Genomic DNA, 66,207 nt, shown 5'->3' with positions numbered 1-66,207 from the left:
ATAGATTATTAATAACACATCTACTAACATATAATACTATACGACAAATTACTAATAATACAATATATTGTCTGTATTCATTAACTTATATCTATCAATATTAGCAATACTATGAAGACGACTAACTTTATACTTTGATTCTATAAACCATAATATTCTAATTTATAACAAAAATGATATTACTGTTACAAATTAGTTTTTATAAAAATTATTTATAGCAACAATTTGTTATATAAGATAAATTTAATCAAAAATCAAATTTTTATTTTTTATTTTTTCCTGTTCAGAAAAAAGAAACCTACAAATATATACCATTAAATTAGCTAAAATCTTCCGAATAAATAGTAAATTTCACCATCCCAACAAAATGAATTAAAAATATAACAAAAGATATTATCTTTGGAATTTAGCTTATGGGGTCAGGTATAAATCTGTTCATTTCATTTTCAGGTATGAGTTCTTCGAGTCCTCAACATTTGGATCTAAGTAGGTATTTGAAAAATTTTGGTCCGGTTTGATTTTTTTTGGATCCGGGTTATTTAAATTTTTTTATATTATAAATCTTAAATAATATACAACGTGTATATAAAATATGTGAATCAAAAATAAATCTGTGCAGACGCGCGGGTCATGATCTAGTACGTTTTATGATTAATACAACTGTCTGTCAAACACCCAAAATATGGTAGTACATTTTAAAGCCGCGTTATTGTATATAATATAAACGATAGAAATCTTTGTCAAAAAAATAAATACAAATGATATAAATAGCAACGGGACAAAGATACACACAACAGTGAATCCAACATATATAAATCCAAGCTTGTAGTAGATGACAAGTTAATATTATTTGTATAATTGCATCTAAAGATATGTGGAGCTTGACTCTCTCTTTGATGTGTAAGAAATGTAGTAAATATTATCACACATAATAATAACAATAATAGCAAGGATAGTCAGGAAAGTGGTCCATTGTTTCTGACGAACCGTGTTGAAAGTAAAATCTTACATGAAATGCACTAGAATTCGCTCCCACCTGTCATCCCACGTTAAAACAAGGGATGAAAAATATATATCGCGGTGGAAGCGAGTCGGTTGAAGGATGTAATTTTGGTCTATTTATTCGTCGGTTTCAAACCGGTTCAACTAGTCTGATTTACTTTAGATGTGACAATCTGGCTTGAAAAAGGACTATTCAATTCTTCTCTGCGCATAAGTATTTATTAATTTAATATGTGGTTTTATATTTATGCTTTTTTTTTTGTTTTTTTGGCAACATTTTTATACTATATTATGCTTATTAAAAGAATAGTATAAAACAGCGATTCATATCAATAACACATTATGCGGTTAAAAAAGAAAATGAAGAAATTTTGAAGGAGAAGGCGGGAGAGGGATTGTTAAATTATATTATTGTTTTATATTTTTTAAAGAGAATAAAATACAAAAAATAATATATGTTATTGTTCATTTTCCGGAGATAACAAAAATAAAAAATTGTGTTTAATTGTGTTTGTTGTTTTATATAACTCTTTGTATTGTGTACTTATTTTTTAGTTAATAAAATGGTAAAAAAACAAAAATAAAAAAATAAAGGAGAAAAATTGATCTGCGAAATAGGCAGTGGAATTATTGTCAGAGTTACTAGAAGAGAATATAGCACATGACAGCAATTTATGTACTATAGAATAAATTTAGTATTATATAGTACATAAATATATAATATTCAACTTAGTCTCAATTTATATAACATTTTTAAAAAATATACGTATGTGTTTAAAATTTTCAAAATATTTTATGTGTAGAAACAAAAATACATTTTTATACAAGTAAATTATAAAATTGAGTAGATTTTTCTAGTAAAACTAAAGGTATTTAAAATTAGAGGCAAGAAGACATATATATTTATAATAAACAAAAGAAGAAAAGGAAGAAAGATTATGTAAATGTGAATGAAGGGCAAACTAGCAGTTAATACATATTTTGAAGTGTGTATTATAGCCATATAGTTGCTTTTGTCATTTAGTTAATTATAGTTTTTGTTGGTTATAGGTTCATAATCATAGTGGATTTCGTATTATTGGTTAGACTTCCCTAATATGTTCCTACCTAGGCTAAAATCCACTATAGTTATATATCATTCAATTAAAAATACCAAAGATAAGCTGCATGATTAGACTATTTTGAACCCAACAACACCATTCTAGTGTATTTTTACACTAATTTTTACTCAACTCAAAAAATTACAGTATTTAATGTAAAACTATAATAGTACACCAAATTTAGTGTGATACACTATGCTTAATACTATTTATTTACTTTTAATTAATAAAATATTAAATAATATTAATAAGAAAATAAATTCATATAGTAATATATATAATCAATATATTACATATATTGAAATAGTTTATTTTAATATTATATTATATGTTCAAATAGTAAATTATAAAAGAAAAAACTCAAGTGTTATATGTTTTATTTATATAATATAATTACATGATAAATTTTATGTAATATAATTACATAACAAATTTATGTATTGTATATATTAGGTGATAACAAAATTTGTAACTTAGTAATGTAGTGGTTAGAGAAAAAGAAGTGTTGAAACTACATCAAAATAGTGTGTTTTCACTAGGCATGGGCATTCGGATCGTCAGGTCGGATTCGGGTCGGGTTCTTTCGGGTCCGGGTCCGGGTCTTTCGGGTCTAGGAGTTTAGGATTCGATAGGGTAATTTTAAATTTTCGGTTCCGGGTCGGTTCGGGTCGTACCGGGTCCGGGTCGGGTCGGGTCTTAGATAGTTGGACCCATTCGGGTAACTAGAATTTATCGGTTTGATTCTGGGTCGGGTTCGGGTCGGGTTCGGTTTGGGTACGACCTAAAAATACCTAAAAATACAAAAAAACATGTGAAAATATTAATATATCCGAAAATATTTGAAATTTTATTTAAAATTTTTGTTTTTATTATATTAAAATATGTATATATACTTAACTATGCAAGATAGAACAATAATTGGTTGCCTCCTAGTAGTTGACCCCTTTGATATGTAGACAAATAACCCGTCTTCGACTCCCCCTCGATACATTTTATTTAATTTACATTATTAATTCGGGTACTCGTCGGGTTCCGGATTCGGGTCGGGTCGGGTCCACGACCCGCGGGCCCTCTACAACAAGACCCGATAGGGTAATTTGATCGGGTCGGTTCCTACCCGGACCGGATTTTTTCGGGTCGGTTTCGGGTCGGATCTTCGGATCCGGGTAAAATGTCCAGGCCTAGTTTTCACACTAAGAATAGTTTTATGGATTGAAAATATTCTTGATCTCTTGTTCGTTGACAAAGTAAGAACAATTATTTTCTGTCAACATCTTCAGGTGAGAGAGAGGGAAATTAACAACCACAAAAGGAGGTGTCTCTCGCTTCACTCAGATTTCGCCGCCGTGATTAATCTTTTTTGACTTCAAAACTTTGACAAGTTCGCTGAAAATCAATATACAATACTAAAAGGTGAATAATCTCAACTCTTACCATGTCCACGTCGACAAATTAAATCGACCAATAGGAGAAGAGTGATTCGCCACGTCAGATTCGTCATTTAAATCAGTTGGGCTTCAAAACCAATGTTATTTGGCCCATCTACTCTGATCTATCCTCCTGCGTTTCTCCTGCGCCGTTTACGTTCCTTGAAATCTTCAGACCACGGTTTCTTCAGATGTGTAACGATGAGAGCATGTCTTTACTTCTCACCATTAAATATTTCCTTGATTTTCTCCCACTACGATTTATTCAATCATCTCCTACTGACGCGATCGAGTCCTTCTCCTCTCTTTTATGCCTTTTCTTAAGAACCCTAACTCTATCTTTGGAGAAAATTGAAAGTTTGGATTTTGTTTTGCAGGACTACGGAAGATGATATAATTGTATATCAAGTAACATCTGAGGACATTGTTGATGACTTTGAGACGAAGTGGTTGATGTTAAAGACAAAGAGCTTAATAAGCAGAAGCTGAGGAGAAGAATTGATCAGCACAAGGTCTGTTCTTTGTCTTGATATTAGCTATATTTCAAGCGTCACTGATACAAACCAGAGTCTGATTAGTACAATACGATGAGATCTATACACAATGGTCTCATCTATAAAGACCAAGTTGAACTTTACATATTGACATGGCTACTTATTGTAATCACGTTAGTCTCCTACTAATTATGACTGATCTATTGAACGGTCTATTAATCTTTTCCATGATAACAAATAGCTTCCACCGTGGAGGTGCGGCTGGTTCGTTTTCCCCAGCGCTCATACTCGGTGATGATCGTGATAAAAACAGTCGATCCGGAGGAGGACAATAATTACTGGTACTCTTAACAGTTCCTACCATTTTTTTCTCATTAATTGTTGTCGTGATGGCTCTGTTTACCTAAAATATGATGTGCTAATGATTGTACTTTCTTAATTAACTCTAGGAAGAGCCACCCTGTATGTCTTCTTGCGGTGATTATCTTAAAAGGAACTTCTCCTGGTGGCTTGATTGAGGCATGTTTCCCTTCATGCAGGTCTCTAAATGGCTTGATTGAGTAAATTATATAAGTACATTGCGTTTACCAATTCCTAATATTATTATATCTTACAGTGTCCTAGAATAATCATTAGCGATGTAGAGGTAAGCAAGACTCTTGCTTGAACCAAGTACATGGAGTATGGTTTGAAATGAGACTGAGGCAAGAACCTTCTCCAGGGTTCACAGCTGGAGGTTTAGTTGCTCTATTTTCACCCTGTTTTTATTTTAAAGTTTTAACGAAGACAATTTAGAATTGATCTGTTTGTTATATTTTGTATAGACAATACAATACGACTACTGTGATCACACAAGTTCCATATCATGTGGTTTATGCCAAAGATGGAAAGGTGATGAAGTACCCAGTTATTTGAAGTGGTAACAGATGGTGAGAAGTCGAAGGCGGGGAAGAAGCGAGCTAAGGCTCCATGGGCAAAGCTACTTTCTCAGTATTCTCAGGTGGGTCAAGTTTCATCAGTGATTGTTTATTTATTGGTTTGATATCTAATAGTCTGCGAATTCTAGGACATTGAGTATGGATTCATGAGCGGCGACAAGGACAACTTCAACCTCGCCGATCTAACCGCCTGTAAGACTTCCTCCCCCTCTGACTACACTCTCCTTCTCTTCCTTGCGCTTCCTCTTATGCGAGAGACCTGTTTAAACCCTGATTTTTTATTTAGTCGTGGTTACTTACTGTTTCTTCTTTCATCTGCGATTGTTTTTGTAGCTCTTAAAGACAGGATCGAGCTGGCCTTATGAACTCTCTCAAGGTGAGTTTTGTTTTCTTCCCACAAAAAAAAATAAAGTTCTGCAGTCGAAGAATATGAATGGTTTTTTCGAGTTTAATGTTGCTATTAGACATTGCCTTGGTTTGATTTTATAAGGTTTCAGTGTAGAATGAGTTCTGTTGGAGATTGTTTGTGATTGTTTTCTTTTTATTTTTGTATATGTTAAATCCACAGAACAAGCTAATGGCTGGTCAGCGTTCTGATGTTCTCGAGAGTCTGACTCCTCAAGTGAGAAACCGTGTTGAAGCCTTGAGGGACATACAGGTTAGACAAGTTTGTTTCGTATTAATTTATTAACTTGCGTAAAATGATGTGGTTCCTTCAAATCTTATCTTGGTTAAGGATGTGAGATTGTGTGTATTCTCTCCTTCCTTTATTCGAATGTCAAGCGGCCTTAAATATATTAAGGTGTTTGTTCCGTATTGATAAACCTGTGACGTCTCTCAACGCAGGGAAAGCATGATGAGCTTGATGCAGAGTTCCGTGAGGAGAGAGCTGTTCTTGAAACCAAGTATGATAAGTTGTATCAGCCTTTGTATACCAACGTAATTGTTTGTTACTGAGAAAAAAGTCTACAGTTTCCTGTGAGATTTTGTGTTAAACATCATCTGCTTATATCAAGAAGCTATGGGCATACTCATGAATTGTATTGATCTTGATATGTGTTGTGTTTCTCATCTACATCACCAGAAGAAACAGGTCAAGGATCCGGAGCTTGGTGAAGAGGAGTTGAAGAAGTTCCAAGAGGTAACTTGATCAAATAAGAAAGTTTCTCCCGAAGATGAAGATAACCCAAACCCGAGTCAGTCCAACGCCACTACCTTGAGTCGAAGGTCACATCTATGGTGGTGATTTGTTACCTGGTTAAGGAGATGCCCTAGAACAGTATGTCCGGTAAGGTAAATGTATCCAATGTAGAGAAATATTAGGTCTTAACTCTGACGAGATTCAGAAGGTTGAGGGTCTTGGTTATGTGATGTGGAAGTAGGCATGAAAGGATGAATGATAATTGCATCATAAAGAAAAACCAGGTTTAAAGTGCTGAAGAGGTTCAGAAATTTGAGGATCTTGGTTATGTGATATAGAAGGTCAACGATTGTTTGAATCCGGCATTGGCCCTGTTTAACTATGAGGAGAGGGTATGGTTATGTATGATCTGTAGCGGTTTGTGCAACTCTATATGGGAGAAGACCCCAACTATGATCCTTCTGGTGATGTACAGACTGATGGAGCAGATGACTGATTTGATTTCTTATGTTGATTGTGTGGGACTGTAGGTACTTATTGTTATTGTTTGTTTGCTACTTACCCGTTAACTAGATGCATAATTTATGTGTAGATATATTGCATGTGTTAAAGATGAAACATTTTGGTTTAGCAAATCTTTTTATTTATTTTTCGATAGTTAGCTATGGGAAACACTCCACACTTTCCATTTAAAAAGAAACGCCGATGGCCTAGACAAAAGCATCATGTAAATTTAAGTGATATAAAGTTATGCACACCAAGGTTATATTATTGAGAGCCTGACTGGTGTAAAGTGGCTTATAAATTACTTGAAATCTGACAGACTAATGCATAATCTCTGTAAAAGTAGAAGACTAATCAAGGTAGGCCGTTAAACTCTTCCTGTTAAAGAAATGAGCTATCAATATTGTTTGTGCTCGAGTTCACAGTTTGAAATAAATATTCTACATCTTCATAGTTTCATATATTTTAGCTGAGTGATGTTTTTTTATTGTTTGTTTGCTATTTATCAGTTGCAATTTCGAAGAGGAAAAGTTATAAAGTCTCTGTTGCTTAGTTTTATTCTCCAGTGGAATTTTATGCCAGCAATGATTGAGTTTCCCACTCATTGAATCATCTACATTTTACATCAATGGTTTGAAATAATGTTTTAAATATAATTTTATAACAAAATTATAATATATATAAAATATAATTTTTAAAAAAATAAAAGTATATTTATAAATATAATATATATTAGTATTCCTATTATTTCAGTTTAAAATAATTGAATGTTTTTATATTTATATTTATAATTTTTTAAATAGATTTTTTATTCTTCCAGAAGCGCAAATATCAATTGAAACCAATTTTTGAATTTGAGAGGTTACGAGTGATTTGAAAAGATTTATGTGAATAATGCAATTGTAATAAATTTTTTTAAAGGAATAAAACATCATTCTAAGTAAAAAAAAATCTATGATAGCCTTAAAAATGTTATTTTGTCAAATATAGCTTCCAAAGTTCCAAATATAAAATGACCAAAATGTTTCTAACTTTCAAATAAAATTTTTAAAAATAGTTTCAAAAGTATTTTAAAATTTTTAATAAAATTTGATAAATAAAAAAATTGAACTTTTATGCAAATTTTTTATATAAAAAGTTCAAATTTAGAAAAATATAATTCAAAACTAGAAAAAGAATTATGTTTTTATTTATTTTTATTTATATATTTAGATTATAAGAGTTTTTGTCCTTTTTAATGAAATCTATTTTGATCACTTTTTTGAAAGCTTTTTCTTGAAACAAAACTTAAAAATTATCTATGAAAGAATTACCGTAAAATTATATATTATTATATCCAAACCAATTATCCGCGCGTAGCGCGGAGAAAGACTCTAGTTTTATTAATTATTATTTATTAGTCAGCTAGAGTATTGGAATTGAACAAAAAAAAATGTCAGATAGAGTTAAGAGTTCTAAACAACACTTTTTGCAACTTCTTTTTATCTTATTTTTTCTAACATAGTGTTGGTACAAACCGTTTAAACATTTCGTTTGAGCCAAGAACAACATGACAACATTCATTTACAAAAGCTGAAGCAATCTCATCCGTGTCTATTTATTTTCTTCTTTTTATTAGTCTTTGAATCAAGAAAACATTACAATCGCTAATGATACAGTGACATCTTTAGTTTAATTCTACAAAATTCATTTAAAATAAAATAAAATCCTTTTAAAAAAATGCTACCAATACATGTCGGAGAAGGTTACACTCGGTCTTCTTCTTCTGCAGAAGACTCCTTTGACTTCTCAGCTTCGGACCTCTCATTTTCTGAGGTTGCCGTGTCCTCCATCTTCTCATCATCGGGCTCTCTCTGGTCCGACACTTGAGAATCTGATGATGTATGGGTGTGGCTCGTTGGTGCTGGAGGAGGATCCGAGTCCGACACATGGGTGGTCTGACTCATTTCAGACTGCCCCGCACCAACGGGACTGCTCTGAGACTGACTCGTATCTGACCGGCCCGTACCAATAGGACTGCTTTGAGAATGACTGGCAACCACCTGACTGATTTCCTGATTAATATCTGTTTCAGAGTGACTCAATGGTACAGAGACTTGCTGAGACTGGCTCGTTTGCTCTTGCGACTCGCTTGCTTGCTGCTCTCCCGGACTCTCTTGTGTCTCACTCGCTTGCATCTGACTCTCTTGTGTTTCACTCGCTTGCATCTGACTCTCTTGTGTTTCACTCGCTTGCATCTGACTCTCTTGTGTTTCACTCGCTTGCACCTGACTCTCTTGTGTCTCACTCGCTTGCACTTGACTCTCTTGTACTTGACTCTCTTGTGTTTCACTCGCTTGTACTTGACTCGTCTGTGTTCCCTGAGAATCAGGGACAAGTCCAAGAACAGCCAATGTAGATCTACCCAAAAAAAGATAAGAAGAAGATTCATATCTCCTATGATCAGCAAATGGATTTCCACATATCTGAAGAGCTTTTGTTTTAATTAAAAAGAAGAAAAGGGAAAGGCCACCTTGGAAGTGAAGACTGAATATCTGGCTGGCTGGCATGCGCGGCCAGAGGAGCTCTTAAGGCAGAAACTTTAGTCAATGCATTTCCCAGCTGAGTTGGAGGAAGCTGCACAAAAAAATACATTTCAATGATCAAAAACCCTTTCTCTTCTTTCTTGCAACTGACAATTTAAAAAAAAGAGGCATAACGAGAGTATTTTTACATTACAGCTGAGATTCTGATAATCGCATACAAAGCAGATCGTACCTGTAGTAAGACCTTGTATGATTGAGGCTGTGTTGACTGTGCACATTTCAAGAATCCTACCCACAGTTTCGGATATTTCCATATCTGAAGCAGCAATGTACCATATCAAATCATAAGAATGAATCAAGAATGGAGAAACAGAGAGAGAGAGAGAGCATAACGTTCCAAGAACATTACCGACCTGTTTGCTAACGAGACGAGAAAGGATCTCCAGGATGAAGTCGGACTGGTAGAACATTAAGTTGAAGAGATTATTATTTAAGTGAAAATCAAAATTGTGCTTTCAAAAAGAGAGATATGTAATGAGTTTGTTACCAGAGCTGGAAAAGCACCGATAGCTTGTAGAACTGTCCGCATGAATAACATCGGCAGTGGAATTTGCTGGACCTGCAGCCAAAAACTCGCCATTGAGCAAAAAGTATAAATATCTCTGAAAAACAAACTGGGTCAGTTAGATGGAGACTGTTACTGTACCAGTTGATTCAGAACGCCTGCTAAAACCTGTTGAGTGAATGTCTGCCTCTGTGCGAAACAGGTATTGCATGCATCTGTTACCTGATAAGAACACGTTGAGATAGTGTACTTGATTGAAAAAGCAACCTCCGGATTGATGAATTATAGGTAAACAATTGGCGGAGATCTCCTAATTGTTCATCTATTTGCTGCAATTTTATAAAGAAAATTGTCGAGAGATACCTGTTTAAGCGGTATTCCATCTCTCGCTGGGTCAATGCTATGGATAGCAATTAAAACTTCCGATGGAGTAAGCACTGGACCAGACTGAGATGATCCCTGAGAACCAAATTCCAGAGTGAGTGAGAAGATCAACCTTACCTCAGAAGCAAGAAGTACGCAATGAAAATCTACATTTGATACCTGCAGGACACGAGAGAGTGCGACTTGGAATTTCTCCATAGGAAGATTGACCATATGGGGGAAAACACGTAGAACCTGAGAGATAGAGAGAGAGAGAGAGAGAGAGAAAGAGAAAGAGAAAGACAAGTTACAACTTTAGGAGAATAAGAAAACTATAAGCGTCAAATAGAAAGGGGGTAAAAGGTAGGAAAGCAGATTTACATCGTCTCTCGGCAGGAACGGCAATATTGGGAAAATAATTTCTACATCCTGCAGTTCCCATCAAAAATTCAAAACACAAGGATTACAAAAATTTAAGGAACACTTAGTAAGGAGTTTTCAATGGAACATTCCATCGTCTTCACCTTTATTCTTGTATCAAACAACTTTCTTATAGTGTGTATCAACTCTGAAGAAGGCTTAGCCCCCTCAGTAAGGGTTTGAAGGACCTGTCATCAAGAAGAAACAATTAAGGGAATATTATAACTACTAACAATTATTGAAAGCCTTTTTCACCTATTTAAATCATAAACGACAGAGTTAAGAAGAAAAAGATGAAAACCTGCATTAGAAGGTTCTCACTTCCACTCGGCGGGTCTGCTATAATTTTAAGAAGCTCAGATGATGAGCCCATAGTACGAACTAGTATTGGGATTTGACGATGGATAGCCTACGTATATAATCAGTGTGGATAAGTAACAGACAATACTAATTTGAGAAAAGCATGCTCCAGTCTTACCTGCTTAACAGGATCTGATGCATCTTTGTAAATGCTGAACACATGGACAAAAAGGGCGTGCTTCTGAAAATAAAATAGTATGCATAGGAATCAAAACTTTTAGCAAAATCTAGCTGCAGGCTTAAAGGCTAGAATTGTCATTCAGTAGAAGAAAGGTACAAAAATCACAAGACCTTGGTACATAGTGCAAAATAGAGTGACAAGCAGCGTTGGGCTTCGGTTACTGAAGTTGCTGATGTTGCTTCTGAGGACGGTTCCATTCCCGCACCGATCACCGGCTGTTCCGAGTCAGATATTTCTTATGAGCGCAGCATACATAACTCCCAAAAAAAATAATTAGCTTTCATGTATGAACAAGTACCTTTACACAATCATTGCTCAATGTTTCAGCACCTCCTTTCTCTGAAGAAATGCAACTCACTACGGAAAATAGCTTGTCCTTTGCAAAGTCCTCAATCTGTTGTGTAATGAATGATAAAGAATAGAGCTTGTTTGCCACCTGTATAGTATGAAACCCACAATTATTAAAGTGGTAACACATCAACAGAGGAATACACTACATCTCAGGGTTTTGGTTACACATACCAGGCGGATTGCTTTCATGCGAATCTCTTCCAAGTGATGAACAGCACTCTTTCATTCAACAAAATAGAGGAAACGGGAATAAAATTTAACGAGAGCCATAAAGAAGAAGAATAACACACTTGGCGAACACAAGATCGCAAATACATATAGGAAAACCCACAAACACAATGCATGTATAACAAAATCCACTGAAACCTGAATGATGAAAATGTTGGCTGCGCCAAAGAGAAAAGGAATCAGCAAAGAGGTGAGATAGAAGAGACCTGCAAAGCGATCTTCAGGCACTCATTCCGGATTCCAGGTCTCGTTAAAATCAGACTCCAAACAGCACTGAGACCTTGAGTAACACGGTCTCCGCTAGGTAAGTCCTTTTCAACCTTGTCACCACTTTCAGGACAGCAAAACGATTCCAACAACTTCAGAACTGATTTCGGCAGAAATGGAGAATCTCCGAGCAATTTACTTAATGATTTATCAGACGGTGGAAAAGAATCTCTAAGTGCTTCAGCCTAGAAGGTAAAGAAATGTTTCTGAGAAATTCCTAAGTAAAAAAGTCAATTAAGATTGTAAAAAAAAAAGAATACTTACCACAGCCACCAAGAAACTTTCATATGCAGACGCAGCAGTAGTTGACGAGAAGAAATCTTGTTCTGCTTCTGCCTCCCCGTATAGCCTGTAGAGTACCCGCACAGTCAACTCATGTCCCTGAAAACATAAGTGACAATGATCAGATAAAAAGGCTTTTGAATCAAGTGGGGATGTCATTCAACATTTTAAAGACTAAGATATAGCAGAGTCGAGCCAGGATGAGAGCCCATAATATTAGAAACTCTCCCAGGATACAATCCGAGAGTCAAATCGAAAACCACCAAAATTGGGGCTTTCGATGCCACCAAAATAACAAAAGCATGTACAAAAATATAAAGGATTCACCGATAAAATTGTTCATCTTTACAGACAGGAAAACAAACTCTCACCTCATGACTCAAATAATCAGAGAGAATGTGTTCCTGTAACATTTTCCAAGGGTCCAACTCTGAAGGAAACTGCAAAAATAGCAAATGTGACAATCAATTACTATGAGACAGAATGCCATCAAACTTTAAATGATTATCTCATATTGGTAGCAACTACGACGTATTTAACACGTCTAAAACAGGAAAGCATCATAGAAATCAAACAACAAAAGAATCACTTTCTGTAAGAACATTAGAGTTGAGGCAAGAATCATGCAGAGGCCGATAAGTCTATATAAAATCACACAAAAGAAAATTTTCTGCAGAGTAATAAATCATAAGATGAACTAAGAGAGAGCTAGAAGAGACATCTTCTCAGAACGCTTACAGGAGTCAAAAAGACATGTGAAAAGATAGTTTAAATAATGACCTCAACTCCCAAGTGAGCAAGAAGAGAAAAGCGAAGTTGTGAGCCACCAGACATTGATACTTGTTTATATGCTTCAACAATGCGCAAAAACACCAGCTTCTGCAAACTGTCTTTCTCTTCATCAGAAAGGTTGACAACAGGTGCTGATATCTTAGGCAAGACAAACTGAGGCGCAGAAGCAAGTGAAGTTGCCGTTGAGGAAACCAAGATGTTAGAACCTATGCCAGTCGCCTTTGGACTAAACTCCTCCGACTTATCCACTGACGCTGATGGAATCACAGCGACTAGAAGTTCTCCACTGACAGTCACATCTTGGTTCTTGCTGGCGGCCTCCACATTTGTAGAACCCAATACAGAAGTAACAGGGGCTTCTGATAACACATAACGTTGAGCAGAAGAATCTAGTCCAGGTATACCACTTTCTATATTCCCTCTGTAATCCACATTTGGCGGAAGCTCAATACTGCCCTCTTCATTTACTGAAGAGGCTGATAGGCCACTTGCAAGAACTGCATCTACAGCCGGAAATATCTGCTGGTCCACATGATTCACACAGAGTTCTTCACCTTCCTGCCATTGGTGAGATTTAAATGTACAATACAATCTTAAAAACTAGGAAGTAAAATAAGGAAGAAATGACGCAATAAAATAATAACACATAAATAATTTCAATCGAGTAAAGAACACCCATACATTTTCCGTTTTCGCTGTGTGAGGATTTATCAGGGCAGCAACTGGTGGGAATGCAGTTGACAGTGAAAGAACACCAGCCACAAATGATGGTGGATATTTATTTTGTGCATCACTGCCAACTATAGACATGTTCATCACCAGCTCATCGGTGCCATCAGCATAAGAGGAACCATTTAGTAGAATATTATGCATATTAGCCATCACAACATCTGCCAGCAAATCCGCAGAAATACTTGAAATAAGGATCTCTAGAGATCCAATTGCTTTTTCACCCTGGGCAACCAATGCTCCAAACATAGCAACCAGTTGCTGAACAGGTCCAGTATCACTCACTCTGCTATTACTTGGTCCAGTTGAAGTAGAAGTAACCAGAGGTAGAGAGCCAACACTGTTACCATTTAATCCTTCAGTAGATTCTCCTGACACAGAAGGTGTTATTCTTGATCGTTTTCCAGTCAAAGCATCTCCATTCAGATCAATACTGTATTCTGATCCAGATCTTTTCCTACCAAAGTTACTTTCCGCAGCAACAGAACTTGCATAGAGAGAATTATCTTCCACTGATACCTGAAACAAATAATTTTTGGATTTTAGTGTCCGTATCTAAAATACATAACCGAAAATGAAGACGCATGCACACAACCATAAACATCTAGATTCAGTTATAGATGGAAAGAGGAACAAACTACCTTCGTATCCTCTACACTGTCTTTGTCTTGAATGCTTCCGTTAGTTGTGTAAAACAGATCTTCAGCTTTCTCAGCCCGACTGCCACCTTCTATCTCTTTCAGAGCCCCGATCAACCGGTCCTTCCACTGGAACAAAATCGAGCATAGGGATCAAAAATAATTGAAAACAACTCCATGGAGAACATACTCTCAACATATACAAGAATGGTTAAACCACAATTAACTAATTAGTAATCATAGGATAGTAAGTAAGCCAGGTCAGCAAAACACACATGATCCAAACATCCGAGCACATTAGCTAAAAATCTACAGAAAACCTTTGGCAAGATCAAATACAAAGCATTGGACAATGTTCGTTTAGTTGCAGTGACAATGTATATAAATCCTTAAAGGTGACTTAAGGAAAACAATACCGGTGCAGCAGCCGGATGTGTACATTCCAAGCAGGAGAGAAATACAGTCTTGAGGGCAAGATTTGCTGCTGCTGCATGCACTCCTTTGAGAAAGCTTGGGGCATCCAAGCTCAGTAGAACAGGCAGGATTCGTCCACAAAATGCAGGACGTTTCTTTGCAACTGATGAAAGACTGTATAAGAAACAGAATCAAATAAAGAGGAACTCTTGAGCCATAAGAGAAGCTTACATGACATCCTGGACCTCCATATATACAATACCAGCAAATTACAAAACACAGCTTTTCCTTAAACACTAGTAACTATGAATGAGCATACTTAAACATTTTACCCCGTTCAAAGTTTTTGATCCATGTTCAGAGATGACAAGATTTTCTAGAAAAAAATGATCCAAAAGAGTCATGGAAAGAAGCATATACATGCCTTCATGAATTTAATAGAACATTTGACATGCACCCTCGGCCGAGCTCCAAAGTGACAGAATAATACCAAATGAACTTGCACAAATAGATGCACTCAACAAAGAAAACTCACCTATTGATAAGAAAAATAATCGTGGAGCTATTGAGAGATTTTGCCGCAGGGTGCCTAAGCTGATCAAGAAGTAAAGCCAATTTCTGGCTGGCCTCAATCGACAAGTCTCCAATATTCAAAACAGGATGCCCCCCACGAAGAATAGATATATTAAAATCTGCTTGAATTCCTGCAGGACAGGTAACTAAATTGGTTTAAGCTACTAGTTTAGTAATAAAAACAAGAAACTTCTTGTTACACGTATTGAGCGAATAGATCGATAAAGAAATTAACCTTGATGAGAAGGAGACTCCAAAGAGACGCTAGGGTCAGGTGTATACAAAAGAATAAGCGCTTCCACAAATTTCATAGCGCATAACTTTACACCACTGTTTACTTGCTAATATACATACAAGTCGCAAGAAAAAAACTGGAATCAGACAAGATTAAAAAGAAATCATGGGGGAGATAGAGAGAGAGAGAAAGCATTTAATTCCCCACCCTGAAAGCCAAAGAGCATACTTCATCCTTGAACTTAAGCATCCATGTCCAGGAAGATTGAAGAAACTCATCCAACTCACTAGAATGCAAACCCTAGAACCAAAAAAGAAGGGATTTACAGACCAAACAGAGGAGTCACATGTGCAGAACAGAGGAAAAAAGAAAAAAAAAGAAGAAGCAACCTGAAGTGCGAATTTTTGGAGGGTGGAACGGAATAAAGCAGATCCAGAAGCGATGACCTGCCTGACCACAGCTGGTGTGTCATCATCTTGGAGAGACTTGATCAAAAGGGGAACTATCTCAGGTAACAATTCCACATAGTTCAAACCAATTTCACCAAGAATCCTGCAATTTTATAAAATAGGTTCAGCGAGGTATCTACATTCCATAAGAGCACGTGTTTGATTATACTATATAGTCCCAGTAGAATCCTAATGAGAATAAGTCAAGAGGAACTTATAGTAGATAATAGTGCGTCATCATACATCTGAAGAATCCAATTGTGATAGTGGAGAAACCTAATTGGAAAAAAGAGGATTACAAAAATCAAAAACGGAGCTTACTCGGCGACAAACTTGCGGACAGCACCGAATTGATCAGAGAGGAGATCGAAGAGGAGAGGAAGAAGCTCTGTGGGGAAAGAAGCGGAGGGATCTCCTTTCAAATTCAGACGCAGATTGCGTAAGCGGTGGAGCTTCGGAGGCAAATCGGTGGCTGATTTGGCGGATCTCGCGAGACCTTGAAGCTTATACGAAGAAGCCATGATGGTTCCCACCATTATGGATCGGTTCGACCAATTGTAGTACTTTGCCTTAGACCTTCGATGCCAAACGTGAAGGATCGATGCACATATCTCTTTCTATTCCGTAGGGTTTTAGAGAGACAGAGAACGATGGAGAAGAAGAAGATTCGCTTTTATTTCTGCTACGAGGAACAATTGTGAACTGCTTTCCTGTTTTCGCGTCTTTCCAAAAAGAGAGAGAGAGAGACGGATATTATAATAATCACACGACGTCGTTCAAGTAATGAAAGAAATTGCGGATAGCATGGGCCGATTAACAGAATGAGCCCATTTCGAATAATTACACATTTAAAGGGCCAGATAAATTAACGGACTTATCACTTTTATCCCCCCGTGTTTTTTGTGGTCCTAGGTGGAGTGGTTCCGGATCATGCAGCAGAGGACATTGAAAAAAAACACAAAAACTTATACAAACACATTGTCATCCCAGATTAACCCCAACCGCGTTACATATTATCTTAGGCTTATAGAGATGCTTGAGACCACAAATTGATATAAGAACTAGAGGCACCAGGAAACCATATTCAATACCAAACTATGAGGACACTTTTGTTAATCAAACCTCATACTAAGAACAGGACAAGCTCAATATCAATGGACCCAAGAATGTCTCATTTTCAAAACAAACAAGAGAGTACATTATTATTCTTATTATTATAACTGACAACTTGTTCTTGCAAATAGAAGAAGTCGATTACAATCACTAACCAAAGATTATAAGAGAAAAAAAAACACAAAGCGGATACAAACTACTCATCAAATATCATCTTTTTTCTTTTGTTTTCTGGACATCACTGCAAAATGGTCTGAAAAACCATTCTCGTCCGAAATTTCACCTTCTTGTTTGTTCGGTTTCTTTTCACTCGGAGCGATTAGCGAACCTCTCAACCTTCTCATCATTGAGATTAATCCCAACCATAGCCTCTCCAAGCCCACAGCTCACCTCCACCAGCATCTCCGGGTCACTATAATGAGTCACCGCCTGAACAATCGCACGCGCCCTACGCGCCGGATCCCCGCTCTTAAAAATCCCCGACCCCACAAACACCCCGTCGCATCCAAGCTGCATCATCAGCGCCGCGTCCGCCGGAGTAGCCACCCCACCGGCCGCGAACTGAACAACAGGAAGCCTCCCGAGCTGCTTCGTCTGCATCACCAAATCATAAGGAGCCGCGATCTTCTTAGCGAAGCTAAACACCTCGTCATCATCCATGTTCCTCAAAACCCTAACGTCACCCATCACGGACCTCACGTGCCTAACCGCCTCGACAATATTCCCCGTCCCCGCCTCCCCTTTCGTCCTAATCATCGCCGCCCCTTCCCGTATCCTCCTCAGCGCCTCCCCGAGGTTCCGGCACCCGCAGACGAAAGGGACGCGGAAGTTGTGCTTGTTGATGTGGTGGTCCTCGTCGGCGAGGGTCAGCACCTCGCTCTCGTCCACGTAGTCGATCCCGATCGCCTCGAGGATCTGCGCCTCCACGAAGTGCCCGATCCTGGCTTTGGCCATGACCGGGATGGTGACGGCGCGCTTGATGTCCTTGATCATCTGGGGGTCGCTCATCCGAGCGACGCCGCCCTGTGCGCGGATGTCGGCGGGGACGCGCTCCAGGGCCATGACGGCGCAGGCGCCGGCCTCCTCCGCGATGCGAGCCTGGTCGGCGTTGACGACGTCCATGATGACTCCGCCGCGGAGCATCTGGGCTAGGCCGACCTTGACGGAGAAGGGAGATTTCTTCGCCTCCGTTATCGCTGCACCGTTACCGTACACAGCCACGACGCCTGTTCCTTCCATTATCGGAATCAATGAGAGATAGAGAGAGAGAGAGAGAGAGGAAATGGAAGAAGATTTGATGATTGGTGAAATCGATTTCTGGCCCATCCTCGCCTATCTTGGACTCTGCTTTATACTGAAAAAGCTTGTGATAAAACCCAAAAATAAATAAATATTATATATAGTCCCATTTTCATTGGCTATGATCGGGCGGTCCAGATTAACAACACGCGACTTCGATTTTCGGGTTAACACACATGTTTAGTGGACTGCAACTAAATTAGAAATTAAATAATTCAAAGATAGTTGTCCGAATTTGGATTTGTCTATCACTGGTAAATGCGTTGCTAACGGGCGAATATGTAATGTAATCAAACACATCTTTTACATCTATCTTATTAAAACAGAAACATTATGTTGGACCTAACATTTATTTTGTAAGTTTTTAAATTAAATACAACTTTATACTTTATATTTAAACATACATTAAGTCACTAATGTTCCTTTCTTTATACTACTATCCATGTTTCCAAACAATATACTTATTTCTTTATACTACTATCAATGTTTCCAAACAATATATTTTTTATACTACTATCAACGTTTCCAAATAATACAATAATTAATCTTAGTTATTTTGTATCTATCATTTTCTCTTTAAAATTTTGTAGAAACGTCATAATTTCGTAAATTACAAAATAGTGAACTTTAAAATTTTGATTATAAGATTACAAATTATGAAACTATTATAATTTAAATCCAATTAGATTACATATCGGTCATCCATCAGTTCAATCGGTTAGTCTCGGGTTTTAGTGATTTTTTAATATGAATATTTTAAAAACATAAATTGAATTGTCAGATCTCCGGATTAACAGGTATAATCACAATCGGGTTGAATTTAAAAATACTGATTTAAATGCAAAAATATTTTAAATACACACTCTTTAAAAATTACCAAATTATTTGTTAAATTATTAGTAAAAATTTTTATCGTAAAATATTCTGCGCTTCAAAAATGCGGATCAAAATCTAGTCATGTTTAAATTGCACTTCTTACCCACCAACCTTCTTGTAACATTATATTTTAGTTATAGTGACAGTAGAGTTTGATAATTAGTCACGTCGTTTTAGCTAAATATTAACATTCGACTATGTTATACACAGACAAACAAATTGTTTGAATAACATACAAACTATGGCTTCGATTGGGGATTAGGCTGTTGAATCTTTCTGTAATATTAAAGCATTCACGATTACTATTTATCTAATCAGGCTTTTAAGACTTTTTGTACTTTCTCTATAGTCCCTTTAAGTATTTTTCTTCTCTTGTGTTACTCCTTTAGTGTTTTACTTTTTTCAGAAAACAGTAATTTATGGCACTTTAGACATTTTTGTAAAGCCATGTTTAATTTTTAAAGTCTAAGGTTCTAATTGTTTAGGACTTCTACTATTGAAACTGTAGGGTGTTAAAACTTACAAACTGTGACTTAAAATAAAGTTAAACCCATGGTTTTCTTGCTTTAGAAAAAAATTGTCCCATTGAAAGTAAAAACAAAAACAGGATGGAAGTATTTCTAGAAAGATTTTGGGGAGTTTAAACACTTTGAAAGCAAAAAGAAAAACTTGATCGGTAAAAAAGTGATTTTGAAGACTTTTAATCTAACTTAAAGTCTTAAAAGTTCTAAAAACCTATTTGTCAATCGGAACCTAAATCTCTACAGCAATTATTTTTTTAAAGTTTATAGCCTCTATATTTACTCCCGGTTGGGGCCTATGATGATTTACGATGAATTATTGCAATAACTCAGTAATGTATGAACTTTGAATTAGTCTAAGACATTTTTACTCATTTGGTAACAAATCCAAATTGTTTCTCTATCTTTTTGTTAAACAAGAGATGTTCAAGTCGAATACCGGATAATCATATATAGATCAGTCACCGGCGACATATAAGTCTAGTTGTTCTATGTGGAAATTAGAAACTCATACTATCTAACCATACATGAAGTTAACAATTTCGCAATAAAGAAAACTCGATTTCTGATTTGGATCAACATAGCGACTTATCATCCAATAAAAGATAACTAAACTGGTACAATGTAGTTAGTTATAATTTAGTTTTACAAATGCATTTATATTACAGGAGAAAATCATCTGTCACCAAGAAATGTAACTGGACCTCGTAGAAACCACGACTGCAGCTCTAGTCCCCATTAACTGTTGCATAAAAAGACAACGAGAGGAGGAGGAAAATTGACAGAAAATGACTTGCACGCTTTTAAAAATATTGATGGAGAGCATCTTTTCTTCACAACATCTTTAAACTTCTTTGCTTGAACAATCGGTAGCCAAGTAAACCATTTATATTTCTGTAACCTTGTAATTGAAAAAAAATTATAAATATCAGAGAAATAGCTGCTTGCGATAATAGAAAAATAAACAAACAGGCGGCTGGGGATGAAAAGGAAGGGCCGCCTCTCGTTTGCAATCAGTAGATATTTCCACTCACTCGACCCTGTGGCCCAACACTGCCAACTTGGTCCTGTGACTACTTGACTGAAAGCAATAATGACCAATTACATAAAGTCCAAAACAATACTTGACTCCTTTTTTATTTTTATAACAGGCTTTCAAAAATTTCATTAATTCCTTTCTTGAACTCGGTCTCGATAATAATACAATGGCAAATGGTAGCTGAAGATTAGTACTAGAACAAATCATAGTATAATAACTAAAGAATCCACTTTAAAAAGAATCAAATCAATAAAAGATGAAACCAAATATACACACAACAAAGAAACAGTATCTAGGAGCAACAATCAAGGCACACAACCAACCCATTCTCGTTACACAACAAACACTGAACCCTAGACCCATCGCTAGAGACAATCCGTCGGCTACCTCTGCATCCATCACACACCAAAAACCTAAACCCATCGCACCTCCCGCAAGGTGTATTATCTCCAGCGACGACTGGAACCCCATCAAACAAACCCCTGAACTTACCTTGCTCGTGCAGACCCAACACCCTCTGAGCTCCCCCGATGCACCTTCCCTTCACGAACAGCACCGGAGGCAAAACAACCTCCCCTGAAACCCTCCGAAGCTCCTCCCTGTAGCGCACGTGCATCGACACGTCCCTCTCGTAGTACTTGACTTTAAAGCTGTCGAGCAGGAAGCGGATCATGTTGCAGTCGTCGAACGTCTTCCTGATTCCCCTGAGAGTTGTTGTGTAGAATACAACTGACTCTTCTCCTCCAGGTGGACACCGTTCCTCGAATCCCAATAACGGCTCTTCTTCACCTCTATCATCGTCCTGTTCATCGGAGGGAAAGAGGATAATGTTGTCGTCTTCTTCATCATCATCGTGGAGATTGGGTTCTGTGGATAAATCGTTGATTCTCCTGAAGCACCCCACAGCTAATTCGAACGCTTCGAGCAGCTTCGGATCGAAAAGCGTGGTCGAATTCAACTCAGGTCTTCTAAATCCACACCCCATACCTCTTTTATCAGATCCGCAAGTAACCGCCGGTTTACTATCTCTCGGAATCTTGTTAACCGGTGGAAGGATATTCTCCTCGTTTCCAGACGCTGCTGCTTCTTCTTCTTTACTCTCCTCGTTTTCCACGTGTTCAAGTCTCTGAGGGGCTTTCCAGATAGAAGCTGATGTGATCTGGGGAATAGGATTAGATATCTTCGGAATAAACTCATCGGCAGCTGAAAGGACCTGCAGAATCCGATCCTGATTCAGATACTCCCCCGCAGCTCTGATCGATTTCAGCTTCTTTGCGAACTTCATCCTCGACGACTTCATCTCCTGGGATGAGATCTGTTAACTATCGCTGGTGATAAGATCGACAAAATAGGTTAAAAAGAAAAAAAAGTGAAGAAGAAGAAGCAGAGTGATGATGATAATAATGATTCAATTTTAATCCTTAACGGCTAGAAAAGACGGTCGCTACTTTTTTTTCGGGGGAAAACAAAACGAAAGAGACGGATACAGTACGGTTAGGTGCACTGAGACTTTGTGTTACAAACCACATGGAAAGGGCCACGTTGGTATCTGATTTAACCGCAACTTTCAAAGAGGGCCTCTTCCCCTAATATATCAATCTCATCAGTGTGGTGGACATTTTTGTTGTTATGTATGCAAAAACGAATTGAGAAAGAATAAAAAAAAACCCCTAAAAGCTCTTCAAAACCAAAATGATTACAAACCCACCAAAGAGGTTGTTCAAGTCACTGAGTTAGTACACAGACAGAAGAAACACACAGCTTTCAAGTCATATCTTTTGCTGCTCCACGCTCTAGTATTTTTCTTTCTCCTACGGGGTTTTACTACTTCTCTACAAGCATAACATCCAAACCTCTTCTTTCTTCCAAACACTTTTAATCGTTTGTCCCTCGAGTTGACTAGACGGGCACACGCTTGCCCCTGTACTTGTCAAAGAACTGTTGCATCAAAGCCAATCAACAAAACATTAATCAATATAATAAGCGGAATATGCAACAGAACTGATAGAAACTTAGGAAAACACTAAGCCTAGAACTAACTCAAGATCATCCGAAACAGTTGAATAAGTTTTCTATTTTTTTTTTGCAAATAATTGGGAAACATACGGATCTGATATATGGTAGCTGAATGATCCAACCGAGAACAGGTATCTTTTGTACGAAAACAGCCAAGGTTGGCCAGAAGCCGCTGCAATATGCAAAACATTGTTAGTAAAAAACTCTGTCTATGCAAAACACCAGTAAGAAAGAATATAAGAAGAAGTAAACAAACGAGACCTGAAGAGAACAAAAAAGCCATAGGTCTCTAACATCATTCCAAGGATAGGCCACCCGAGGACAACAAAGAAGAAGCCGGTCCCAAAAGATATGGTTCCCTGAGTGGAGGAAAACACACATAGTTAAAGAGAAAACAACCAGAAAATACTCTAACTAACTAACTCGGATAAGCGAGAAATAGAAACCTTATAGTTCTGACGCTTGGTGAAAAACTGCATGGTAGACTTGAGGCCAATGGTAAGACTAACCCCAGAGATGAAAAGAATCTGAAAAAAAACGCAGCAGAAAAAAAGAAAAAAACTGAGTGCTCAGTAACAGTTGGGGAAAAGAAGCAAGAATAGCAGGGAACTTACATTTCCCATGGCAAGTAAGCCCTTATCGAAGACAAACATGATTCCCAGAAAGGAGAAGAAAACCCCAAATGCTGTCAGCCCTAACCCAATTTCTGTTGCACAACAAAACGATTAAATTGACAAAAAAAAGGGGGCAGCATAAGACATTGAATGATCAACTCTTGCTCTCTAAGTAACATAGCAAATGTAGACATACTTTTCCGGTCATTCATCTCGAAGGACATCATCATTTTGTGGCCTGCTCTGCTTGCTTCTTTCTTCAACCTATCGCTGCCACATGAAAAAAAGACTGAAACTCAGGCAAAAGTAGGGCCATTAGGGTTTACAAATGTGCCCATGGATTGGCCAAGACTCTGATTTTACATAAAGGGGTCCGAAACATTAATAACGTCCGCTTTACAGAATCAAACGAAGATAGCCAGGTTGATTGTTCAATCGAAAATAGTGCACACACACACAAACAATAGACGGAGTAAAGAGGTTCAACTAATACTGTCTATAGCACCGATTATAATGTTAAGATTTCTAAAATAAAAATGCAGAAATTGAAGATCATTAACGGAACGAAATCAAAAAAGGATCGTAGCAATTCACAGATCTAGAAGTAGAGAGAAGGATAAGACCTAAGCACGCAGAGATGTTCCAACCAGGCGAATTTTTTAAGTTGGGATCAATAGCAGATCAGGCGAAGAGAGAAGGAAACCTGATTCGAAGACGAATTGGACGCAGAGAGAGAGAGAAGATAGAGAAAGAGGTCTCACCGATCTCGTTACCGGAAAAGCACCCCCCTGAGGAAAAAAAATTATATATTAGAAACTACCGAAATTACTATAACACCCCCAAGCTCATCTGTCATCAGCGACGGTATTCTCGTAGTTATGATTTTATAGTAGAGGGTGTATGAGTAATTCTGCATATAATACGCAAAAACTCCAGTCGCACACTGTCTTCGGTCCAGTCTGGTTTTCGAGAGAGCCAAAGCCAAGAAATCAAAACCAAATCCCCTTTTAATCCAAATCCAATTTCAATTTCAAAATTGAACCACCACCACCGAGAAACCCTACGACTGCTCTGCCCCCAATGGATATAGCTCTCTTCTCGCCTTCCTCTCTCTTCGCCGCCGACGATGACTCCTCGGATGGAGAGACGACGGAGACGAGCCAGAGCTTCGTTGATAGGAATCACCAGTTTCCTGGAATGGTACGCTCCCTCTCCTCCTTTTGATTCCCGGTTTAGTGATATTTAGGCTCTCTCTGAAAAACAAATATAGTTTCAGTCAATGGTGATAGAATGTGTTTGGAAACAGGAATTGAATATCCGGGAATTCGGTTTCCACCAGCTGAATGCAAACTTGCTCTGGCCTGGTTCCTTCGCCTTTGCTGATTGGTTAGTCCAACGTCCCCATCTCATCCGTAACCGCCGTTGTCTCGAGATTGGAAGGTACTTCTACTTCCCCCTCCTCTTTATTGATTAGTCTAAAACTGAGAGTTCTTTCGTTTTTGGTCAGCGGCACGGGTGCTCTAGCTATTTTCCTTAAGAAGGAGTTTAATCTAGACATAACTACCTCAGACTACGATGACCAGGAGATTCAAGACAACATTGCTCATAACTGTACTGCAAACAACATCACCCCTTCTCTCCCCCATATCAACCGTCAGTTTTCGAAGTGAACCCACACCATTCTTTTTTTTTGTTTGTCTTGTCATTTTTGACATTCTTCTTTCTATTATAATGACAGATACATGGGGAGATGAATTTCCAACCTCAGTACCAGATTGGGATTTGATCATTGCCAGTGATATCCTTCTATGTATTTCTTTTTATTTTCCTTGTTTTTTTTTGTTTATCTGAAAACATGTTCATGCTCCTCATATTTTTTTTTCAATTTGTTGCAGATGTGAAACAGTACCCAAACTTGATTAAGTCTCTCTCTTTTCTCCTTAAGTCCTACAAACCTAAAGACACCACCACCAATGCCGTTAGTCCATCAGAGTGCAAGCCAAATGGTCAGTATCGTTTTCACAACTCCCCTTTTTCTTCTCTCTTTGTTATCACAACGCACACCAAAAAAAAGTCTGATCATTACTCTCTATTTTTAACAGTAGGAGCAGAGTCTGATATGCTACCGTGGCCGGTGTTCTTAATGAGTTGGAGAAGACGGATTGGGAAAGAGGACGAGTCTTTATTCTTTAGTGGTTGCCAAGAAGCTGGATTCGAGGTGAAGCATCTTGGAAACCGAGTTTATTGCATCAGCCTTACAGAAACCAACCTCTGAAGAATACGTTACTATACTACTCCTTATGAGTCGGGTCTCCTTCCGCAGATTGTTCGCCTCTGAAATTAGTGTGTTACTCTTGCCGCTTATTTGGATTTGCGTCTCTTTTCTTTTTTGGGTCAAAGTTAAAGGTGAAATGAGATACTGTTGTGGTAGGGGTCATTTCATCAGTTTGCGTCGCTTCCCGTGTAGATTGAATTTTTAACAAACGTTCTATTATGATCACAGCTCCTTTCTTGATCCAAATCTCTTATCCTATGCATAAACATTGCAAAGTGTATATTGTATGAATCATCATGATTTTAAGAAGGATCGACACATTTGTTCAAAAAAAAAAAAGAGAGAAGGATCGACACAAAGTATCTCGTGTATGTTGCATTTCGAGTATCGAGTATTTACCCAGTAGTTCGGCTAAGAGCCTAGAAGATTCATACCTATTTTTGGCTCAGTGGTTCAGTTCGAGTAGTTTCGGATTACTTGGATTTGGTTCGGATAATAAAACTAGAAATCAGAAAATACATGGACAAAAAAAAATTTTATTCGATTCTGATTTGGTTATTTTGAGTAGTTCAAATAGTTTGGAATAAATATCGAATATTTTAGATAAAATATCAAATAATTGAGATAATTTGGATAAAATTTAAATATTATGGATTATTATGTATATTTAAGATGAAAATATCTGAATATTTCTATTAGTTTGGAATACTTTCATCTAGTTTGAATATATTATAATAATTTAGGATTTTTCAAATATTTTCAAATACTTTTAATAGGAGTTTTTTAAATTAGATTTATATATTTAGTTATATTATATACATTATATAATTACTATTTTATATATTTGGATATCTCGATTTTCACTTGGATTTCTGTTCAATTCGGTTATTAGAAATATAGAAAAACAGATATCATTCGAGTATTTGAAGGTTTAAGGTTTAGATGTGATTTCGATTTTAGACATTTTGGTTCGATTCTAGTTCTCCGGTTCTTTTGTGGAGGCCTGACAAAAACACAAGTGTAAACCTCTTAAAAGTTCCGTAAGAAAGGTTTTGTCAACTGAAGTGGAGTGGAAGAGCGTTATCTGAAACTCGATCTAAATTGAAAATTTCCAACCACGGGAGGGGATATAAAATTAGGGTTTTAGGAAGGTGCGAGGAGCTTGGAAAGAGATGGAACTTTTAGGCTCATCATCATCATCCGAGTGTAATTTAGGGATTCTAGAAACTCTATCGGACGATGCGATTGAGGAAATCACAGAAAGCTACAGTGGCCTTTTCACCACAGTGGAGTCTCTCATTGCCGGAGATTCCTCAGTAGTCGAGGAGAAAGAGCTGGTGTCTCATGTTTCTACTCTCTGCAAGTACGGCCTTGCTTCTCTTGTTCGTGACCACTTCCTCTCATCTCTCCAGGTACACTCCCTTCCTTCCTTCCTTGTGAATAGTGCTTCAGCTTTCTTCTTGAGTTAGAAAAATATTCTTAACTTTTCAGCAAGCTTTTGACAAGGGCGGTGCATCCACTTTTTGGCTTCATTTTGATAATTTTCGCCATAACCAACATTCTGTAAGTTTTTCTCACAACGCTTGCTTTGCTTGCTTCCTTTGTTCGATTCATAAAGCTTACATATACTTTTCTGCAGGACTACGGAGAAGAGATTCACCAAGCCTTGTGTGGGGCTTTGGAAGAAATCTCTATAGAGAAGCAGTTTCTTGAGAAGTGTCTCTCCACACTTGTTCATGCTTTGCATTCCTTTGAAGAACAGTCTTCAGATTCCGAAAGAGTTGAGCTTTTTTCCAGATTCCAGTCAATGCTGTCTTCAACTTTGATGACCACTCTTCCTCATCACTTCCCTGGTAAATTCTGATTTTGATTTCTCGGAGTTTGTTCTATATATAATCTTTGCCACTTACTCTCTTTATTATGTCCTTTCAGAAATACTCCACTGGTATTTTAAGGAAAAGCTGGAGGAGCTAAGCGCAATCATGAACAACGAAGATGATGACGACGACGCCCAACAGCTCGAGAGCGATGGCATGGATCTGGACGATAAGCTGAGATCTAAAAACGGGGAAATGGATGTTGATCAAGGCTTTTCAAGACACGACGATCTGGTGAAGAACATCGGCAAAGTGGTCCGTAACCTTAGAAGCATTGGTTTCACTTCCATGGCTGAAAACGCCTACGCTTCTGCCATCTTCCTCCTTCTCAAGGCCAAAGTGCATGATCTGGCTGGTGATGATTACAGGACTTCTGTTTTGGGATCAATCAAAGAATGGATTCAGACAGTCCCTCTTCAGTTCCTTAATGCGCTTCTTTCTTATCTTGGTGATTCCGTAAGATACGGTACTACTACTACCACACCCTCTGGCCTCACGTCCCCTCTGGCTTCTTGTCCATCTCCAAGCTTCTCCAAAGTGGTGACTCCTTCCGAAGGAATCGTTAGGTGGAAGCTACGGCTTGAGTATTTTGCGTATGAGACACTTCAAGATTTAAGAATAGCCAAACTGTTTGAGATAATCGTCGACTATCCTGAGAGGTATTTGATTAGTAGTTTATATTTCTCTTTTAAATATTGCATCTCTGATGTGGAAAATTTGGGTTTGATGCAACAGTTCTCCTGCTATTGAAGACTTGAAACAGTGTCTTGAATACACTGGACAGCATTCTAAGCTAGTAGAGTCTTTTATCTCTTCGCTGAAATATCGTCTGCTCACTGCGGGTGCCTCAACCAATGATATATTGCATCAGTACGTGTCGACCATCAAAGCCCTCAGAGCAATAGACCCGGCTGGTGTGTTTCTGGAAGCAGTGGGTGAGCCGATCAGAGACTATTTGCGTGGAAGGAAAGATACCATTAAATGTATTGTCACTATGCTTACGGATGGAAGCGGCGGAGGAGGAGGGAATGCAAATGGTTCCGGGAACCCTGGGGATAGTCTTCTTGAAGAGTTGATGAGGGATGAAGAGAGTCAAGAGAATGTTGGTTTCGATGATGATTTTCACACTGATGATAAGCAAGCCTGGATCAATGCTTCTCGGTATCTTTTTTTCTTTTGTTTTTATCATCTTTTTGCATTGGATTTGGACTTATCGTAATCTGCTTTTGTGCCTCAGTTGGGAACCAGATCCTGTTGAGGCTGATCCTCTAAAAGGTAGCCTTAGTCAGAGGAAGGTAGACATACTGGGAATGCTTGTTGATATAATTGGATCTAAAGAGCAACTAGTTAATGAATATCGTGTTATGCTCGCTGAGAAGCTTCTCAACAAGACTGATTATGACATCGACACTGAGATACGCACTGTCGAACTTCTCAAGGCAATCTCCTTTTTCTTTTTTACTCTAACTTATTTCTACAGTGTTGGATTTGTTTTTTACCTTTCTCTTATTATGCCATCAATAGATACATTTTGGAGAAGCCAGTATGCAAAGATGTGAGATAATGCTGAACGACTTGATTGATTCTAAGAGAGTGAACACTAACATTAAAAAGGCATCTCAAACTGGTTAGATTTTTCTGAACTCTTCTCAATGTTATTTACATAGATTCCTGGCTGAATCTTATCTGTGTCCATCCCTTGTTGTTTAGGCACTGAGTTAGGAGAGAGTGAGCTGTCTGTTGATATTCTTACCTCGACGATACTTTCAACAAACTTCTGGCCGCCGATTCAGGTTCTTCCTTATGATTTTGCATCCATTTTATGAAAGGGTGTAGACTATTGTGATTGCTTCCATTCACTGAATTGGAGGAGGAATTTCAGGACGAGCCACTGGTGTTACCTGGACCTATAGACAAGCTGCTTTCAGATTATGCCAATCGGTATCATGAGATCAAGACCCCTCGTAAACTACTCTGGAAGAAAAATCTTGGCACTGTCAAGGTAGCCTTTGTTGTTTAGATACAATATGATACATGTTTTGTTTGGAGTACCGGAGAAAGCAGATACTGACAAAATTTAATTCCTCTCTCTCTTTGAAATGGCTTGGTTGAACTCAGTTGGAGTTGCAATTTGAAGACAGGGCAATGGAGTTTACAGTCTCACCCACACATGCAGCCATTATCATGCAGTTTCAAGAAAAGAAAAGGTAAACTTAACTCTACAAGAGTCCAATCATTATGGATTGTTCTCTCTCTGCCAAAGTTACTGAAATTATGTAAGTTTTTTTTTTGTTTTTTCAGTTGGAACTCTGTAGATCTTGCTGCAGCCACTGGGATACCCATTGATGTATTAAACAGAAGAGTAAACTTGTGGATAAGCAAGGTACCCACCCATAGTTTGATAAGAAAAAAAAGCATTCATTTTGGAGAAAGGATTTGTTCAAAAAAAAAAAAAAAAAAAATTTTGGAGAAAGGAAGAGGTAAACTTGTAAAGTATTATCCTGGACATTTTTAGGGAGTTTTGAGAGAGACAAGAGGAAGAGAGTCAAATGGGAATATGTACACGCTTGTTGAGTCCATAAGTGATTCCGGGAAAAACGAAAGCGAGGAGCTTTTGGGAGGTGATGAAGAGAGTGAAAGATCGATCGCCTCTGTGGAAGACCAGCTTCGCAAAGAAATGACCATATACGAGGTATGTTTATGATGAAACCTTCATATTCTATTTAATCTTTTCATTTGCGATAAAATCTTAAAAGTATTTATGAAATAAATATGTTTTTTAAATCAGAAATTCATCATGGGAATGCTCACAAATTTTGGAAGCATGGCACTAGAGCGAATCCATAACACTCTAAAGGTAACACAACCAAAGGGGCATATAAAAGTAACCACACTATCTTTTGCGAGGCTGTTGTCTTTGATATTGTATGATGAACATGTTTTGTGTTTGGTGGTGTAGATGTTCTGTGTAGCGGATCCGTCGTACGACAAGTCACTGCAACAGCTACAGAGCTTTCTATCAGGGTTGGTATCTGAAGAGAAACTAGAGTTTAGAGATGGAATGTATTTACTAAAAAAGTAGTTTCAACGACCGCTTGGTACATTTGTGTTATTGACCGACAGGAACTAGTTTTGTCCTCTCTTTTTTTGTTTGTTAACAACAAAGCATGTAGTAATATATTCAAATTTGAGATTCAGTTTGGAAGGAAACTGTAACCTTAATGAGATGTTCGAAGAAGGCCCAAGCGAGCCCACTAATTTGAGTGGATTCACTTTGTGGACCCCATTAAGTACTCTTGACACTTGGCACTGGAGACAATTTATACATTAGGACTCTCCTCCACTTGCGTGCAATCCTTGAAGTTGGGAAATCTTGAAAGTGAGACGACATGGGAGAAGAAGAGATATCACTACTTAAATTTCGTACTCTCCCTACGCTCAGGACCTCTGACTTCGCTCTCACCGACGAACCTTCGTCATGGAATCGCGGGAGAGGGAACATAAGAAGCGGTGGCGTTTTGAGCAATTTCGCGTCCTTATCGGTAGCTGTTAGGAGAGAAGGGAGGGAATCTGATGGAGCATTTGCGTCCGTTTCTGTGGTGATTAAGAAGGGAGATGACGACGTATTCGCGCCTACACTGGCTCAGCTATTGAAAAACCCCGTCGCTCTTTTGTCTTTCGTACCGAAAGACCCTGCTCTGTTTTTCGCAGGAGCATTCGCCGGAGCCGCCGCAAAGTCAGTGACGGCACCGCTTGATCGTATAAAGCTCCTCATGCAGGTACGTGTTTTGCCTTGTTTTAAATAATAGTTTATTGGTGAGCACAGCAGTACGCCGTCGTTTAACACTAGTTCTCTTTTTTTTTTTTGAGTAATGTGATTGTCTTCTTGTTACAGGAATACAGTTATACTTATTGGTTCTTACAAATTTACAATCTATTTAATTGACTACTTATTTAAACTATTATTATTGTTATAGACACATGGTATATATAATATTCTAAATTTTTTTTTTTTTGTAACTCAGGCTTTCAATATAATATTCTAAAATTTCATGCAAGGATTGGTTCTTCTTACTGTAAAAGTACACTCATTGTTGACTTGTTCTTTTTATATGTATATATGATTTGGAGTTTTACATATAACCACAGGCAATTATGCTAATTGGAAGAGAAGAAGGTGTTAAAGGTTATTGGAAAGGAAACCTACCTCAGGTACACGCTCACTATCTCTTTACATATACATGTATGTAAAAGTTGTGGGTAAATTTAGAGGAGTTTAACTGCTTATAATCTTTTATTTGGCCTTTATGTTTGTTCCAGGTGATAAGGATCATACCTTATAGAGCGATCCAGTTATTTGCATATGAAACATACAAGGTTTTTGATCCTTTGTCACATCTGTTTCTGCTTTTCATTTCAAAAATTTCAGAACCATCTCATCATTTTTTAAATGATTTATTCAGAAACTCTTCAGCGGAAAAGATGGCCAATTGTCTGGTCTTGGCATGCTTGGGGCTGGTGCTTGTGCTGGCATGACCTCTACCCTGGTAACTACTGTTGTTTATCTACTTCATCTAGTCTCACGATTTTTTTCTTTTTTAAATACCTTTAAGAATCTTATTTATGTTCTTATTGCAGATTACATATCCTTTAGATGTGCTGAGGTTAAGGTTAGCTGTTGAACCGGGGTATCGGACCATGTCCCAGGTATTTTCATTGCCATTTATAGACCAAAACTCTTAAAGCTCCATAAACTCCCTTAAATTAAGAAAGGAAAAAAAAAACGCAACATAGTCAAATGTAGGTTGCCTTGAACATACTGAGGGAGGAAGGACTTGCATCATTTTATAACGGTCTGGGTCCTTCGCTTTTAAGTATAGCTCCTTACATTGCCATCAACTTCTGCGTCTTTGATCTGTAAGTCTGCTGCTAACAGTTAAGTCCTTTACCACACCTGAAAATGTTTCAGTCAATTGGTTTTTTTACATTATTGACACTCCGCATGCATGCAGGGTAAAGAAATCTTTGCCAGAGAAGTATCAAAAGAAGACACAATCATCTTTGATAACAGCAGCGGTGGTTGCTGCTATTTCTACGGGTACATGCTATCCCTTGGATACCATTAGAAGACAGATGCAATTGAAGGGTACTCTTTATAAATCAGTATTTGACGCCTTCTCAGGTAAAAGAATACAACATCCTTATCAGCTTTCAAGAAAGGTAAGACTGACCTGACCGGTTTGTCCTTAACCGTTCTATAGGCATCGTTGAGCGTGGAGGAGTTATTGGCTTGTACCGTGGATTTGTCCCCAATGCCCTTAAAAGCATTCCAAACAGCAGGTAAATTTATTTCGTATATCTATCTATCTATAGATATACTTGTGATGAAGCCAGCTTTCTCATCTTCTTTCATGTTGTTGTTTTTAAGTATAAAGCTTACAACATTCGACATTGTTAAGAAACTCATTGCCGCAAGTGAGACGGAATTCCAAAGAATCGTCGATGATAATCGCAAGAAATCAGCAACTCCTCCTCCTAACTCAATCGATAAAGAAAAGTAAAGTCGCTGTTAAGTTTGAATCTCCCTTTGATCCTCCTAACATCTTCTTTTGCTGTGTGTATTTTTGAATTTGAAGGCATTAATTAAGCCCATAGAGTGTATGTCACAGTTCATATGTTTTGGTAATTAAAGTTGGGTTGTCTCCCGGCTTTACGTTCAGTAGTACTTGAAAGAGAACATGGAACAAAGCTTTTAAAACAAGGCTAGTGTGTTCCTTTGGCTGAAGCAAAGCTTGTTGGGGAATGGGGATGGACAACATTAATTTTTATTATTAATTTTTTAAAAATGATATAAAATGATTGTAAAATTTAATTTTTCAAAAAGAGAGAAAGACAAAATATCACCAAACCAAGTTTTTGTCACAAAAATAGACTCACAAAAAAAAAATGACCAAAATAAATTTTATCGAAGGGTAAATATGTATTTATAACACTTGGGTTAATTAATTTAAGATTTAGGGTTTAGAGTTAAGGGGTGGAGTTTTAGGAATGTGTTCAAATTTTTAAAAATAAAAAAAAATATTAAAATTTTCAAAACAAAAATGTGCTATTTTGGTCATTTTATTTTTTGAGTGCTATTTTTGTGACAAAAATTTAAAAAGTGATATTTTAGAAATTTGACCTTTTCAAAACATATAAAATATTTGAACAAATTAATTTAAATGTCAAATGTCGATCATTATTATTTTTTACTATTATATGAATTCGGCAATACATATTAGTTGTATGGTATATTTTTATAAATAATATTGTTTGGATTGTTTGACAAATTATATATGTTTGGATTGTTTGACAAATTATATATGTTGGTTTATGGTTTATTTTTCTTTTAAGAAATTGAGCAAAATAAATTAAAAAGTAAAAAATACTGATTAGTTAAATTATAACAACCGATCTGAAAAATAATGTATGAAAGAGATACGTACAAAGGTTATTTAACTTTTCTTTTGATATATAAATAGTATAGTTTTTCTCCTCCTGCTTTTTTTTTTTTGTCATCTGTGGTTTTATTGATTTCAAACTTTGAACGCCAAAAGACATGTTACAACAACTATCACCACTTCTAGAGCCGACGATTTAAAGAGATAAATTTCGGAGCCATAAGCCGGCGATTGCACAGATGCAATCCCGGAAACAAAACCACATAAGAACTACTTAAACTAATAAACAAAGATTTCACAAACAAAGACTAGACCAACAACTAACTACCTTAGACAAGACTCAAACCCAGCCAGAGAGAGAAACGAAACCGGCAAGATAGATCAGGATAACCGTAGCTGTCGATTGTATCTTATTTGCGCCTGAGCCCCACCACCCCCTCCAAAGCCAAATAAACCCGCCATTGAACTTTGGGGAAAGGTTACACATGTCTTCAACACGCTTCCTCTCCACTCACTCCCTCCAGATCCAACTAAGAACTTGCCATTGACCTCTGAACGAGTACACCCCGCGCCGATTATGCGCCTCAGAACCACAGTAAGGCCAAACGAACCAACAAGACACGCTCTAAAAACAGCCGGTAACCATAAATCTACCTCCACAAACCGTAGATCTGACGAGATCGACGCTTGCGAAGTCCGATTTGAGACTCTCTGCTTCAATCTGCTCGAAGCTTCTGACCAGATCTAATCCCCTTTTCGCGCAGTCGCCAACAACTATCACCAGAAATACAAGCCAGAGGAAACACAGACAAAACATAAGAAAAGGAACAAGAAAACGGGTCATCCCATAGACACGGCGACGAATCACCGGCCAAGGAAAACCCTAACGCGGCGGCTTTCTTTTTATCGCACTCTCTCTCGCTGGGGAACAAATACCTTCCTCTCTCCTCCTGCTTTTAGCTAGTATTTTTTTTGGACAACAGCTAGTGTTTTCTCTGTTACAAAATATATTGGTTCAGGAATGGACCGATTTCATGGACCGATTGGTTAGGTTGCAAACCACAGGCCGGTCGACTAGTATCAGCAAATCATTACAAAAAGCGGGGAACAAGTGTCATAGTTACCACGTGGCTTTATAAAATCCAACAAGAGTTTAAATGCAGCCAATCAGAGTAAAGCTCATCTATTTCGAAACATCACAAAAGATAACGTAGGATTCAATAAAGATAAGGTAGATAGTGTTTTGCACCGTCAGATGGATTTGTCAACTGATCCAACGGTCACGATCGTCTCTCCAAGATTATCCCACTCCTATCTTATAAGTTAATTGCAGCAGAGATTTTTTAACAAGACAGAAGTTACCTCTACCTCCTGAAATCACGAAAACGCTAAGATGGCCGCAACTCCCACCGCCGCCGCTGCTTCGTCCATCATGGGTACCCGCGTGGTTCCCGATATCCACTCCGGTTCGGGTAGAATCACAGCCAGGTTTGGGTTCGGGAAAAAGAAGGCGGCTCCCAAGAAGACCAAGACTACCGTGACTTCCGACAGGCCTCTCTGGTACCCAGGCGCCAAGTCTCCCGAGTGGCTTGACGGTTCCCTTGTTGGAGATTACGGTTTTGATCCTTTCGGTTTAGGTAAACCGGCCGAGTATCTCCAGTTCGACATAGACTCGCTAGACCAGAATCTGGCTAAGAACTTAGCCGGAGACGTGATCGGAACACGCACGGAAGAGGCTGCACCCAAATCGACGCCGTTTCAGCCGTACAGTGAGGTCTTCGGAATCCAGAGGTTCAGAGAATGCGAGCTGATTCACGGACGGTGGGCCATGCTCGCCACTCTCGGCGCTCTCTCCGTCGAATGGCTCACCGGCGTCACTTGGCAAGACGCCGGAAAGGTAAATGCTTCTCTGGAAAAATACGATAATATGAAAATGAGTCATGTAGAGTTAGTATACTTGTAGTAATGTAAGGCGTTGACTTATTGATTTTTTTATTTTTTTGTTTTTTATTTTTTGCTTTGACATATTGATAAATTAGTTTTTTTTTTTGGCTGAAATTAGTTATTTAATTTAATATTTGCGGTTGAGATATATTCTCAATGTAAGAACAAAAAATATTGTAGGTGGAGCTTGTGGATGGATCGTCCTACTTGGGGCAGCCACTACCCTTCTCCATCTCGACGTTGATATGGATCGAGGTGTTGGTGATCGGCTACATTGAGTTCCAGCGCAACGCTGAGCTTGACTCTGAGAAGCGTTTGTACCCTGGAGGCAAATTCTTCGACCCGCTTGGTTTAGCGTCTGACCCTGAGAAGATGGCTCAGCTTCAGTTAGCTGAGATCAAGCACGCGCGTCTTGCCATGGTCGCCTTCTTGGGCTTCGCTGTTCAAGCCGCTGCGACTGGTAAAGGTCCACTCAACAATTGGGCTACTCACCTCAGTGATCCGCTTCACACCACCATCATCGATACCTTCTCCTCTTAGAAATCATTTTCTCCTTTCTCATCATCATCTCTATCGTGTAATGTAACTTTGTTCTAGTAGTATAAAACAGAGCTGCTATGAGACTGAATCGCGTTTTGCCATTTAAAATTGGTTTTGGGCTTTTGTTTGTGTGGTCTTATAACCTGTTTGGGCCATGACAATATTATTGGCCTGATTGTCATTTTCTATGGCTGACCAAGATTGAAACTGATGAATCACCTAGTAATTTTGTGAGTGTGGGAGGGACGCTTAGCTTATGAAATTCAGCAGTATCTACACAAATGATGAAAGGCTCATGGACTACACAAACCCGCTTGGAAAGAACATCTTTGAGGCTCATTATGCACCACAAGGTTTTAGAGATGCAGTGACCTAGCTCATTATGCCACTGAACATGTGCTCAGTGTCTCTTTTATAGATCATTGAGAACATGTATTCAAACTCGTCCAATGATATAACAAAATTTCCATCATTTCGTGCCTAGATCGTATTTGTATTAATTAATGATAACACTATAGCTGTCAAAAAAATAAAAATAATGATAACACTATTTTCATTCTGTTATTAGTGGTTTATTTGTTTTGTTTTATTTTTCTCAAAGTCCAACTTTTCTGTATATGATATTTGTTATTTTTGTCGTTTATCAAACAGAATTGACTATTCACTCGGAGGGAAAAAAAAGAAGAGAAACATACAAAAGGATAGAAGACACACTTAATCAAACAAACAAAGAAGCACCGCGTGGGATTTGGATGGACATGGGAGACTTCTCTTGTGAAGGTCTCCCTGCCTTGTCACAGTTCCGTAATGTGGGAGGATGTTCAATTAACATTTGTTTTTCTTCCCTTTTAGACGTTGACATGTACATCTGGTTGCTTGCTCGTCTACACAAACGAAAACGTTACAGAATTGCCTTGAAATTTTGATACGTTTAGAGTGACTCCTTGGGGATTGTCTTTTTTCCTTGGGGATTGTCTTTACGAATTGATAAATATGTATTGTCAAAATAAAAATGGCCTATTCAACGTTGAAAATTGATGAAATAAAATAACGAAATTAGTGACCGTTCCACCGCGAAGGACCATAAGGAAAACATGCACTAATATTACGATTATGTTTGAAAAAAAGAAGTTAAGCTTGAATAATTTCTTCGACGCCGGATTCACATTCATAGACTGTAAATCCATTTTATTTGGTCAAAAAATAATATAAAACGGTATATTGCCACTTGGGACAAACTTCACATACCCAATAATGAGTGACCAAATAATAGTGGGGCTTCAATTCATCTAATGTAATTATGTTCGATTATCTATTGGATAATAAGATTGATACTAATATTCAACAACCAAATCTCTATATTTAATGGGAGTAATGAGTTAGATTGTATTATCCGAAAAGGAAATCTTATCCCAGGATGGCCTTAATTAAAATGTTGGTTTTAACATCAAAATCAAAATGGATAAGCTATATATTGAAAGCTTGAAACCAACCATGTTGATGATTAATGATTCACTACTTGAGTTAAAATGAAATTTAGTTTACTTGTAATTAAGTTATGGTTGGTCATTGTGAACGTAGCAGATAATGAAATAAGTAGCTAGGTTTCCATGCAGAAAAGGTATATATGAACACGTGACACGTCCCATAAACTATGCTAGGTTTTGGTTCGGAATATCTTACCCCTTCAAAAATATTATCCAGTCCACAATGAAAACATGCATGCAGTAATACTAAACTATCATATATCATTAGTTTTTAATGTGTTATATAGCTTTTGCATCAAGCAAACTTTGTAAGATTGAATCCGAAAATAACACAATAGACATCCAAACTAACTTTTTTTTAAATGTTGGTTTTGTTGATTTAGTCAAAGAGATCGTTAAAAACGATAAATTCAAAAACACCACAACAAGGTTCAAAAAAAGTAGCTGGCTAATATTATAGATGTACAAAGGAATTAAAACAAAGGGTGAATATACAACTATCATCTACCGCTCATGATCACAGAACTCGAAGAAACCCTCGTGACGGAGAAAGATGCGACAGAGCTAGAATCAGCCCTATCAGACGAAACATAACCTTCTAACTTTGATCTTCTCGAAAAGTCTGAATACCCCCAGTGGTCGTCAATCTCAGGAACATCTTCCTCTCCGTCCAAATACCTAATCACCATTCTCATCGACGGCCGAGAAGCCGGTCTCTGATGGCAACAGAGCAACCCCACAGTGAGGGCAAGCTTCGCCTCTCCACGTTCGTAACCAAATCCTAGTCTCGGGTCGACTGCTGGGAGAATGTCGCCAGTCTGGCGCAGCTCCATGACCCAGTCTGCCAAAAAGAATGTCCCGGAGTCCGTCGGCCTCCTCCCGGACACGATCTCCAAAAGCAAAACGCCAAACGCGTAAACATCAGACGCGGTAGACGATTGGCCGTTGCGCGTCAGCTCGGGGGCCATGTAGCCGATGGTGCCGACGACTACGGTGGTGTGAGAGAGCGTTTCGCGCTCGTAAAGCCTGGCGAGCCCGAAATCTCCCAGCCTAGGGTTCATGTTATCCTCGATGAGAACGTTGCTGGGCTTCACGTCTCTGTGGACCACGATCTTCTCCCACTCTTCGTGGAGGTAGAGTAACCCGGACGCGATTCCTCTGGCGATCCGGAGACGCGCGTTCCAGGACAAAACGGCGCCGCTCTGTCTCGGTCTTGTGTAGAGAAGAGAGTCTAGGCTTCCGTTGGGGATGTAGTCGTAGATGAGGAGGAGATCGTTTTTGTGTTTGCACCATCCCTGGAGGTTGACTAGGTTCTTGTGCCTTAGACGCCCTAAACTCTCGATCTCGGCCACGAACTCTCGAACGCCTTGCATGCTGTTCGGAGTTATCTTCTTGACGGCGATTTGTTCAGAAGGAGAGGATGATGAAGAGAGGCTTCCTCTGAAGACGGTGCCGAATCCTCCGGCACCGATAATCTTGTTCGGGTTGAATCCATCGGTGGCGGAGTAGAGATCTTTGTATCTGAGCCTATGGGGATGATTGACCTCCCAGTCCTCGAGGATCTCTCCTCGTTGCAAACGCTTCTTGTACATGACGAAGAAGAATAGTAACGCGAGCAAGATGAGCGTTACTCCGGAGAGAGCCACGATGAGAGCGAGGATCTGAGGATCGAAGCCTCTCTCCATGGCAGTGTTGGGAGGTGCAGGAGGAAGCTCCGAGATGTTGAGGGGATTCGCAAGGGGACGATCTACTCCGCTTGAGAAACTCCAACCCATCACGTAGTGAGCACTGGCCTGACCTCTCCCAGTGGCTGCCGTGAACCCCACGTACATTTCTTCTTGCAATATCCCTACCAGTTGGGGAACAGGTTGTTGCGAGATCAAAGGCCTTAAGGGTCTAGACTCCAAACTGGCAGGGTAGACAGTGAGACTAAGGGTTTGGGTTGGTCCGTCGTAATGCAAAAGTGCATGTATCGGATCCCCGCGCTCGAGCAAGAAATCCTCAAGACGGTTACCATTGTCGTAATAAGCAACTGGTTGTTGGATACCCGATTTGAGGCTGTTGAAATTCAGACCGATGTGATTCCCAGTGGTATCCTCGCCGTCTTTGAATCCTTGCACCGTGTCGAATTCAACCGCGAATACGTGATTCGTAAGATTCCCGTCGTTGTCTTTGTTGAGCAGTCCCAAGTACTGCTCGGCGTCTGCTCCCTGGCGGTCAGGGGTCGGGGAAAGGGTGAAGGTGAATCCGAAACCTCCGTTGCCGGAGCTTGTAGGGATGATTACGAAGACGAATGATGTGCTGAAAGAAGCGACCGTTGTGGAAGTTCCGTTGGTCTCCAGCAATCTCACCGGTTTATTGTAGAACGCTGTACCGGTAACGTCTGGGTTTCGGTCAGTGAGTCTAAGCAGTCCGTCGGGTTTGATCGTCGCAGCTCCTGAAACTTGAATCACTGATTCGTTTCCACTAAATCCTGGGAAAGTAAAGTTTGTTGTTGTTGTTGTTCTCTGAGCTCGAACAGAGACAGTCGAAACCAAGAAAAACATGAACAAAGGCAAGACCATGGCTCTTTCAGTTCCCATAATTAGTAGACAAAAGGTGTTTAAAAAGATAACAAGGGATATATGTGTGTGTTCTCTGTAGATATGTTCTTATAAGGAGGAGGCTACACAAGGACTTTTGCAAGTTTTAAACAAAGAAATTTCTTCCTCCATCTTTTAACTGGTTCACATTAACGTGTCTTTGACTATACATATATGGAATCCCGTTTGGTTGGGTTTGTCGTCAATTTCGTATTTGTTTCACAATCACATTTTCAATATAATATTGTTTATTTATTTTTCAACAAGATCGACTTTTAATATCTCTAAGTTGTGGTTATGATCAAATGCTGTCATCTATTATTTCTTTTGCTTATAATCAATTACTTACGGTATAATCTTTTTAAATTTATAATCTATAAATTAATATATTTATAAACTAACATAATTTCATAGTCTCAAATTGAGTTTTTGATTCAATTAATATTTCGATAAATTAATAATCTCTGTAAATTAATAAAAAAAAACAGAGTGGAAACTCTTTTACTCTAAATTCGACTTTAAAAAAAACAGAGTGAAAATTGGAAAAAAATTTCAAGGACAATAATAATAATAATAATTTATATAAATAATGATAATCATTGACATATTATTAATTCAAGGATGATAATAATAGTTTATATAAATAATGATAATTTGGAAAAGAACTATATAATCTTTTGCTAAGTTCAGTCAAGAAGTACCATTTAACCATAAAACTAATTCAATAATAATAATAATAATAATAATAATAATAATAATAATAATAATAATAATAATAATAAACTCAAGGTTAGACAACATTGAAGAAACCCTTATTCAAAAATATTGCTAAATCATACCACAAATATATATATATATATAATTTGGTCTCCTCCCATCATTTCTGGAGAAAGTATAAAATAATATAAATTTAGGATGTTGATCATTTCTTTATGCTTGAAACCCACAAATATGTTTTTTTCTTCTTAAAGATCCAACGCAACTACATTGGCGAACTTTGACATATTCCAAATATGCTTTGAACCTGCAGATATTTTATTATATTCGAGAGAAAAAAACAATAGAAATTGACTTTGATTGTACGATTTGACTTAAGATAGATGAAAATAAAATATTGATTTAAGCTAATTCCTAACTTATACAGGACTGCGGTAAATTAACTTCCACAAATGATTAGTAATAATATGATTACCTTATAAACGTTGAAAATAAAAGAAAAAGGTATGCTTTATTCCCATTTCATTTTTACCTAAAATAGATCGATGAGTAGATACTACTCACCGAGTCCATTGCAATTAATTAATTAGAATATTAGATAACAACTTATTCGAAAACAAAAATTAGCACAAATTTCAACATTGATACGATTGTCCTCATATATCCTTATCAGTTTGACTTTGAAAATGTTGGCCGATTCAGTTTGCCATTTGTACACTAACGAGTTCTAGAATACGTCACGTGGACGTGGTCATGTGAGATTGAAATACGTCCGCAGTCTTCTAAAACCAAAGGACCCAAAAACAAAGCCAGATTTTTATTTCTACCTACGTAACTCAAACACGGTGGTGGTGCATGTTAAATTTTGGAAGAAGACCGTCGACAGAAAAAAGTTAATAACTGATCATATGTTTGGCAAAAAAACATAGAAAGACTACCTTTTTTTTTAACGTAACCACCAAAGTCAACCATATAATAAAAAAGAGACGAATTAAGAAATAATCACAACTTAAAAGCAACTTGGGTGCGTGGGGGTAGGGGGGGGGGGGGGGGGGGTGGTTTGTTCCCCGCATTATCTCATGCATTGGATCAGTGCCGGACCAATCTAAAAAAGATTACCCCGATCCAAATTTAATATTATGTCCGTTTCAACACTTCGTGCATAATTTTTTTTTCATCACATTGTACATAATTTATCAAGACCACAAAATAATATAAAAACAACATAAATTTTTGTTTAGAAAAATCAAATTCCATATTAATTCGGATGCCCCAATCTTTGATTTGGATGGCTTCCCCTCAACCCCGGCCCTGTATTGGATATACCCTATTTGTCCTAGCAAAAAAAAACTTGTTTTCGTAACTCAAAGACTGTCTACTGTTCACCAGAGCATTAGATAATAGCGAATCAACCCTAAAAAACTTGTTTTCGTAACTAAAAGACTGTCTACTGTTCACCAGAGCATTAGATAATAGCGAATCAACCCTATTCTTTTGATAATAATCCCATCTTCTTCATTTGATTTCATGTGATCGTTATTGATGTAATGTATGATAACACAAAAATCCTTTATTGATTAAGCTTAGGAAGTTATTACAAAATAGCATACAAAGCTTAGTACTAACTACTAATACTAGAATATTATTTTGCTTCATAATAACTTCGCGTCTAGAATCTTCTCTTTAAGCTCCCCAAGCATTGGGTCAAAAGAAAAGTGAACTTATAGAGGTCCCAGTCTAAATTAAGAAGCCTCTAGTCGAAGTGCCAAACTCCTCCAGAGTCAGAAATACTCGACTTAGTAGAGTCGGTCTCTCTTTCTATGGTTTCGACTCTTTTAGGGAAACATCCACCAGGAGAAATTGGAAAATGCTACCAAAACTTATATAACTACGGAGGAGTAGATTGGATCTGGGAGCCATCATTAAGTGGAATCATGTAACCTTATCTATATTCATCTTTTTAAAAAATTGAAAGGTCCACTTTTGAATTTGCCGAAACAAATTAAAGGCTCAAGTCATTAGCTCCTCTTCTACTTTTATTTCATCTTTTCCCAATTGCTTCATTAAACAAGGAGTCAAGACAGAGAAGAAAAAAAGTTATTTTATACACAAATAAAAGCATCAAGTTGAGTAGCATCAACACACTCAACGGGTTCAAACCATCATATCCTACTTTTGCGGTAGACTGCGCTGTGGCGACAAAGGTGCGACTCCATAACACTCACTCTTTATTGCTCTTACCTGATCTCCAAGATATAGTCGATACCGCTCTGCTCACGTTCCCTTCTCTTGGATATGGCCGGTGGTTCAGGTAAAGCACCACCACGGCGCAGTCATCAGCTTTAGAAGTTGGAAACTTCGTTCTCCATGTCCGAGCTGCTCTCTGAACCAACGTCTCTGCGGCTACTGAGCGGTCCTTGCAGGAACCCACAATCTTCACCACTTCTTCGTTTGACAAAACATCCCAAATCTGTTCACAACAGAAGAATAGAAGAGAGTCTTGCTTTCACTTAATGCAATTTGTAAGAAAAAAACTGAAAACTCGTTGAAGTGTGTTGTTATTACCCCATCGGTGGCTAGAACCACAAACTCGTCTTCTCTACTGACATTTCTGAAAAAGACCTCAGGAACGCAGAGAAGTCCATAGTCTTTGAGGCAGAAATCACCAAAAGCCCTTGACATTGCGAGTCCAGGGCAATCATCATCAGGCATCCACACTCTATACACATCAGGTTCCTCTTCCATCGCAAACACCCTTCCTTTGCATGCTACTATTCTCTCTGCTTCGCCTGATATTAAAAGATAAAAAGCAAAGGCAAGCTTCTTCATGGGGGATTTTATTTATATGTCCACCACCTCAAAATTTAATACTAGAAATGAGGCGTGCTGAAGAAGGGAAAGACACTAACGTTGGACACAGGGTTTCAGATCAACCGTGAGTTGGACAGCTTTGAGATTGTTCTTGTTTCCACGGGTGCCTAGAACGGCTCGTGAATCTCCCAAGTTAGCGATCACCAAGCAGTCACCCTGCAAATGTTTTGACGAAACAACTTTCAATTCCTTTTAAGATGAACTGTGTCTGTTAAAGACATGTTTTCAGACTGTATTATTTTAAGAAGAGCCCCTGTAAATGATATTCACCTGTTTAAGAACGGTTACAGCAGTTGTGCCGCTGCAAAAACTATCATAAGGAGAGTCAAGACCAAGTTCGCTGTCTATTTGCTTGAAGAATGTCACTAGCACTTCCTCCAACAGACCCTCCTGACTCTTTGAATTATTATTATCATTGCCGACGCCAGATCTGATTCTCGAATGGACCCTTGAAGGTAGATTGTCACATATGTGACGAGAGATCTTGTGACCCATGGGGCCGTGACCGTCAAATACACCGCAGAAGATCATATCTTCCTCCCCACCAAAGTTCTGAAACAAAAGTTTTTATGATGCAAAAAATTGATTTTGATCATCTGACTGCTTCATAGCAAAGCAAAGCAGGTAATGGTCACGAAAAACATAGGAAATAAACTGTTAGAACTCTTTACCTCCCAGACTGTCATGGCGTCTTGATTTATCCCTTTTTTGCCTTGTTTGATTGCCATGGAAACGTGTTTGGATGATCCGTGGGACCTTATAATGGCACCACCATTTGTGTCCCTTGCATCAGCAGCCTCTGCGTCTCCATGTTCATTACCATCATCCGAGCTATTCTCCACAATTATACCTGTGCCCTTGCTACAACAGACCCCCATTTATACTGCAAGAGGCTGGTGCCCGACAAGAAACCAAAAACAGGGAAAATCTATATATAAAATGCCTCTGGAAACGGAAGGTGTGGTTAGGTCCTGCGGAAGTAGTAATTGAAGGCAGGAGAGCAGGGTAGAAGAATCAAACAGTTGCAGAAAATTACATTTTCCATGGCATCTGCCTTGTGAGTCGGGCCTTGCAAGGGAAAAGGAAGAGGAGAAGGAGGATGAAGAAGGTGGAACAAGCATGAAAGAAACCTTATGAGAAGAATGATTGCTACATCAAATACCGGATTACAATAAAATACAGAATGGCATAAGCTTAAATGGAATAATATAATGGAAAAGGTCAAAGAGGTTTTCTCAGATGAAGAACACAAAAACTGTAAACAGAGAGAGAGAGAGAGAAAGATTTGTTTATTGTTTTCTTTCTCTGTCTAAAAATAGATGGAAATATAGAGGATGAACATCACCCAAAATTGGATATGGAAGATTAACGATAAGAAAAAGTTACCTGATTTTCCTCCGTTAGCTCTTTAATTACAATCCAGAGCGAAATAAGTCCAACTTCTCCTTCAACCAAATCACTTAAAAGAGGTCAGATATACAAACAACTTTAGATGAATCATCAGTATAGTCTTTGACAGAAGATAAAGAATGATCATACCTGATTTAAGGCTCCATTGACAGCCTTGACTCTGTTGAAACTATTCTTCCAGAGTACAAAATATCTAACAAGAGACAAAACTCCATAAAACTAGAAAACTCTCGTCTTCTTACTTCATTGGATAGCACAAGATGATCATATAAGTACAGCAAGGTTTGTGAAAGTGAGAGAAACTTAAATTTTTTTTTCATTTCAAGCTAAACTTCTTACAGTAAAGGGAATTTAAAAACAGAGTATTTTTTTTTTTGGTTCCTTGATAGAAACCCTACAATATCCTTGTTGTTGTTTATATTCTAGAAGAAGAAAGTACATGGTAGCGAAAACGACGAAATCAAATGCAACCCCATTCCATTACCACCATTGATGGACAAGCACACCACGTTCTCTGAGCGAAGTAAAGAGCTGTAAGCACTGGTTATAAGTCTTGTTGTACTTCTGGCTCCTTTGGCCAGGACAACATCTCTGCCACCTGTTGTAATGGCATTCAAGGAACAACTCGTCGATTAGACAAATGGCTCCTGTCTTGATCAGCCTGGGGATGAGATCGAATTCGGTACCTTCAACATCCATCTTCATCACAACAAAGTCCCTCTCTCTCACACTCTTCTTCAACCAGTCAGCGAAATCAAACCCTTGAATCAGGTTCACCTCTCCAGCTAATGAGCTCGAGGAGGAAGATTTTTTGACAGGCTGGATTCTTCCCATCCCCCTGCCCATCGCTTTGGCTTCCACCTCCTTCCCCGGATCGTGATTGATCTCAAAGGACAAAGTCTCGTTCCTCACCCAAGCCGCATAGGGAAGAAGATGCACCTTCTTCTTGATCTTATACTCCTCGTGGAAGGCCTTGTCAGCCTCGATGGCGAAAACGTCGAAAGTCTTGTTCTGCTTGGGGTACAGCTTCTTGAACCAGCTCCCGATGCTGGATCCGTAGCTCCTAGCACCGACGTCAACGTAAACGTATCTACTCTTGAAACGAATATCAACCATGGAAGGGATGTATTTAACGTTTTGAATGTTCCGCTTGAGCGTGATCCATGGCTTAAGAGGCTCCTCTTGAATCAATGGCTCAGCGTCTCGGATCAAGTCTCTTTTATAACCAGGGATCCAGCACTTGCCACCACCAGAATTGGAATTAGAATTAGAATCCTTCTTATTATGGTGAACTCCTCCTCCTGCAGAGTGTTTCTGAATAACGAATTCTCTAAGATGATGATGAGTAGGAGGAGGCATGGCGAGGTCACGCATCTTCACCAAACTGCAAGAATTAAACAAATCAAGAAATGAATTGAAACTGTAAGTATCCGTAGCAGCGCCATCGACGTGAATCACCGCGATCCCTTCTGGTTTCAGCGTTCTGGTGATCTCGTCCGCGAACTCCAACGGCTTCAACGACTTCCCGAGGCGTCCGCCCCCGGAGAAGACGAAATCGAACGTATCGTCCGCGAAGGGGATAGAGTGTCCCTCGCCTCTCACCACCAAGGGACGGAAAGCCTTTTTGGAGATTCCGATGGAGTTCTTCACGCCGATCTCTCTGAGGGAGAGCACCTCTCGGCCGGTGGGAGTGGCTTCGACGCAGAGAGTCTTCGAATCCGCGGAGAGGTAACCGTCGGAGATGAGGTCGTTGAAGACTGAGGAGTAAAACTTAACGGATTCGATCGGATCATCGTCGTCGGTAGAGGTAGAGGTGGATCCGATGACGGAGTTGAGATCGGGAGGGAGGGAGAAGAAGCAGAAGTCGCCGCGGTTGCAGGATTCGCCGGTGATGGTGACGACGTAAGCGAAACGAACGAGGAGGATGAGGACGCCTAAGAGAAGCAGACGGACCATCATATTCCGGAGGAAGCTTGTTGTTGTTGGCAGCTTCCCCTCCATCGTTGATAATAATAAATATCTCTCAAATCAAATCTAATAACTAACTTTACAAACAATCAAACAGAAACTTAACGAGAGGAGAAACGAGCAGAGGTGTGATTAGCTCCGATTAGGGCTGTGAAGACGCAAGAGAAATTGCAGATCCGAAGAGGGAAAGGTGAAAAGCAGCGCATAGTTCGCCCCAAGCTTTCCGATGACGACGACGAAGGCGGTGTGGCCGGAAACAGACTATACGACTAGAGACATCGGATTCTTAAGAGTGAGAAAAAAAGAGAAAGGTAAAGAGAGAGAGACACCAAGGACGCGTAACGCGGATTCTCGTTTATTTATCTTAAACGGCACCGTTTTCTACTTTATCTTCGTAATTGCCATGCTGACCCTTTTTTCTTCTAAAATGTTTGTTTATGTCATTAAATATGTTTTAAATAAATACAATACGATCTAAAATAAAGTTTACTTAATTTAAAATATATAAATCTTAACTATCAACTACTTCGTGGAAGCACCGTGGCCTAGTGGTCAAAGTTTAAAGACTTATACACCCAAATCTGAGGTTCGAATCCTAGGCGACGCAGTTTCTACACAAGGAGGTTTGGGTTTCAATTCTCGGAGAAGGCGAATTATGCAGAATATTGGAGACAAGTCTTACAAGGGATCTTCAGCATGGCGCAAGGAATACCGTCAGGAATGGATCTCATAGGACGGCTCAAACTGATGCAGTCAGACATGAATTCTCATAAAGCAGGTAGAATGGTGAGCTGTAATATTTCTCATTGTTTCTAATAGCATAATAAACCCCGACAAAAAAAAAACTATCAACTACTTTAGCATGATTTTTTTAAAAAATTATAGTTATTTTTCATCAATTTTCTTTTTATAAGTATTATAGAATATAAAAGGTAAATATATGTTGATTATTAGATGGATGAAAGAAAAATGATGTTGAACGTTATAAAGTAAACAATATAATGTTGAATTAACACATTTTACATGATCTACAAAGATATCTAGTAATAGCATACAAAATGATTAAATGTAGATATCTTATTAAATTAATAAAACATCTAGAATTTTTAGTTATATATTTTCTTAACTACTGGAAAATATATTAAAATAAATTAGGCTTGAAATTATCCTACAGAAACCAACCCGATTGTGCATGAAATTATCCTTCGACAAACTTCACTCGAAATCACTATAAGTCAGCTATTTCTGGCTGTATTTAAAATTGTTGGTTATACATACAATTGGCGCACTGGTGTTCGCAGTCTTAATGCTTTTTGTTGGTTGGTTCCATAATCACAAAGCAACTCTAATAGAGATGGGAGCGTAATGTGTAAGTCAGAGAGAACATAACCATATGAGCTCACAAGAAGTAGGAGAATGTATATAATGTAGGATACAAATCTATATGGTAATTCATCTACTTAGGTTGGATTTTAATATAAACTAGATTATGACCCGCCCGGTCGGGCGGGTTTTCATTCTTTTACAACCATAGATTATGTTTTTTCTATCATAACGCAAACTTGCTATAAAACTTGTGTTTTAATTTGTTTTTGTACATCATGAAGTTAATTTTTTTAAAAAAGTATTACATAATTGCTCCGTAAATTTTTATTATATTCTGACATCTAATATATTTCTTTTATGAATTATACTGGAATGAAAAAATAGTAACTGAGATGAATGGTATGAACCGATGTTCAGAAATAATTCTTTTATCCAAATATTTCTATGCAATCTGTTCTGAAATCTATGTGTACATCGCTAAAACATTAAAATTGGAGCATGTATAATGTATTCTTGTTGTTTGGCATAGTGGAGTGGGCAGTTTTATTTTGTGTTTATGTTTCTAAAATTTAATCCGATCTTAAAAGGATTAGAAGATATAGTCGATGATTATAGTATGAAACCGTATAGTTTTTTATTAACATAGATATCAGTATAGATTCAGTTATGATACATTTAATAATAATTATGAAGTCCATTATAGTATTTAGTATTCATAACGTATGAAACCCTTAAATAGATATGGAATCAGTTATTGTATCTTTAATTTAAGGGATGAGTTAATTAATTTAAATATGAGGTCCAACTTAAAAATCCACTTAGAATAAGTTGTGATGTTTCTGTTTGTTTTAATAAGATAGATTTCAACATTCTGATTTAGATCAAATGATGGGCTACAACAGTTTGGGTTTCTTTTACTGGACTTAAGCTAATCATGGCCAACTATTTTAAATTCTATTTAGGCCCAACAATTTATAGTCTGTTTTATACACTATATGTCTATATATAGTCTATACTCTATACTCTTAGGAACATTTATGAGTGTTTAAGGAGAGATAAATGATTGATAAAAAAAAAGAGAGTTAAATGTAGGAATCATATGATATTTCATTGGAGGCCTACGTGATACTATATTTGTGATGCTTTTTTCAGTTTTCTTTCTCAGCTACAGTTAGTTATAAAGAATAAAATAAAACAAATAACCACCCAGTCTCATTTCTTATAGAACCTCAAAACACATTAAAGACCTGGATATCTTTCAAAGGAGCGGTTGGAAAGTAAAATAATATACAATAATACATAAATAAAAGGAAGAAGCATCTGTTGCAGATGAGATGGCCAGATGGGGGTGGGGGTGGGGTGTGATGTGGAACCTGTGTCGCTACAAGCCAACATAGGAGCTATGAAGACGAGGGGATGTAAGGGCGTGTGGAGTAGCAGCAGCGTTGCGCTGCGGAGTGGAGGGTTAAGGAAAGTGAGACTGGACGCATCACTGAAATCACTACTTGATCCGAGTCTTATAGAACCACATGAAAGCTCGTCATTGTGGCAGGACAATAATTATAAATGCATAGAGTTGAGGTATTTGTTTGATTTGCTAGAAAAAGATATAGATGGAGTAGATTGCTACTAGTAAGTAAAATGATAATCTGAAATAATAGTTATAAGAAACGACTTGGAACAGGCGGAGTTAAACCCCCAAGTACTGAAAGCCACAGCTGGAAGAAGATAATTGCGCAAAAGAAAAAAAGAAAAAAGAAAAAGAAGGCAAGGTATTTTGCAAAACATTCAGACACATGAAGAGGGTTCTAGCCGTGTAATAAGCTATAGCTGGAATTTTGTCGGTATGTGTAGTGACGGCGCGTGTAATACTAATACCTTGGCATTATATGAACCAGCGGCGGTGGTGATTGTAAGTTTGCGCTTTGTTCCGTTTTTGTGAAAGACCGTAACTCGGTGGGGCCCAAAAGCGTTACACTCCGTTCCAGGCTCAGAGTAGTGTGTAACCAAAAAAAAGTGACGACTCAGCGATTCGGTGTAAACAGCTCCTCAATCACAATTTTAATGACTAATCAAGTTTTTCCCTGCCCAACACATTCAGCTTGCAATATACTCGTTATTGATAATTTTAAAGATTATTTTCCCTTTTTTTTGGTATGGAATGTGTGACTAACTAAACAAGCACATGTCAGCTACATTTTAGTCCATAAAAAAGTAGTACCGGCAAATGATTGCCATCAAATTATTATTTGGTAAAATATAAACCAAATGATTACTTCCCTAATCACCTGCTTCGTCAAATGATTATAGAACCGCCCACTAATATTAATTCTTCTCCATTGTGATTAAATAGGTAATACAGCTACGAGTTTCTAAATTGTTGTGAAAAAAAAGCTACGTGTTTCTTCTAACCCACGTCGTTCACTTGCTATTCTACAGAAAATGGTAAGTAAAATGCAACGGATGATATTTGACAATAATCCATGATAATTTTTTTTTTTTTGCAAATAATAATCCATGATAAATTAATAATGAGAAAGAGGTGTGACCCCCCATTTACAGTCGACCCCCCATTTACAGTCGACCCCCCATTTACAGTCGACCGTCAGTACAGAGAAGAAAAAAGAGTGTGGTGTAGTTACGCATTCATAATATAGGACATGAATGATTTTCAAATAATAATAACTACCTTAATTTTCAACTAGGGGTGGGATTTCGGATATTGGGATCAGTTTCGGGTAAGAACCGCTCAGTTCCGGTAAATCAGTTATTCAGAAACTATATCAATTGAGTACTTAGTTGACTTATGGTACGGATTCGGTTCAGTTCTATCCGGACGGATAGGTTCGGATATATAATTTAAAACCTGAAATAATATTTTATTTAATTATTTTTATTTATTTATTTTACTTTTTTAAAGAAAAAAAATCAAATCTAATATATGCTAGTAATATGCGGATAAATATAACAAAGTTAAGTATCGCAGTGGTATTGCAAGTGATGTGTCGTCCCTTTTCAACCCAGGTCCAACATCCATAAGGTGCAATTCTCTATGTTTTTAGATAGAATCAGGTTTAAACGGATGTCCGTTCGGTTTTGGGTAAAAACCGAGCCCGATCCGATATCTATGATTATTTATATAATTATCCATCAAATAAATTGATGAACCGAAACCATACCGAACCGATCCATTTCGAGTCGGATCCGGTTTAGGTAAACGGTCCCGGTTAAAAGTCGCATGCCTATCTTCAACATTAATGCTAGTGAGTTCATTGAGACTAATAGTTATACAATTACGTCTAAACTAAAGCAATCATTGATTATTGCTTTAGCTGCACTGGATCCATCAAACTTTAGCTGTTTAATATTTATCAGGGAAAAAAAGTTTTAAAGAATTAGGATCGAGTAAAATTGCCACATTATTGAATTTGATAGGAATATTTGATTAATTTAGAGATTACTAATTGCTTGCACTTGCAGAGAAGAAAAAAAGGGGTCAGCATGGCAATTATGAAGATTAGAAAATGGTACCGTTTAAGAGTCCGCGTTACGCGCTCTAATATCCCACTCGCGTCCTTGGTGTCTCTCTTTACATTATTACATTACGACTTTCTTTTTTTGTTGATCAAATACATTACGACTTTCTTTTCTGACATACTAATATTAATTCTTCTCCATTGTGATTAAACAGGTAATACAGCTACGTGTTTCAAAATTGTTTTTTTTTTTTTGAACTTTGGCTTTCAACGTGTTTCAAAATTGTTGTGAATAAAAAGCTACGTATTTCTTCTAACCCACGTTCACTAGTTGCGATACTACATAAAAATGGTAAGTAAAATGCAACAGATGATATTTAACAATAATCCATGATAGATTAATAATGAGAAAGAGGTGTGACCCCATTTACAGTCGACCGTCAATACAGAGAAGAAAAAAGAGTGTGGTGTAGTTACGCATTCATAATATAGGACATGAATGATTTTTTGAAATAATAATCACCTTAATCTTCAACATTAATGCTAGTGCGTTCATTAAGACTAATGGTAATACAATTACGTCTAAACTAAAGCAATCATTGATTATTGCTTTAGCTGCACTGGATCCATCAAACTTTAGCTTTTTAATATCTATCAGGGAAAAAAAGTTAAGAAAGAATTAAGATCGAGTAAAATTGCCACATTATTGATAGGAATAGTTGACTAATTTAGAGATTACTAATTGCTTGCAGAGAAGATAAAGTAGAAAACGGTGCCGTTTAAGATAAATAAACGAGAATCCGCGTTACGCGTCCTTGGTGTCTCTCTCTCTTTACCTTTCTCTTTTTTTCTCACTCTTAAGAATCCGATGTCTCTAGTCGTATAGTCTGTTTCCGGCCACACCGCCTTCGTCGTCGTCATCGGAAAGCTTGGGGCGAACTATGCGCTGCTTTTCACCTTTCCCTCTTCGGATCTGCAATTTCTCTTGCGTCTTCACAGCCCTAATCGGAGCTAATCACACCTCTGCTCGTTTCTCCTCTCGTTAAGTTTCTGTTTGATTGTTTGTAAAGTTAGTTATTAGATTTGATTTGAGAGATATTTATTATTATCAACGATGGAGGGGAAGCTGCCAACAACAACAAGCTTCCTCCGGAATATGATGGTCCGTCTGCTTCTCTTAGGCGTCCTCATCCTCCTCGTTCGTTTCGCTTACGTCGTCACCATCACCGGCGAATCCTGCAACCGCGGCGACTTCTGCTTCTTCTCCCTCCCTCCCGATCTCAACTCCGTCATCGGATCCACCTCTACCTCTACCGACGACGATGATCCGATCGAATCCGTTAAGTTTTACTCCTCAGTCTTCAACGACCTCATCTCCGACGGTTACCTCTCCGCGGATTCGAAGACTCTCTGCGTCGAAGCCACTCCCACCGGCCGAGAGGTGCTCTCCCTCAGAGAGATCGGCGTGAAGAACTCCATCGGAATCTCCAAAAAGGCTTTCCGTCCCTTGGTGGTGAGAGGCGAGGGACACTCTATCCCCTTCGCGGACGATACGTTCGATTTCGTCTTCTCCGGGGGCGGACGCCTCGGGAAGTCGTTGAAGCCGTTGGAGTTCGCGGAGGAGATCACCAGGACGCTGAAACCAGAAGGGATCGCGGTGATTCACGTCGATGGCGCTGCTACGGATACTTACAGTTTCAATTCATTTCTTGATTTGTTTAATTCATGCAGTTTGGTGAAGATGCGTGACCTCGCCATGCCTCCTCCCACTCATCATCATCTTAGAGAATTCGTTATTCAGAAACACTCTGCAGGAGGAGGAGTTCACCATAATAAGAAGGATTCTAATTCTAATTCCAATTCTGGTGGTGGCAAGTGCTGGATCCCTGGTTATAAAAGAGACTTGATCCGAGACGCGGAGCCATTGATTGAAGAGGAGCCTCTTAAGCCATGGATCACGCTCAAGCGGAACATTCAAAACGTTAAATACATCCCTTCCATGGTTGATATTCGTTTCAAGAGTAGATACGTTTACGTTGACGTCGGTGCTAGGAGCTACGGATCCAGCATCGGGAGCTGGTTCAAGAAGCAGTACCCCAAGCAGAACAAGACTTTCGAAGTTTTCGCCATCGAGGCTGACAAGGCCTTCCACGAGGAGTATAAGATCAAGAAGAAGGTGCATCTTCTTCCCTATGCGGCTTGGGTGAGGAACGAGACTTTGTCCTTTGAGATCAATCACGATCCGGGGAAGGAGGTGGAAGCCAAAGCGATGGGCAGGGGGATGGGAAGAATCCAGCCTGTCAAAAAATCTTCCTCCTCCAGCTTATTAGCTGGAGAGGTGAACCTGATTCAAGGGTTTGATTTCGCTGACTGGTTGAAGAAGAGTGTGAGAGAGAGGGACTTTGTTGTGATGAAGATGGATGTTGAAGGAACCGAATTCGATCTCATCCCTAGGCTGATCAAGACAGGAGCCATATGTCTAATCGACGAGTTGTTCCTTGAATGCCATTACAACAGGTGGCAGAGATGTTGTCCTGGCCAAAGGAGCCAGAAGTACAACAAGACTTATAACCAGTGCTTACAGCTCTTTACTTCGCTCAGAGAACGTGGTGTGCTTGTCCATCAATGGTGGTAATGGAATGGGGTTGCATTTGATTTCGTCGTTTTCGCTACCATGTACTTTCTTCTTCTAGAATATAAACAACAACAAGGATATTGTAGGGTTTCTATCAAGGAACCAAAAAAAAAAAAATACTCTGTTTTTAAATTCCCTTTACTGTAAGAAGTTTAGCTTGAAATGAAAAAAAAAGTTTCTCTCACTTTCGCAAACCTTGCTGTACTTATATGATCATCTTGTGCTATCCAATGAAGTAAGAAGACGAGTTTTCTTGTTTTATGGAGTTTTGTCTCTTGTTAGATATTTTGTACTCTGGAAGAATAGTTTCAACAGAGTCAAGGCTGTCAATGGAGCCTTGAATCAGGTATGATCATTTTTTATCCTCTGTCAAAGACTATACTGATGATTCATCTAAAGTTGTTTGTATATCTGACCTCTTTTAAGTGATTTGGTTGAAGGAGAAGTTGGACTTATTTCGCTCTGGATTGTAATTAAAGAGCTAACGGAGGAAAATCAGGTAACTTTTTCTTATCGTTAATCTTCCATATCCAATTTTGGGTGATGTTCATCCTCTATATTTCCATCTATTTTTAGACAGAGAAAGAAAACAATAAACAAATCTTTCTCTCTGTTTACAGTTTTTGTTTTCTTCATCTGAGAAAACCTCTTTGACCTTTTCCATTATATTATTATTCCATTTAAGCTTTATGCCATTCTGTATTTTATTGTAATCCTCCGGTATTTGATGTAGCAAGCATTCTTCTCATAAGGTTTCTTTCATGCTTGTTCCACCTTCTTCATCCTCCTTCTCCTCTTGCTTTTCTCTTGCAGCAAGGCCCGCCTCACAAGGCAGACGCCATGGAAAATGTAATTTTCTGCAACTGTTTGATTCTTCTACCCTGCTCTCCTGCCTTCAATTACTACTTCCACAGGACCTAACTATTAGACCCAGTGAAGCAAAGACTTCAATGGCTACAGAGGGTTTGCTTAATGGGACTGGGCTGCAGGTGAAGAATCAACCGAAGCCCACTAAGCCCACTGCAGTTTCTGAGTTAGCCGTTAACACAAGCATTGCGTGTATCAGTCAAAGGAAGGACGTTCACTCTTGTCGTGACTTGAGTACGGAGAAGCCAGCTTGCTATCCCACGCCAACTTGCTTCTCTGCTCTTATCTTTAACAGGTTCTCTTGCCTAGATGCTGGCGTATGCTAACGTGAGCATTACGTCAAGTAGTTCCCTTTGTCTCTTGTATATAAACATTGCTTCTCTGTAATAGGTTCTCAAGTTGAATGAAATACAAAGTATATTTTCATCCTTTTCCAATCTGTTGAGATCTTCATGGTATCAGAGCTCAGCTAGTAGATCTATGGCAGACTCTCAAGAATCTCTTGTTTCTCTTAGTATCTCTCATTGTGTTACCCTAAAGCTCTCTTCTTCAAACTATCTTTTATGGAAAACTCAGTTTGAGTCTTTGCTTCACTGGGTCTAATACTAACCACACCTTCCGTTTCCGTAGGCGTTTTATATATAAGATTTTCCCTGTTTTTGGTTTCTTGTCGGGCACCAGCCTCTTGCAGTATAAATGGGGGTCTGTTGTAGCAAGGGCACAGGTACAATTGTGGAGAATGGCTCGGATGATGGTAATGAACATGGAGACGCAGAGGCTGCTGATGTAAGGGACACAAATGGTAGTGCCATTATAAGGTCCAACGGATCATCCAAACACGTTTCCATGGCAATCAAACAAGGCAAAAAAGAGATAAATCAAGACCCCATGACAGTCTGGGAGGTAAAGAGTTTAATATCCTCTTGAATCATTTCCCAATTTTTTTTGTGACCATTACCTGCTTTGCTTTGCTATTACATTTTGGAGCTGTCTCCTTTTAAGGCAAATGATCAAATCATCTTTGCATCATAAAAACTTTTGTTTCAGAACTTTGGTGGGGAGGAAGATATGATCTTCTGCGGTGTATTTGACGGTCACGGCCCCATGGGTCACAAGATCTCTCGTCACATATGTGACAATCTACCTTCAAGGGTCTATATCTATGTCAGTAGAGAAGATGAGTTTGTGGTTCTAGCCACCGATGGGGTAATAACAACACCCTTCAATGAGTTTTTAGTTTTTTCTTACAAATTGCATTAAGTGAAAGCAAGACTCTCTTCTATTCTTCTGCTGTGAACAGATTTGGGATGTTTTGTCAAACGAATGGTGAAGATTGTGGCTTCCTGCAAGGACAGGTCAGTGGCGGCAGAGACGTTGGTTCAGAGAGCAGCTCGGACATGGAGAACGAAGTTTCCATTCAGTAACATGTGGACCACAAGAACATTGCATGTAGCGAAGTTAAGAAGCGTCAAATAAATTGATACAAGACACATATCCATGTACAATCGAAATTTAGTTGCGACTTTCTGGTTAATGTACCTTGTCGAATTTGGCAGTTTTTGATTGGGTGGTGGACTTGGCTCTGGGGTCGGCGTCATCATCCTCCTATCTCAATCTTGTACCAATAATAGTATAATAATACAAATAAGTAAATACTAGATGATAACCCGCGCCTTGCGCGGGGTGAACTTTTTTTTAAATATATTGTATCTAAATAAATAATACATTTTTTGTTATCAATAATTTTTTTACATTTGATTAGGGATGACATGTGGGTAGGTATCATTTGGTTTAGTTAGGTTCGGTTTGGATCTTTGCAAATTTGGTTCGAATATTTATATGTTCGGTTTGGTTTTAGATTCAGATAACCCGTTTAATTTTTTAAAAACTTAAAGTTCATATATACTTTAAATTTCTCAAAACATAAAAATAAAAATAATATGTTACATATAAATTTGAATAATGTATACCAAAAAACTTAAATTTAACATAAAATTGGGTTAACTTAAATATTTGGATAGAAAATGAATAGATATTTTAAATATTTTGGTATTTTGAGTAATGTTTAGTTATTTTAAATATATATTTTTTACTATTTTTATATATTTCTAAATATTTTGGACAATTTAAAAACATCTTAAGTATTTTGTATATTTCTTTGAGATATTAATTTTTAAAAATAATATATTTAATTATATAAATTTGATTCGAATATACTCGGATACCCAAAATATTTTGGTCCGAATCGGGTTCGGTTCTGGTTTTTAGATACCAAAATTTTAAACATGTTCAGATATCTAACCAAATTGATTAAAGTTCTATACTATTTTGTAGATTGGATTTGGTTCGGTTATTTGGATTCAGATTTTTTTCCCAACCATATATTTTTTATTGTAACCAAATTTTAAATGAAAGTGACGATGGTTCATACTGATTTTGGGTATGCAACAATTTTTAAACCAAAACTCTTTCTTTTATGTACATGATTTATTTAGTTAATCATTAAAAAATGTTCAAGACCCATTAAAAACGATAGGCTGAACTGAAAAAAAGTTACCATTGATCACAAAATTTTCAATGTGAGGCTTGTACCATTTTTAGTAATTTATAATCTTTTTAAAAAATTCGAAATACAACATATAAGAAAAAATATAAATTTTTCTATTATATGCTTAATGTGATTGTTTAATTTATTTTAACAAATAAAATTAAACGAAAAGTATAGAGGATAAAAAATTATTATCAAATCTTTATTATTCATAATCATTAATGGTGATATATATGTCAATCATATTAGGAAGTTCTGTAGCTTTTATTTAAGGAAACAATAGAGAATATTCTTTTGTATATTAATAATTGATTTAATAGTTATTTAATAAAAACTATAATATATGTGTAGATGGACCAACTTATTTCTCTAACAATCCTCAGAATAATTCTCATGATGACACGTGGCTACCAAATAATGTTGCAATGTTCCAGGATTAATATATAGGGGATTAGTATATTACAACTATGAGACCATTTACAATATGGCATTGTTGAATCGATTCTTTAACTGCGGTATACTTTTCAATGAACATGCTGAAAAAACATAAATAATTACTTGGATTATTGGTTGTTGAATGCTTTTAACCAGTTCAAAATTAGAAAATGGGATCTAAAAAGAGTGATTTTTCACTTGATTATTAGTGATTTAAAATTGCTTAGACTTTTTATACCTCACTATATCATATCAATTATTTTATAACAAATTTATTTATTTATTTAAATATTCCATAGAAAAATCATCAATTATTTATTCTTCATAAATAGAGATCTATCTCATTTAATTTGGACATATAATTTTAATTATATTTCTTTTTATAAAATATAATTAATTTGTACATGTTAATAAAATACAATTAATTCTCGTTTATTTATTTTAAATAACACCGTTTTCTACTTTATTTTCGTAATTGCCATGCTGACCCTTTTTTCTTCTCCCCGAACAATGAGTAAATCTCTAAATTAGTCAAAATTTCCTATCAATAATGTGGCAATTTTACTCGATCCTAATTCTATAAAACTTTTTTTACCTGATAGATATTAAAAATAAATATAATTAAAATTATATGTCCAAATTAAATGAGATAGATCTCTATTTATGAAGAATAAATAATTGATGATTTTTCTATGGATTATTTAAAAGAAATATAATTAAAATTATATGTCCAAATTAAATGAGATAGATCTCTATTTATGAAGAATAAATAATTGATGATTTTTCTATGGATTATTTAAATAGATTTTTTATAAAATAATTGATATGATATAGTGAGGTATAAATATTTTTAATAATTTTTACAAGTTTTAATATTTTTGATAATACTCACGATTTTTTAATTATTAAGTTATTTACAAGTTTTAATATTTATAAAATCATCTAGAGATTTAGGGTGGGAAAAGATGATTTGGAGGTTTAATAATAACATCTATTAAAATTTGTTCAAGTTAAGAAAATTGCAAGTAGTCTAGTGGTTCAGCAATGTAACGAGTGTGTCTTTGGTCATGGATTCAAATCCTTTGAGATGCATTTAAAAATAAAAAATAAAACGACGTCGTTTGGACTTAACGGAGATTATAGACGACGTTAAACCCCGTCTAATCAACCGTTACTCCGAGTTAACGTCGTGTTAGATTTGGTTTAGTCAAACTAAATTGAGGTTCAAAATGGTTATTCAAACGACCAAATTTGAAAATCCGTGATTTAAATGACAATTTTCCATTTTAGATCCCATTTTGGCTATCATAATGTCCAGTATGGGTGGACACTTCGGTTATTTTATCGATTCGGTTCGGATTGGTTAATTCGGTTCTAGAATTTTTTCAGTTGAAATAAACCATAATTAGTTCGTTTGGATTGGTTTCGGTTCGGTTTGTATTCGGTTCAGTTTGTATTTCAGTTTGGTTTAATCAGATTTTCTTAGTTTAGTTTTTTAAAAGAAATCATGTTTGAAACATCAACGCATGGTAATGAAATCATTATGTTGGTAACAATAAATTATGTGAACTAAATCCAATATAAAACTAAATCAATAATTTTTTTGTGTTTAAATGTAAAACCAAATACTAAAACGTAATCTACTTATTTTATATTATTATCTTTGAATCTAATTTAAATATTATAGGAACTAGGAGTAGCACTTCGGTTATTTTATGGATTCGTTTTTGGTTCAGTTTGCTTAATTCGGTTCTATAATTTTTCCAACCGAAGTAAACCATATCTAGTTTGGTTCGATTTTGATTCGGTTTGATTCAGTTGGTTCGGTTTGACTCTGTTTGGTTCTGTTTTCTTGCCCATCCCTAATGTCCAGGCTTGAATAGTCAAATTGTACCCGTACCAGTATCTAGATAGACATCAAAGCCTTTTTCTAACCCAAAAGAAAAATTGGTTTATCATAACCGAGCAGGTTTCGAAAGATTGTAACCACAGAAACATGAAAAGTCAATACATGTTTGGGCTCAGAATCAGATCAGAATAGTACAAGTTAATTATTGTAGGTTCTAAAGAGAATGTCCAAATCCCGACAGTGTGCACGAGGGGTTTAGTTGGATCCAACTTGGCCTCTTTAATGCTCATTTAATGATATAAGGACTACACAGTTCCTCCATCTCAGCACTAATAGGAGTACTATTTATTAATAATGCATTTTTTTATTATTATTATTATTATTATTATTATTATTATTATTATTATTATTATTAATGTATCTTCTCTATTATAAAAAGTGCAATTTGAAAATTTTCTTATGTGTTTACATAAAAATGTTATTTTAAAATTGCGATACAATTTATATCTATTTCAGTCACTAATATTTAATTACTAATATTTCTCCTATTTTATAAAAGTGTAATTTTGATATTTTTATTATGTAATTACATTAAATATCATTTAATTTTTTTATACAGTACAATTTATGTTATTTTAATCATAATATTAGTTAATACATTAATTTTATTAAAAATTGAAGTATATTTCAATCATTTTCTTAATTAGTGTGAAAAAATCAAAGTAACAACTGGAAAAAATGTAATACAGCGAAACCTCTATAAATTAATAATGTTGGGACTACACCAAAATTATATTTTTTATTAATTTATAAAAATTATTAATTTATCAATATATTAATTGAACAAAAAATTCAATTTGTAACTATAAAATTATATTATTTTATAGAAATTTTTAGTATATATGAATTTATAGATTATTAATTTAAGGAGGTTATACTGCATTAAAATTAATCCCAACTCAGTTCTATATCTATGTTTATACTTCCCTCTAAAAGGGTTTTATTATAAAATGAGTTTGCTCCAATGTATAACTATATAATAATTTTAGAGTAATTGCACGCTATATACACGTTTAAAAGTTTATTTGCAGATTTGGTAAGGTACACTAAAGGCACTGTTCGTATTTTTCTAATGGCATTTTTATCCCTATTACCTATGTATTTTCATCTCTCTCTTTTCTCTGATAAACCTCACCAGCTCTTTCTTCTTTGATAAAAAAAAAAACTTCACCAGCTCCTCTCATATATAGTGCGGCGGAAACAACATCTCTCTCCCCCATCTTTATCTTTCATGGAAGAACAATTATCAGGATCAAAATAAGATATCTGAAAAAATGTTTCCAAAACTGGTTGTTCTTCTCTTCTCTTTAGTATTTCTCTCACATTCTTCCATCATTCATGTCTTAACGGTACAAACTTCCGTCAGTTAACTAGAGCTTTCCGTTACGTCTCTGGTTTCAACTCTTCCTGGTTCTCTAACTGCTCCGTCGTCGTAACTTACATCTTCCGTCAAGAAAGCTAAACGTCACCGTTTCATGGACTCCATTACGAAACCTCACGCGCTTACGTGTCCTGGATCTCTCCAACAACTTTCTCGATGGCTTTGCTCTGGTCTAAACCCGGTCTTATCTCCGTCGATCTTTCACGGAATCAGTTTGGTGGTTCGATACGAGTAATTCCCGGCTCTTCTTGCGTGACTCACGGATCTCGGAGACCCATTTACCCCACGTCCACATCCATACGCCTCTATAACTCGGATCGGGTCTAGCCCGCTTCTTGCTATTTGTTCGATGGGTTTCTTCGTCTTCCACCGGAGACGGTTGTTTGACGGAGGACAGTAATCGCCGATCTTCTACTTTTTTCCATGCGATTTCTGGTAAAGACAAGATGATGATGGTGAAGGAAGAAGATGGTTTAGAGGTTGCTTTGAATCTCGAGCAGTTAGAGGCGATGATGGGTAGTGTTCAATAAGATGGTTTAGCTCATCTCGCGGCGGATGCTATTCAATTTTATTAATTTGATTTATGGTAAAACTTATAAGATTTAAGATTTATTTCTCGTTTATGTTTGATGGCTCATGATGGGATTCCCGAACAAACTTGATTTCTCAATACACATAGATGACTGAGTGTTAAATTTAAGCTGCCAAGATTGTTTTTCTAAAAAACAAATTGTTACGGTAAATGTGTAAATCAAAAAGACGATGAACAGTAACTCGTAAAATATTAGCTCTGTGTTGTTGTGGAGTCTTGTGTAATTTCACCCATCTTCCTTGCATGATTCTACAAATAACTTTTTAATGCATATATACCTAATTATCTTTATGTTCTTGTATTTCCACCAAAATAGCTCATAATTTTATTATATTTTTAAAAGAAAATATAAAAGAATATTCTCTTTAGAACCTATAAGTTTTCTTATATCCTATAAGTTTTACTCTTATAAATTTTATATTAGTCTAACCCTTGAAAATGTGACTCTTCAGTTTACACAGGCAAACCCCCAAAAGGTAACAAACACTATATACTTCTTATAAATTATCGAAAGTATTTTTTTTTCTGACACACACCAAAAGGCTATATATCACTAAACAGACAAACGTTTTTTCATTCAATTTCTATTTGCTGGCTCATTCAATCTGGTGGAATTAAGATCGAGACATATTGCGATTGGTCACTAGAGACATAATAGAAAAAGTGTGCGCATCTGGTTCAGGAATTAACTAAGAACTAACTTTAAACATAATTTAACTAAGTAATTATGTGTCAGTATCAGTATCAACTTAACCGGATCGGTATCAGTAAAACGACATAAGAGCATTCCAAACGAGTAATAAGTACTGTAGTAGTTCTAAAAAAACGAATAGTAACATTTTAACTAGAAAAACGGCATCATGTATTAGCTACTCGTTTTCGAGAGGCGGAAGCTTGTTCAGGTTTGCCGTCGTCGGCTCTTGATTTCCGGAGAGTGAAGGCTTTCATAGCCTTGCATCGCCGGCTCTAGATGTTTCAAGCCTCGCGTGAGGTTGGCTTTTGGTCCCGGTTGTGGTTCGGGGGTGGTCTGTGGTTTCTGGTTCTAGTGGTTAGCGGCTTACTCAGGCGGGTGAGATCTCGGTAAGTTCGATGAATATCTTCACAGTGAAGTTGAAGCGAGTGAAGAAAAGTGATGCGTTGCATCGGAGGCTCGCCGGTATTACGAGCTCTAAAGAAATGAGGTTACGATGGTGATGCGACGGTGGCGTTTCGAAGTGGCGACGGTCAAGATGAAGCGGTGGAACGCGTGTCGAACTGACGGTATTGATCTAAACACGTGTCCCGCTTCGCTGACGCGTGGGCCAGCACGAGCAGCCCGTTGGTGTTTGGTTTGGGTCGTAGGCTTTTTGTCTTATTATGTCCAGAGTTGTTGGGCTTCTAGTTTTTGCTTTGTCGGGCTTTCGCCTTATAGCTTTTGGGTTTCGGACTTGTAATTTTTGGGCTTCGGGCCGTTTATAAAATTCTAATTTGGAAAAAAAGGTATTAACTACTCGTTTGGAATGCTTTTATTTTAACTAGAAAATAGAAAAGTAAGATAATGTTCCTTTTATTTCAATTTAGTTTGTATTATAAAACAACAATTAAAATGAAACGCATGGAGAAAAATAATGAAAAGTATAAACCAATGTGGATGACCTAATATAAAGAGGTGAGCATCAACTTAGAAAGTTCTGACAATTTGTAATAACCACAATGGTGACACTTCGCAAGATAACCAAAAAAATCATCGTAAAATGTGTAGTGGCAAAGACGAGTGTGCAAGCATAGTTTTCAGATACTTTCTCTGTTCTCTGTTCCACAGTAGTGATTATGCTACTATTTTTGAATTTAATAAAAGCTTTGAACTGACTTTTCTCTTGTTTCTTCTGTTTTATTTAGTCATCGTTTTAATTTTGTATATAAATTTATTTTAAAAATATTTAACTTTTTATATAAAATCATCATTATCTATATAACTAAACACATTTCAAACAAATGAGAAATAGAATAATATATTAAATTTATAAATTAATAAATCTTATATTGAAATTATAAAACAACATTTGTTTAAAAATAAAAATTTATTCTATAACGACAATTTAATTAAAACGGAATGAGTATTTTTTATTCGTAAGAAACTTTCAAGAGCTCTACCAATGTCAATGTCTTTAAAGCATCAAAATCAATAAAAGTTCTAACAAGCTGCTCTCTAATTATAAAACTAATATAATTTTATGTTGTAATTAAATTTTAAATATAAATAAAACTAAAGTAATAATAAGATGACATCTATTATAACATGGTACATTTTTTTATTTTTGTGTTTTTGTTTGAGAACACCCTTTATCCTCTCTCTACTTAATTTTTTTCTTAATCTCTCTTAATTTTTATATTAATACTATTATTTTATTCTTAAGAGTACCCTTAAAAAAATATTGTTGTGGATGCTCTCAGTATATTTTTCCATTTTGGACTCTTTTCAAAAGAGTTATGCTAGTAAGAACTGGATATGATATAGTATATACAAAAAAATATATTTATGTACTAGTAATTTCTAACAACCTATATAGTATTACGGTAGTTCCAAAATACCATGAGATCGTTATATGCAAGTTCACATTTTATCGGAAATAAATGTTTTAGAAGCGATCATAAGGCAACGATAACCTATGTAAGTTTAGGGGACTAGTCAGAAAAACGACATACAGTACGTTATTGCAATTATCACCGACAAAAAAAAAAAAAAAAAAACAATTGGGGATAAATAAATTAAAAAGAATTAAGGCAACGATTGGAAAAAGAACAGCAGCAAATGACCCTTTGTACCGAGGACTTATGTTTGACTATAAAAGAGACTGAAAACTAGACAGAAACCTACTACTTACAATTGCATACATAAAAGAAAAAAACGTCTCTCTTCGAAACCCTCCGTTGTTCTAAGTTCCAAGAAAGAAAGATAAACATAAATGGAAGCACACAACGTAGAGCCTTTGATAACCCCTGAAATGAAAAACAGGGGAACTATAGAGTTACTCTACAGAGCTTTGCAGCAAGGCGACGCATCAACGGTGGCCAAATTGGTGGCCAGTGACGTGGAATGGTGGTTCCATGGACCTCACAACTGTCAACACATGATGAGACTACTAACAGGGGAACCACCGAGCCAAGTTTCGTTCAGGTTCGAGCCAAGCAGTGTACAAGTAGTGGTGCCTGGTCATGGCTGCGTCATAGCAGAAGGGTGGGAGGGTTCACACGTGTACTGGGTCCACGTCTGGAAGTTGAAAGATGGAGTGGTCACTGAGCTAAGGGAGTATTTCAATACGTGGATAACTGTTACGGATTACAGTCGTGGGGCAATAGGATGGGACATGGGGCGTTGCACGGTTTGGGAGAGCGTACCGAGGGATCTAGCTCGTGGTTCGTTACCTAGCTTGCTGTTGGCTATTTAACTGTGTAGACTAAAGTATAACACAGTTGTGTCTGGTGGTTATC

At 37.3% G+C, this 66,207-nt stretch overlaps 14 protein-coding genes and 1 long non-coding RNA gene across 24 annotated transcripts in view; 8 read left to right on the top strand and 7 right to left on the bottom strand.

Moving 5' to 3' along the window:
- Positions 1–3,738: 3,738 nt before the first annotated feature.
- Positions 3,739–5,897, top strand: LOC130500135 (uncharacterized). 2 transcript variants are annotated; one of them, XR_008938866.1, is made up of 10 exons: positions 3,739–3,821; positions 3,907–4,041; positions 4,265–4,364; positions 4,473–4,562; positions 4,640–4,759; positions 4,848–5,023; positions 5,090–5,153; positions 5,295–5,337; positions 5,530–5,619; positions 5,808–5,897. It is a non-coding gene; the product is annotated as an uncharacterized LOC130500135 (long non-coding RNA). The 2 variants fall into 2 exon arrangements; XR_008938865.1 differs by having other exon boundaries at positions 3,741–4,041.
- A 2,282-nt stretch (positions 5,898–8,179) lies between these two features.
- LOC108842511 (uncharacterized) lies at positions 8,180–16,709 on the bottom strand. Of its 4 annotated transcripts, XM_018615445.2 has the most exons (28): positions 16,300–16,709; positions 15,919–16,081; positions 15,737–15,829; positions 15,530–15,635; positions 15,257–15,440; positions 14,724–14,895; positions 14,311–14,436; positions 13,622–14,188; positions 12,929–13,498; positions 12,520–12,588; positions 12,131–12,247; positions 11,806–12,051; positions 11,543–11,590; positions 11,319–11,456; positions 11,131–11,235; positions 10,958–11,020; positions 10,781–10,888; positions 10,584–10,667; positions 10,441–10,488; positions 10,240–10,314; positions 10,060–10,155; positions 9,838–9,918; positions 9,679–9,750; positions 9,545–9,589; positions 9,364–9,447; positions 9,119–9,222; positions 8,919–9,006; positions 8,180–8,873 (listed from the first exon to the last, which is right to left on the bottom strand). In XM_018615445.2, the coding sequence occupies exons 1-28, from the start codon at positions 16,512–16,514 to the stop codon at positions 8,352–8,354; spliced, it is 4,389 nt and encodes a 1,462-aa protein (XP_018470947.1). In that variant the 5' UTR covers positions 16,515–16,709; the 3' UTR covers positions 8,180–8,351. The 4 variants fall into 4 exon arrangements, with proteins under 4 accessions (XP_018470947.1, XP_018470944.1, XP_018470946.1 ...); XM_018615442.2 differs by having other exon boundaries at positions 8,180–9,006; XM_018615444.2 differs by having other exon boundaries at positions 8,180–9,006; positions 12,929–13,459.
- A 420-nt stretch (positions 16,710–17,129) lies between these two features.
- Positions 17,130–18,424, bottom strand: LOC108843530 (pyridoxal 5'-phosphate synthase subunit PDX1.3). Its single transcript, XM_018616748.2, has one exon. It carries the CDS (start codon positions 18,415–18,417, stop codon positions 17,398–17,400), a length of 1,020 nt encoding a protein of 339 aa, XP_018472250.2. The 5' UTR covers positions 18,418–18,424; the 3' UTR covers positions 17,130–17,397.
- A 2,516-nt stretch (positions 18,425–20,940) lies between these two features.
- On the bottom strand, positions 20,941–22,350 carry LOC108843479 (uncharacterized protein At3g28850). The gene has a single exon (XM_018616688.2). It carries the CDS (start codon positions 22,124–22,126, stop codon positions 21,119–21,121), a length of 1,008 nt encoding a protein of 335 aa, XP_018472190.2. The 5' UTR covers positions 22,127–22,350; the 3' UTR covers positions 20,941–21,118.
- Positions 22,351–22,481: 131 nt separating this feature from the next.
- Positions 22,482–24,319, bottom strand: LOC108843481 (vesicle transport protein GOT1). The gene is made up of 7 exons (XM_018616692.2): positions 24,160–24,319; positions 23,653–23,726; positions 23,457–23,548; positions 23,289–23,369; positions 23,104–23,201; positions 22,933–23,014; positions 22,482–22,764 (listed from the first exon to the last, which is right to left on the bottom strand). Exons 2-7 carry the CDS (start codon positions 23,684–23,686, stop codon positions 22,726–22,728), a joined length of 426 nt encoding a protein of 141 aa, XP_018472194.1. The 5' UTR covers positions 23,687–23,726; positions 24,160–24,319; the 3' UTR covers positions 22,482–22,725.
- An 83-nt stretch (positions 24,320–24,402) lies between these two features.
- On the top strand, positions 24,403–25,977 carry LOC108843480 (protein N-terminal and lysine N-methyltransferase efm7). 2 transcript variants are annotated; one of them, XM_018616691.2, is made up of 6 exons: positions 24,403–24,656; positions 24,763–24,896; positions 24,964–25,109; positions 25,195–25,266; positions 25,352–25,462; positions 25,562–25,977. In XM_018616691.2, exons 1-6 carry the CDS (start codon positions 24,537–24,539, stop codon positions 25,729–25,731), a joined length of 753 nt encoding a protein of 250 aa, XP_018472193.1. In that variant the 5' UTR covers positions 24,403–24,536; the 3' UTR covers positions 25,732–25,977. The 2 variants fall into 2 exon arrangements, with proteins under 2 accessions (XP_018472193.1, XP_018472192.1); XM_018616690.2 differs by having other exon boundaries at positions 25,559–25,977.
- A 783-nt stretch (positions 25,978–26,760) lies between these two features.
- Positions 26,761–30,818, top strand: LOC108817926 (anaphase-promoting complex subunit 2). Its single transcript, XM_018590753.2, has 14 exons — positions 26,761–27,143; positions 27,223–27,294; positions 27,371–27,584; positions 27,664–28,267; positions 28,344–28,769; positions 28,846–29,047; positions 29,133–29,235; positions 29,319–29,401; positions 29,491–29,610; positions 29,727–29,815; positions 29,910–29,991; positions 30,124–30,300; positions 30,397–30,465; positions 30,568–30,818. Exons 1-14 carry the CDS (start codon positions 26,904–26,906, stop codon positions 30,688–30,690), a joined length of 2,604 nt encoding a protein of 867 aa, XP_018446255.2. The 5' UTR covers positions 26,761–26,903; the 3' UTR covers positions 30,691–30,818.
- Positions 30,819–30,987: 169 nt separating this feature from the next.
- LOC108841755 (thylakoid ADP,ATP carrier protein, chloroplastic) lies at positions 30,988–33,327 on the top strand. Its single transcript, XM_057004246.1, has 9 exons — positions 30,988–31,387; positions 31,752–31,820; positions 31,929–31,985; positions 32,072–32,155; positions 32,247–32,315; positions 32,413–32,525; positions 32,621–32,790; positions 32,870–32,948; positions 33,037–33,327. The coding sequence occupies exons 1-9, from the start codon at positions 30,998–31,000 to the stop codon at positions 33,167–33,169; spliced, it is 1,164 nt and encodes a 387-aa protein (XP_056860226.1). The 5' UTR covers positions 30,988–30,997; the 3' UTR covers positions 33,170–33,327.
- A 2,064-nt stretch (positions 33,328–35,391) lies between these two features.
- LOC108841759 (chlorophyll a-b binding protein CP29.1, chloroplastic) lies at positions 35,392–36,620 on the top strand. The gene is made up of 2 exons (XM_018614521.2): positions 35,392–35,945; positions 36,173–36,620. The coding sequence occupies exons 1-2, from the start codon at positions 35,442–35,444 to the stop codon at positions 36,530–36,532; spliced, it is 864 nt and encodes a 287-aa protein (XP_018470023.2). The 5' UTR covers positions 35,392–35,441; the 3' UTR covers positions 36,533–36,620.
- A 1,800-nt stretch (positions 36,621–38,420) lies between these two features.
- LOC108841753 (lectin-domain containing receptor kinase VI.3-like) lies at positions 38,421–40,729 on the bottom strand. The gene has a single exon (XM_018614511.2). The coding sequence runs from the start codon at positions 40,599–40,601 to the stop codon at positions 38,520–38,522; it is 2,082 nt and encodes a 693-aa protein (XP_018470013.2). The 5' UTR covers positions 40,602–40,729; the 3' UTR covers positions 38,421–38,519.
- Positions 40,730–43,325: 2,596 nt separating this feature from the next.
- On the bottom strand, positions 43,326–45,869 carry LOC108841757 (probable protein phosphatase 2C 65). Of its 4 annotated transcripts, none has more exons than XM_057002718.1 (8): positions 45,729–45,869; positions 45,576–45,634; positions 45,226–45,257; positions 44,861–45,082; positions 44,460–44,741; positions 44,228–44,345; positions 43,884–44,107; positions 43,326–43,788 (listed from the first exon to the last, which is right to left on the bottom strand). In XM_057002718.1, exons 4-8 carry the CDS (start codon positions 45,065–45,067, stop codon positions 43,540–43,542), a joined length of 1,080 nt encoding a protein of 359 aa, XP_056858698.1. In that variant the 5' UTR covers positions 45,068–45,082; positions 45,226–45,257; positions 45,576–45,634; positions 45,729–45,869; the 3' UTR covers positions 43,326–43,539. The 4 variants fall into 4 exon arrangements, with proteins under 4 accessions (XP_056858698.1, XP_018470019.1, XP_018470020.1 ...); XM_018614517.2 differs by having other exon boundaries at positions 45,576–45,648; positions 45,729–45,866; XM_018614518.2 differs by lacking the exon at positions 45,226–45,257.
- A 23-nt stretch (positions 45,870–45,892) lies between these two features.
- On the bottom strand, positions 45,893–47,930 carry LOC108841754 (uncharacterized). Its single transcript, XM_018614512.2, has one exon. The coding sequence runs from the start codon at positions 47,598–47,600 to the stop codon at positions 46,080–46,082; it is 1,521 nt and encodes a 506-aa protein (XP_018470014.2). The 5' UTR covers positions 47,601–47,930; the 3' UTR covers positions 45,893–46,079.
- Positions 47,931–53,121: 5,191 nt separating this feature from the next.
- Positions 53,122–55,188, top strand: LOC130507918 (uncharacterized). Its single transcript, XM_057002716.1, has one exon. It carries the CDS (start codon positions 53,484–53,486, stop codon positions 55,002–55,004), a length of 1,521 nt encoding a protein of 506 aa, XP_056858696.1. The 5' UTR covers positions 53,122–53,483; the 3' UTR covers positions 55,005–55,188.
- Positions 55,189–55,200: 12 nt separating this feature from the next.
- LOC108824513 (probable protein phosphatase 2C 65) lies at positions 55,201–57,607 on the top strand. Of its 2 annotated transcripts, XM_057002717.1 has the most exons (5): positions 55,201–55,350; positions 55,431–55,503; positions 55,818–56,774; positions 56,919–57,077; positions 57,172–57,607. In XM_057002717.1, the coding sequence occupies exons 3-5, from the start codon at positions 56,568–56,570 to the stop codon at positions 57,199–57,201; spliced, it is 396 nt and encodes a 131-aa protein (XP_056858697.1). In that variant the 5' UTR covers positions 55,201–55,350; positions 55,431–55,503; positions 55,818–56,567; the 3' UTR covers positions 57,202–57,607. The 2 variants fall into 2 exon arrangements, with proteins under 2 accessions (XP_056858697.1, XP_018453451.1); XM_018597949.2 differs by lacking the exon at positions 55,201–55,350 and having other exon boundaries at positions 55,398–55,503.
- Positions 57,608–65,605: 7,998 nt separating this feature from the next.
- LOC130499709 (wound-induced protein 1) overlaps positions 65,606–66,207 on the top strand; it is an 817-nt gene continuing 215 nt past the window's right edge. The window contains exon 1 of the mRNA XM_056994057.1: positions 65,606–66,207. This exon is cut by the window's right edge and continues 215 nt beyond it. Within this exon, the coding sequence (XP_056850037.1) occupies positions 65,682–66,164 (483 nt within the window). The 5' untranslated portion in view covers positions 65,606–65,681 and the 3' untranslated portion in view covers positions 66,165–66,207.

The sequence above is a fragment of the Raphanus sativus genome, chromosome 2 (assembly GCF_000801105.2).
Source record: "Raphanus sativus cultivar WK10039 chromosome 2, ASM80110v3, whole genome shotgun sequence".
Classification (NCBI taxonomy): Eukaryota; Viridiplantae; Streptophyta; class Magnoliopsida; order Brassicales; family Brassicaceae; genus Raphanus; species Raphanus sativus.
Note: the sequence above shows the minus strand (reverse complement) of the source record. Positions and strands in the feature narration are given on the sequence as shown.

What these genes read in the sequence shown, in the direction of transcription:
- LOC108842511 (XM_018615442.2), bottom strand. Translation starts at nt 16,514, where the DNA reads ATGGTGGGAACCATCATGGCTTCTTCGTATAAGCTTCAAGGTCTCGCG. An exon ending in GCCTGAAGATCGCTTTGCAG is followed by an intron (nt 11,591 to 11,805) that starts GTCTCTTCTATC and finishes GTTGAATGAAAG; the next exon opens with AGTGCTGTTCATCACTTGGA. An exon ending in TGTTTGATACAAGAATAAAG is followed by an intron (nt 10,489 to 10,583) that starts GTGAAGACGATG and finishes TGGGAACTGCAG; the next exon opens with GATGTAGAAATTATTTTCCC.
- LOC108843530 (XM_018616748.2), bottom strand. Translation starts at nt 18,417, where the DNA reads ATGGGCCAGAAATCGATTTCACCAATCATCAAATCTTCTTCCATTTCC.
- LOC108843479 (XM_018616688.2), bottom strand. Translation starts at nt 22,126, where the DNA reads ATGAAGTCGTCGAGGATGAAGTTCGCAAAGAAGCTGAAATCGATCAGA.
- LOC108843481 (XM_018616692.2), bottom strand. Translation starts at nt 23,686, where the DNA reads ATGATGATGTCCTTCGAGATGAATGACCGGAAAA. An exon ending in CGAGATGAATGACCGGAAAA is followed by an intron (nt 23,549 to 23,652) that starts GTATGTCTACAT and finishes GTTGTGCAACAG; the next exon opens with AAATTGGGTTAGGGCTGACA. An exon ending in AGCTACCATATATCAGATCC is followed by an intron (nt 22,765 to 22,932) that starts GTATGTTTCCCA and finishes TTGATGCAACAG; the next exon opens with TTCTTTGACAAGTACAGGGG.
- LOC108843480 (XM_018616690.2), top strand. Translation starts at nt 24,537, where the DNA reads ATGGATATAGCTCTCTTCTCGCCTTCCTCTCTCTTCGCCGCCGACGAT. An exon ending in CGTTGTCTCGAGATTGGAAG is followed by an intron (nt 24,897 to 24,963) that starts GTACTTCTACTT and finishes GTTTTTGGTCAG; the next exon opens with CGGCACGGGTGCTCTAGCTA. An exon ending in TTCTCTCCCCCATATCAACC is followed by an intron (nt 25,110 to 25,194) that starts GTCAGTTTTCGA and finishes TTATAATGACAG; the next exon opens with ATACATGGGGAGATGAATTT.
- LOC108817926 (XM_018590753.2), top strand. Translation starts at nt 26,904, where the DNA reads ATGGAACTTTTAGGCTCATCATCATCATCCGAGTGTAATTTAGGGATT. An exon ending in ATCGTCGACTATCCTGAGAG is followed by an intron (nt 28,268 to 28,343) that starts GTATTTGATTAG and finishes TTGATGCAACAG; the next exon opens with TTCTCCTGCTATTGAAGACT. An exon ending in GAATCCATAACACTCTAAAG is followed by an intron (nt 30,466 to 30,567) that starts GTAACACAACCA and finishes TTGGTGGTGTAG; the next exon opens with ATGTTCTGTGTAGCGGATCC.
- LOC108841755 (XM_057004246.1), top strand. Translation starts at nt 30,998, where the DNA reads ATGGGAGAAGAAGAGATATCACTACTTAAATTTCGTACTCTCCCTACG. An exon ending in GTATAAAGCTCCTCATGCAG is followed by an intron (nt 31,388 to 31,751) that starts GTACGTGTTTTG and finishes TTTTACATATAA; the next exon opens with CCACAGGCAATTATGCTAAT. An exon ending in GGAAAGGAAACCTACCTCAG is followed by an intron (nt 31,821 to 31,928) that starts GTACACGCTCAC and finishes TGTTTGTTCCAG; the next exon opens with GTGATAAGGATCATACCTTA.
- LOC108841759 (XM_018614521.2), top strand. Translation starts at nt 35,442, where the DNA reads ATGGCCGCAACTCCCACCGCCGCCGCTGCTTCGTCCATCATGGGTACC. An exon ending in CTTGGCAAGACGCCGGAAAG is followed by an intron (nt 35,946 to 36,172) that starts GTAAATGCTTCT and finishes AAAATATTGTAG; the next exon opens with GTGGAGCTTGTGGATGGATC.
- LOC108841753 (XM_018614511.2), bottom strand. Translation starts at nt 40,601, where the DNA reads ATGGGAACTGAAAGAGCCATGGTCTTGCCTTTGTTCATGTTTTTCTTG.
- LOC108841757 (XM_057002718.1), bottom strand. Translation starts at nt 45,067, where the DNA reads ATGGGGGTCTGTTGTAGCAAGGGCACAGGTATAATTGTGGAGAATAGC. An exon ending in ACGCCATGACAGTCTGGGAG is followed by an intron (nt 44,742 to 44,860) that starts GTAAAGAGTTCT and finishes CTTTTGTTTCAG; the next exon opens with AACTTTGGTGGGGAGGAAGA. An exon ending in TCTGAAACCCTGTGTCCAAC is followed by an intron (nt 44,108 to 44,227) that starts GTTAGTGTCTTT and finishes TTTTAATATCAG; the next exon opens with GCGAAGCAGAGAGAATAGTA.
- LOC108841754 (XM_018614512.2), bottom strand. Translation starts at nt 47,600, where the DNA reads ATGGAGGGGAAGCTGCCAACAACAACAAGCTTCCTCCGGAATATGATG.
- LOC130507918 (XM_057002716.1), top strand. Translation starts at nt 53,484, where the DNA reads ATGGAGGGGAAGCTGCCAACAACAACAAGCTTCCTCCGGAATATGATG.
- LOC108824513 (XM_057002717.1), top strand. Translation starts at nt 56,568, where the DNA reads ATGGGGGTCTGTTGTAGCAAGGGCACAGGTACAATTGTGGAGAATGGC. An exon ending in ACCCCATGACAGTCTGGGAG is followed by an intron (nt 56,775 to 56,918) that starts GTAAAGAGTTTA and finishes CTTTTGTTTCAG; the next exon opens with AACTTTGGTGGGGAGGAAGA. An exon ending in TGGTTCTAGCCACCGATGGG is followed by an intron (nt 57,078 to 57,171) that starts GTAATAACAACA and finishes TGCTGTGAACAG; the next exon opens with ATTTGGGATGTTTTGTCAAA.